This window comes from Nyctibius grandis, chromosome 13 (assembly GCF_013368605.1).
Source record: "Nyctibius grandis isolate bNycGra1 chromosome 13, bNycGra1.pri, whole genome shotgun sequence".
Classification (NCBI taxonomy): domain Eukaryota; kingdom Metazoa; phylum Chordata; class Aves; order Nyctibiiformes; family Nyctibiidae; genus Nyctibius; species Nyctibius grandis.
Genome location: NC_090670.1, coordinates 1,662,749 through 1,733,420, shown reverse-complemented (window position 1 = coordinate 1,733,420; position 70,672 = coordinate 1,662,749). Strand labels below are relative to the sequence as shown.

The 70,672-nt window shown below is 46.2% G+C and overlaps 2 protein-coding genes across 4 annotated transcripts; one reads left to right on the top strand and one right to left on the bottom strand.

The window, feature by feature from the left end:
* The first annotated feature begins 15,802 nt into the window (after positions 1-15,802).
* On the top strand, positions 15,803-26,596 carry CHMP1B (charged multivesicular body protein 1B). Of its 3 annotated transcripts, none has more exons than XM_068411969.1 (9): positions 15,803-15,903; positions 18,500-18,597; positions 19,347-19,493; positions 20,149-20,217; positions 20,589-20,696; positions 20,982-21,025; positions 21,872-21,944; positions 22,962-23,025; positions 26,286-26,596. In XM_068411969.1, the coding sequence occupies exons 1-8, from the start codon at positions 15,888-15,890 to the stop codon at positions 23,004-23,006; spliced, it is 600 nt and encodes a 199-aa protein (XP_068268070.1). In that variant the 5' UTR covers positions 15,803-15,887; the 3' UTR covers positions 23,007-23,025; positions 26,286-26,596. The 3 variants fall into 3 exon arrangements, with proteins under 3 accessions (XP_068268070.1, XP_068268069.1, XP_068268068.1); XM_068411968.1 differs by having other exon boundaries at positions 25,161-26,596; XM_068411967.1 differs by having other exon boundaries at positions 22,962-26,596.
* A 21,630-nt stretch (positions 26,597-48,226) lies between these two features.
* On the bottom strand, positions 48,227-53,205 carry TBX22 (T-box transcription factor 22). Its single transcript, XM_068412081.1, has 8 exons — positions 53,070-53,205; positions 52,824-52,953; positions 52,479-52,580; positions 52,027-52,201; positions 51,658-51,822; positions 51,464-51,528; positions 51,297-51,382; positions 48,227-48,837 (listed from the first exon to the last, which is right to left on the bottom strand). Exons 1-8 carry the CDS (start codon positions 53,203-53,205, stop codon positions 48,227-48,229), a joined length of 1,470 nt encoding a protein of 489 aa, XP_068268182.1.
* Positions 53,206-70,672: the final 17,467 nt, after the last annotated feature.

The window sequence follows — 70,672 nt, the reverse complement described above, 5'->3', positions numbered from 1 at the left end:
TTATATCTCTAGTTGTCAAAAGTATTTCTATTTAAATGAGTTGATATTATTATATCAGCTTATTTATTTTATTTATTGGTTTATTATTTATTATTATATTAGTTTATATTCCTAGTTGTCAAAATAGAAAAAGAAAAGGTGATGGGACTTCTGTAACTTGCAAACCCTCATAAACTCCAAACAAACACGAACCAGTTCTCAGCTACAACAACTGTATTTTCCAGTTGCCTGGTTCTGGGCCACCACAGCCCAGCCGGAGGCCAGTGGCCCTGGGCAAGCAGCACACTGCCGGAGAGACGAACAGGATGGGAGTGTGCCAGGCTGAAGCCCACAGCTCTGCCCAACCGTTGTATGTAGTTATTGAGTGATTAATTGGACAACTTAATTATTTAATGGTTCTACTGCACTTTGAAAACAGTGAGTTACTAAGTAAGAGCTCCATATCTTCCTTTTTTTCACTCTGCATCGCTAGGTAATTGCCAGCACCATGGCACGGCTGGGTAAGGGAATAGTGTTTAATATACAGAGAAAAGCCTGTGTTCGACGGCTGACAAACCTGATTTAGTGTCGGGCAGGGAGAGCTGGATTTTCTTGGAATTGTGCCTTTACCTCTTTGCGCATTTTCGGGGAGGCGGATGTAAATCTGTGCCATCGTGATGTCAGCAGGCTGCTGTGAATGGCCGCAGGCAGGCAGGCCAGGGACACGGGCACAGGGTTGGCAGCAATATATTTTTCAACAAGTCACAAAGTGGCAGGAGACTGAATGAAGGAGAAGGACGCCTGTACGATGACATCCTGGAGCCACTGAGGTCGCTGGGACTTTTTGTACTGAGTTCAGTAAAGCCGGGATTTCACCCAGAGCACTTTGTTTGTTTTGGAAATGAGGGTTTTCAAGGTAACCGCTGAGGCCAGGTGCTCCTCTGCTGATGTGAGGTACAAGAAATGCTCTCTCTAAAGCCTGGACTCTTGCTGCCTCCTCCTACTTTGGCCCTAATTCAAGAAAGCACTTAACATATACATAAATACATTTCTCGTCAGCAAAGCTTTTGAGCAAACACCTAGTTTAAAGATTCACTTATCTCTAATTCATCGGTTAAGGAGTGAGGTATTACTCAATAGGAGTAGAGAGGGATAATCTAGCTGTAAATCCTTATCGTTCATATCATTTATAACCAGAGCTTAGTCATCTTTTGACCAGTGACGCACAGCACTGATTTCTTGCTGAATAAAATTTTAGAAGCACAGCCAGTTTTTCCCAGAGGCTTGGAACTGTGCCCTTTATGGGGTTTTATGAATGCAAAGCTCAAGGTCCGTAGCATGCAGCGGATAACCTAATGCAAGGTCATGTTTTGCTAGAATAACAGCACCTAAATCCTCAACTGCAGCGACGGGGTCCAATTTCATGGGGATTTTGATGTGCAGAACAAGTTCAAACTGTGACAGCAATAAAGGCAGTTGCAAAATGCTGAAGATTACCAAGCTTGAAACCGTAAAGGTCAGATCCTGATCTACACTTCCCCAGTTCTCAGGTGTATTTAGATCTGAGATACCCTGCGCATTTAGCTCTCCGCTCTGCCGTTCAGCAGGGTGGAAGAAAATCATCTTTACCTTTGGAAAATTCCACCACAGGACTACGTTTTCCTTCCAAAACTCCAGAATTTCATGTCGTGAATGATGCATATTCTGTCTCAAAGGAAATCATCAGAGAAAAATAAAATCCCCATGGCCTTAATTTTAAGCGTACGTTTCTGAGACAACATGAGGGGGAAAGTGCACTTCCCTGCTGCCTTTTATGTGAAGAGACTTGTTAAGTTTATTTACTGCCTGAACCTAGAAGTGGAGAATGCTTTCATTCATCCAAAAAGTTCTCTCTGAAGACAAAATGCAATTCACTTCTTCTGCCATTGGTGCTTGGAATGAAAATTAATCAAAACCATGAGATTAGTCAGAATTAGCTCTTTTCCTGTACTGATGCTCAAGCTCTGGTCTGTATGAAATAATTTCTTGACCTTTGGCCAGACAGGAAAAAGTTAAAAAGCAAAAAAAAAGCTATAAAAATGACCACTAAAACATTTCCTCAGGAAATCTGTTTAAATGCTGATGTCATTTTCTACAGTAACTACTTCCATTTATAATAGCTCCTTCAACTGTGGGAAACTCAAAAGGCACTATCAGAATCCTACGGAGAGGAAGGTTTGCTGATGCGACAGACACGCTGTGAGAGACATTGAAGGGGTAACGCACGTGCCAGGTCCCACGTGAAAGGGACATGAAGAAGACCCTGCTCTGAGATGAACGAGCAATCTGAGGAGAGCGGTGTCTCCCCGCTCTGTAATTCGAGGTGGATCCTGGGACATTCAGCCAACTTTGCTCCAGCTGTCCGGCTTTGGAGAACCTCACGTAAGCATAGAATTTAAATGGAGATTTAATAGTCCAGGAGGTGAGAGGCTGCAGAAAATCAGCTTGGTATGATGACTGTATAAGGGAGTGAAAGAGAGGCTTCTAATTCAAGACCCAGAGTGGTGAATGTCAGTTTATTGGGAAGCCAAGGGAAACAGGAGGAGATTTGGCCTCATAAATCTGGTTATACTTCCAAAAATATACCGTAGGAACATCAGATGCTACTGGGAACACACAGAGTAGAGCTAAGTGCTCAGCAAAGCATGCTAACCTAATTTCATTATGACATGAAAGAAGAAAACCCTGACTCATATTTTATGAAAATTGTTATGGTGAATCAGCAAATTACTTCTCTTTATCTCCTCCAACGTCAGCACACTGAAGTCTGGAGCAACTTGAACTAATCTCAGGGCACTTGGAAATAGAATATATTCAGACCAGCTGAAGCTGGGCTAAATGGATACAAGCAGTTGTTCGTCACTGGCGCACAGCTGGGAAGCTCAGAAAAATGCTGTTTCCTGAGTGTCCTGTCAGAAGGAAAGACAAGCTGTGTGTGTGCCTTTCACCTCGGACTCCTTTATCAGATCCCAAATAAAAATGTGTACACTTAAGAAATGTGTGGCCACTATAATGAGATCTCCCTGTACACCAGATGCTGGTGTTTTTATCTACGTGCCCGCTCATACATATCCCTGTGGTGGTAGGGAACAAAATAAAACTGCACAGAAATGTATAACCTGATCTGGCTTGTTTAGCTGCTAATCCAATCTTCTTTCCTAGTAAAGCTCAAATAAATTGATTGTGTGCGTAGGGCCTTCTGGAGCACCTGAGGGATGAGAATGAAATCCTGCCTAAATACTGCAGACGAGCAGAGAAGCTACTGAAATGCCTTCCTGCATCAGTACTCAAACTACGTCATGAAATTTCTGCTGGTCACCCTCAGAGCCAGGTGATCTCCTGCTGTAGGGCTTTTCCAGCCACCCCAGAGCCCTGGAGAGGACCACATGAGGCACAGCAGCACTACGTCTGCAACCTGGACCGTGCACTTCAGCTACGGGCTGAAAGCAGGAAACGTCCCCGAATGCGGTCACACCTGGCTGCACACCTTGCTGTAGATGTCTTGCGTGCTCCACTCGTTTGTGCTGTTGTAACAGCATTAACTGGCTGTAAAATGACATTTGGCATTGGAACAGGCTGCCCAGGGAGGTGGTGGAGTCACCATCCCTAGAGGTGTTCAAAAAACGTCTAGATGTGGCGCTTCAGGACATGGTTTAGCGGGCATGGTGGCATTGGGTTGACAGTTGGACTTGACGATCTTTTAGGTCTTTTCCAACCCTAACAATTCTATGATTCTATGATTATTCACTGAAAGATTTCTTTTGCAAAACAAAGGTCCTTGGATGTCATACCATCTCAGCCTTTGTCTGTCCTCTGGCACAAAGATTAGGAGCAAGACTGAAGGTCCTGTACAAATGCCTCAAGGAGCATGACTTCTGAAGCACTGATGGTGACTTCATGGGATCTGTGGGCTCATGACTCTGGAGCCAAGCAGCCTCTTAAACTTTTCTTTCTCTGAGAGGGACAGAGGAGGAGAACAGGACAGGTGACAGGTATGCAGCTGGGCTGCACGCACTGACTTAGAGCTCAGCTGCCGCTGCGGCGCGTGACGCCAGCAGCGCGTGAGTCACCCGGGGGAGACAGCAACGACGTTAGCAGCTTCCACATTTACAAAGTGGAAGAAGCTTAGATCAGATTTCGTGGTGTTTTTAACAGAGAAATGGCTTAGCGAAGCAGCAAGGCTCTTCAGTGGTAGTCATGGGCTACAAAGAATTGTTCCATGGGCTTTGTATGAAAGAGCTATATTGGAGCTTGATATTATTATTTACTACGTTGTGCAATATTGTAGCAATCAAAGAGAATGACAAATACCTGACTGTTAAGCAATAATGCTTATTTCTAGTGGAAAAGGCCGATCATAATGCTGAAGCTATCATGCCATCTGTGAGGGATTTTAGGAGGTGCTGGCACAAGCCAGGTTGACCTGGGCTGGTTTTAACAAAGAGCATTGCTGTGACCAGTCAGAACCGTGATACCACCACGTGCCCCGAGCAGTTCCTGAGCAATACATTGTGTTCTGGTGGATGCAATGGGCGTATTTATCCATTTGTTCTTGTATTGCTTCCACCTCCGTGTTTTCAGAAACTCTTGTGAAAAAACAAACTCCTTTGGAGGAAAATTACTTTCAGCAAAGGAGCTGAAGGTAGATAATGTGAGCTGCATCGTGTGAAATACCTGTTTGACTTCTCAAAATAGCAGCTTTAGTAGCTCGGAGAGTCCAAACAACCTCCCAAAGCTCAACAGGCACAATTGTAACACAAGCTTTCTAATAATACAACAACATAAGCCTCGGGCCACTGAGAAATGGTGTGATAGTAGATTCTTAGTTACATTTGCTTGTTGAGAGCTTGCACTGGAGAGCACCTACCCTGCTAAATCCTGTTCTTGTATCTGCCTCGCCAGCCACAGCCAGGTAACATCTCTCTGCTCTTCACCAGAGGAGGGAAAGCAATGATCTATGGAACACATCTTTGACCTTTTGGTGCAGCTTTCCAGCTAGAAACCAGACGACCACCAGGAATTGCTTCGTAGAAAGCTTGGGGTATTGTTAAGGAATCACTTGAAATTAAGATTTTAAAAGCTGTTCTACAAAAACTAGTAGTAAACACCATCTGGTACATAACTTTATATATAAAAATAAATTTGTTTTTTATTACCACTAGGTATGGCTTTTTACCTTAGAGCAAGCAAACATAACAGTTGCTTAAGAGAGACCAAAGGAGTCCAACTAAATGGTGCTACGTTTATCGTAAATCTGCAAAATGAAGGCTTGGGATTTCTGGCTTAGGTATGGTTAGAAATCTCTGGGATGTTTTTGAAACCCTCCAGCATTTGATTATGAAAGAAGGAACCACTAATATCAACACCAGTTGTGCTGACATTGTCAAAGTACACTTTGTTTTTTTCATATAGGTATTTTGTTCCACAAGGGGGTTGAAAAGAGAAAGGCTGATGAAAGCAAGGATCAAAAGCTTATGTGAGCTGGACTGTGTTGGCTTGTTCTTTCCATTACCGTGACATCAAGGCTGCCTCAAGGATGAGAGAGGCCCGGAGCCCGGCTCCGATTAGAGGTCTCTCCCCATGGTTACAAACCAGATGTGTAACGGTGAAGTCTGGGAGAGTGCAAGACAAATAAACTACTAAAAGCATTGCATAGGATTATTTCTCAATAGTCACCCAAAATAAAATGCAAAAATATAAAGCAAGGACATAAAAATGTCTTTTTCTTTTGAAAAAATATGCCATTCCAGATAAAAGCTTTTGTGTCCTGCAGTCTCCATGAGCCTCTGGAGGTCTTTGTCTTCCTCCAAGGCAATGGTTGAATTTAAGCACAGCTACACAACCTGTTAAGCTGGTAGAGCCATTCCTGGGTATTGATTTATTATTGAAAGGAACATTCATTTTTTAAAAAGGAATAATTTTGTATTTTTTATTTCTATGCAGGTTCTTTTAACTGCCTATCTCTTCTAGTCTTTGTCCAGAAGAAAAATCCCTTCCCTGACACATTAACTGAGTTTAATTTTCTCTGTAAATCTGTCCCAGCCTTCTCATTTGTTCAGTGGTTGACAGAGGATTTTCAAAGTCTAAATATTAATCTATTTAAGGAAAGAAATGAAGCATTTTGGGGAAAAAAATAAACTTTCAGATCTTTTTCAGAACGAGCAGTCTATTTTCTTCAATCTGTTTTTGATTTGAGTGAAACCCCATGTCCTTATTTTAAACTATCGACATCCCATTACGGAACACAACCATTATAGCTCAGTAGGTGGTTGTGTTAGTCTTACTGGCAGAGATAAGCTGGAAATGAAGCTTATTCAGTAAATTCATGGTAAGAGAGCAGGGGCAAAATTAAAATACAAAAATCACCCCAGTGATGTAGGGTCCTTTGGCTTTCACTGTATCATTGACTTTCAAAAAGATCTAGCTTAGATTTACACCAGTTCTTCTGAAAACTACATGCTGCACGTAAGCACTGCTTATCTTACCACGTATGTGACCCATGAGCAAGCTCCTGTAGCTGGAACGAGCCGTGGAAATGAGAACAAGTTTTGCTGAATTTTCTGTGGAACAGAAACTCATTTTTGTCCACTTTCAGTGGCATCTTTTAAGTCAAACTATTACAGAAGTAGCTCTGTGAAAGAAGAACCAGTAACAAGGCTTCAGTACTGAATGATGTGACATCACATTTGGGGGTTGGAACTAGATGATCTTCAAGGTCCCTTCCAACCCAAACCATTCTGTGACTCTGTGACATTAACTCACCATCACTGCCAACCTCATTGTCTCCTGTTGTTGCCTTATACTAACAGTGATTGTATCGAATCATGGAAAAGCTTAATATGTGATATATGATCACACAGCATGTGGTGCAAAAAATTGCCTAGTTTAACAAGCCTTTTTACAGCCCGAGGTTCATGGCCCCCTGGAGTCAGAACATCTGTGTTTACCAACATATAGAAAGTGGGTAGACCTATATTTTGCCATCATCTCTCCAGACTGAACCAGGACTAATTGCACTTTGTCATTAACTCTTCGAACTTGCTGCAGTTGCCAACCACTTGCAATGGAAATCTGGTGTGTCACCAACGTTTTGGGCCACCAGGAATTCTCACTGTTTCAGAGTCCATCTGCTGTAATGAATATTGCTGCAAGTAGAAGAGCAGAGCAGACAGTGGGCAACGCGTGCACGTTCCCGTGCCAGTGTTCCTCCTTCAGAAAAGACGGAGGAGGCCAAGCTGCCTGGCTCACCCCAATGGCTAACATCATCCAGCCTTCAGTAGCCAACTGCCTTTGCTTCAGAGCTGTATAAATGCATTGGCTAGCGAATATCCCTCATTCCCTAATGTCTTTATCACTTTAATTTCTTTCTGCTATATGTAGACTTTAAATACAATGTGAGTCAAATCCATCTATTGCTTTTACTTGGCATCTGGTAACAAAATTGCATTTTAATTACAACAGTGTTCTCCACAGCATTACTTTTATTAAAGTTCTCAGTAGTGTTTGTATCACACCTAGATTCACTTCCTCTACCCCCTGAATTTCTTTTTAACATTTACTTTCTCCTGCGCGTCATGCGTGACTGACATCAGGAATGACTAAGGGTACAGATCAATTATTGTGATTAAAATTGATCCTCCCTGCCACGCACTCCTGGCGTCACAGTTCACCAACCAACGCACAGGAGCTCACTTGGCTTGGTCTCGCAACCGTTACACGTGGTGAGAATTCCATTGAGAAGAGCACAATTATTGCGATGTTGAAATTACAGTAGTTGATCATCAGGAGAATAAAAATCAAGCTGTGTTTATGCACTTTACACCTAGTGGTAAAGTCGTATTTGGTTTTGAAAGCATTTTAGAAATAAGCCATTTTAGAGCATGAGCCAATGTTTGGGGGGTTTATGCAGTGTGGGACATCAGGTATCACGAAAAGAAAATGTACCTTTGTTTCTTCTTACAAAACATGAAGAGTAACACGTATTTCTGTAGGCTTAGATGAAAGGCATCAAACATGCTAACTGTTTGCAACACTTTGCATTGATGAGCCCATCATAAACAACTAACCTGTGACAACTACTATATTGCATGTTAAAGCACATAGGAAAGGGAAAAAAAGAGACAGCAAAGGGGCACGATGAAGGAAGAATAAGAGCAAGGGAAAGATTGAGCTGAAACACCTCGGACAGAGAGGGAGAATTTTATGTAATGAATGTTTTAAACCTCATTGCCTCATTCCAGTCCTTAAAGCCATCACCACCTGTAAGTGTATGCATTAAAATGGCAAATCCATATAGCTCCATCGTGTCTGGAAATTGAATTCTGCTGTAGTACTCCAGCACTCTTACTTAATTCTGATTTTTTTTCTTATTTTCAGTTCGCTTCTAGCTCGTCCTCTTGTGCAGCTCAGTTTGTCAGTTTTATTTCTCCACAGTGCTAAGGGGGGAGCAACATATAATTCACAACTCAATAAAATTTGAGGGAAAATAAATGTTTGCTGTATCAAAGATGAGATGGAGATTGTGTAGGAGGGAAGGTGAGGGAAGGAAGCAGGAGGCAGACTTTAAACTGGAAGAGATCTGAGAGTAGGTAACTCAAGAGTACGAAATGGCTGAGGTTCTAAAATGGACATATCAAGAATTCAAATGCAAAAAGCAGGAGGAAAGCATTCAGGAGCAGTGGCTGTGCAGGGTGATTGCAGCCAAATGAGAAGCAAGCAGTCAATACTGGAAACATATGATTTGTTTGAAGTAAAGTAAACCAATTTGTTTAAAATTTTGCTGGCTGGATAAAGCCAACAACTGCATTTTCATGTTTCAAAAACACAGGATACAGCAAACTCCTCCTCATTTTAGAGAGGCAGAAGGTCTGTACCGATAATTCAGAGATTAGTCAACAGCTTTATTCATTGCAAAGAGCAGGTCATTCAAGTGCTGAAGAGCAGTGACTCAAATGTCAAAATTATCACTGTTCCTTTTTCCTAGGTGAGACAGGCTGGAGGGTCTTAGCACGGCTGGAGTTACCGTAAGCGATGTCTCATTCTGCCCCCAAAATACAGCTTCTGCCCAGCTGAGGAGCTGCTAAAATGGAGCTGAACTGGAAAAGCCCAGAGGCAGCAGAGCTGCGCAGCACAGGTAGTTTTGTTCTGGTATGTTTTATACAAGGCATTTATAGCGTGGTAAAACTCACCAAGAGAGGGCCGTTTCCCTTCCACACCTGCGCCAGCGTTACAGCTTTCCAGAGAGCAGCAGGGGGAAATCTCACAAGGAGGGCCCCTCGCTGCCTTCCACCTGCAGTGCTCGGGGTCTGGCCATCATCGTATTCCTGGCATCAGGGATGCTGCCAAGAGAAAGGGGATGGAAGAGAAGCTATGAGTCTTCTTGCAGCAGTCTGCAGGGCAATCTGGCTGTGCCAAGGGAATAAATTGAATCAAAGTGATAACACAACTAAAAGAGTTTGCATTCACTGGATCTTTCAAGGAAGACTGGGCATTTAAGACATACTTGCTTCTTCCCGTCCCCTCACAACCTTTTAATCTGGAGAAGCAGCACCACACTGCTATCCCTCTAAGACAAAGAGTTCTTACTGTCTTCTAAGAACTGGGCTTTTACTTGGATCTCCAATTAATTAAAAAAAAAAAAGAATACCTTGAATAGTTATGAAATCCAGAAGCAAATTCTCAACTCTGTAGCTTCTGTGCAAACACTCCAGCTACAATGGCAGCAATGGAATTACCCGACAGTAATTCCTGAATCACTCTTGACAGCAGTGCAAGGAGGAACAGAAGTTGCCCCGTTTTTGCTGAGGAATGTGTCCATCACAGTAGACTGAAACTGGATGGGGCTCCCTCTGCATGAGCCAGGGAGCAGGGGAGAGGAGGTGGCAGCTGCTAGCATGAACTGGGGAAGGAGTCTCCTTGTCTTCGTATGCAATGAAGAGCTGTGCTCCCCTCACATCAACCCCTGCTCTTGGACCTTCATGGTGCAGAACCAAAATGGTTCAAACTCTGCCTCTTCCATGGGCAACTGCCTGGAGGAACGTCCAGGTGGAACGGAGATCAGAATTACCCCACGCCCCTGCCAATGGCACCGGACCGTGTATCTGCAGATTCCCCCGAGCTGCAAGATCAGCATTTTAAGAAGTCTCAGCTGATATCATTTACCCTGCAAAATTTACTCCCTTCTCCATGAAATGGTAAATTTCAAGTGAAAGCCTGCAAAGAATATGCAATTTATACATTTTAATGTTCTTTCAGTACATTATTGTAATGAAAATGTCTACAAATATATAAAATACCTAAGTTTCATTGCAATCTTTACTAACATCTTGGTATGTCTCTACATCTGCACCCACAGCAGACAAGATATTTAACTCAGGTTGCTGAAGATAAGTGCTGGGTAATGTGTCTCTTCCAAATCTCTTTGTGTTTTTCTTAATAATTAAAAATTCAGTGATGTATGTCAGGAGAATACCCAATAAACTGTATTTCCCTACTAATGCTGCTTGTCTCTTAATCACTGCAACACTGATAGGATTTGATAATAAACAGGTCAATAATCCTTAAAATCTGCTCTGCAGTTTAATCTTCTTAAAAGCACCAGAAGCCTGTAGAGAATAAGCTACACCATCTGCAGATAAGCTCAAAACTAACAAACAGGTGGATGAAAAAGTGGCGACCACCCAAAGCGTTCATTTTTGCAGTTGAATGCTGTACTCCAGCATAGCTCTACCCAAACGACGTGGTGCTTGGGGTGAAATCCATCTCCCACTGAGCCAACAGAAATCCTAGTACTTCACGTATGGTGTACTGACGTGTAGCCGACCAAGTAATTGCAAAGCAATAAAATCTATTTTTCTCGTGACACAACCGCAACCCCAACGTTGCCATGGCAATGATTGAGCTTCATTGGCAATATGTCATTTACAATCTTCCTGCCATTGAAAGGGTTTTTTTCAAAAAAAAATGAATAGATTATAGTGTGAGTCAAAAACTCAATAGGCTACTTTCTGTAGACATTTACCATTTCAAAATTAGAAAGCAACAATTTGCAATTTTTCATAGGTGCTACACTTGGTTAAGCTCATTCTTCAAACCGTTCAACTGACCAGCCCTCTGACCTTCGTGTTGTTAAATTTCACTTGAACTAACACCCAGCTTTTAAAGAACATCTTCTCCATTGGTAGTGTCACGGTATTAACATGGTTTTCGATCTGTGAGGATTTCCTAGCTTGATTCTTTCTAAATTTCCTCTGGCTCTTTAACAGGGGAAGCTAGCAGTGAAGTCAGAGGCAAACAGATTGATTTCATGGGGGTGTCCACAAAGTCCTCTCCCTCCTGCCGTTGTTTTTCCTCCGAATGGCCTTGCAGGATGTTAGATGAAGGATATGAACTAGTGTCCAAGTATCTCTGCTGCTGTGAATGATGTAAGAGAAAAGGAAGGAAAGCAGTTGCCATGCACTGGTTTGTCACTGCTCAGCTTTGCAGGAGGTTTGTGCTCTTGAGAAAATGGGACAGACAGAGGAGCCCATTGCCAGGAGGATATTTCTTCGGCAGTCAAGAGGGATTTAAGATGGAATTTGGCTCTGTTAGCTTGTGTCCTCAGCAGCACTGAAGAAGTTGTAGCCTAGCTGGCTCCCTCCTGTGTCAGCTGTGTGAATCTGATTTATACTTTGTCAGGTTTGATTGAGATAAAACACTATATGCTCCTATTTCTGAGCAGTTCTTGCTGCTTTGTTCTCTGACATTGTTGTGGATAATTAGGTCAGGTTTACTTCTCTTTGACATCACTGAAATGAATCATTTTTTTCAAAGTAGATGATCACTCTAATAGTTCCTATCTGATGTTGCTGCCACCTCCAAATCATGCCCTAATTAATGAGTTCCAGTAATACTATAGAAAAAATTGTGGGTATTCAATGATCTAGTGTCTGTTTCTGACCCTGGAAAACCTTATTCATTTAAGTAACTATTACTCATGAGAATTAATGCGTGAGCTTCGAGGAGGCTGATTTCAGCAGGACTGTTCATGCAGGAGCAGTCTGCTCACAGTTCTCTGCTAAATACATTAAATTCTGCTACACCTCTCCACAGATTTGGTTTTAAAACCACAGATAATAATACTTGCTTCTGCGAACTAGTGATATTGAGAATTATCTACCAACACGGATCAGATCCAGCAAGTCATATACCATAATTGTGTCTTTTCCCATCTCCTGAAAAGGTCCTTTACACAGACCTCTCCCGTTAAAAACACAGCGCAGTGCAGCTGCTGGTCACCATGTGTCTGTCACGGGGAGGTATTTCAAAGCTTTTACACTCAGGATTCAGCAATCTTTCTCATTATGAATTCAGACTCCGGAGACACAAGCTAGAATAATCACTGTTTCTAGCTTTGCTCAGAAGTGTCTTCTGCCACACTTATCACAGTTCATTTGCTATAAGTACTTCTACATTATTACTGTATCTCCAAGCTATTCATATATGAATTTTGCACCGTGGGGGTAAATGAGGAACCTCTCGGTTCAGATACATCACTTCACTGGCAGGGGTTTGCCTGAGATGCTTCAGCAGAACACAACGTGAAAAATGCTGCAAGGGAGCTGCCCTTCCTAGTGCTGCTGTGCCCGTGACCAGCCCACGGGGCCAGCGCTCCTACGCTCCCACCCAGCAGCTCCCACCTCCACGTATGAAGAGAGGGCAGGGAAGTCCTCTGGCCTCCTTGACCCAATCTCAAACTTCATGTTCTGGCCCAAATTCCAGGAATTAAAGGGTTTCATTTATAAATGGTTTTATATGGTGTCTTCAGAAGCAACAAAATGAAGTGATTTATTCCTGCTGTCTTCCAATAAAAAGCAACATCTAAATAACGCTCACAGGCATATCTAAGAAATCCTATTCACTAAATCAAGAATTTAAAAGGCATAAAGATCGATCCTAATAAATAAGTACAGACTTGAATTATCATAAAGCAGGATTAAATTTCCTGTTCCATTACTTTTTTTGAACACCCTATTTATGAAGAATACAGGTACTCGTGTTTAGGACTGAGAGAGAAGTTCATTCTCATGAAGAAAAAAATGTGGTTTCATGTTTGAAAGCTTAGCTAGCTATGAAGTAATAAATCAGCATTTTTTCCAAAGAATTCTGGTATCTGAAGAGAGCCTCCTCTGACAGAAGTAGTGAAGATCAACCTTCTTAGCGTTGTCCAATTTGCACTGCTTCTAACAGCTTCCAATTACCAGCCCTAATACATTAAAAGACTACACTCAGTTTGGAAGAAACACCAGCATCTTAATACCTATTTGTGTAACAAACAGATGACTTGGCATTAACAAGGACTGTTTGTACACTATGAAGAGTTTTATACATTCCATTTGAAAAATGCTGTCACTTCTTTATTCTGACAGCTAATGGCACTCAAAGTGAATCAGTCAATAAACCAGCAAGAATGTTCTTTGGGTTTTAGCAGGATTAATCTAGTTAGGTTAGCTAGAAAGATCTGTCAAAGAAAAAAAAACCCTAGTCTGACAGTTAATTTCATCTAAATTATACGATGAATGAAACCTAAAATCCTCCATGGAAGACCAAGTCTCGAAGAGAAAAATATCTTGTCCTGAGTCTAACTGCAAGCTGTGCTCCTCTAAAATACGGTGCAGTTAAATCTGAGAACCCTTGTTACATTTACTGTGCAGCAAGCAAAGTCTGACCATGAAAAAGTTAGGGTTTGAACTTCGGGAGCAGAACATATTCGGCGTGAATAGCAATACTTGTAGCTTTTCGATTGAGTAGCTGTCAGTTTTGAATTAACAGTCAAGGGTTATCAGAATTAAGCTTATGACACTTCGCAGATGGGGGATGTCAAGACCGTATCCCTTTCAATCACCAGAGAGCTGATTTTTTTCCCATTTGCCACTGCCAGATGAGATGAGGGTCAAACAGTCGTGATGGCAACTGTGCTTCTGGGCATGGTACCGAGAGGATTATTAACTACCCCAGTGCTCTCCTGAGACAATGACAGACATGGAGATTTACCTTATGGTTAGATGAAAGTTAATAAATGATTGACTCAGGAGGTCCTTCAGTATCAGGAAAGATTAGAGCCCAACCCCTCAGTTGCTGTAAATGGCTGACGTGCAGTTTGGAACGCCAGCAGGTGAGATTCTCGCCCCGTTTATCTAAAGAAATAAAAGGCAATGAAAAAAAAATTACACTTTAAAACATATAACCTGTATTTTGTATCTAACTAGGATGTATAACTTTTTATTAAAAGTATTCATTTTACTTCAGCCTGTTAAAAATAGTTATTTAATTAAAAGCTGGAGGCAATCAGAAATACATGCTCTTAAAGTGATTTGAAGGGTGAAAAAAAGCCCTTCAGCTAACGAAAGGCTTGTGACCTTTATTTTTGGAAGTTCTGTTGCTATAATTATGTTCCATCTCACAGTAAATTCAAAGGCAGAAGATCCTATTTTTCCACTCTTTTCTGGGTGTTGGACAGTTTATTAGATATGATGAATGCTGCTGTCATTCTTTCTTTTTGGAGAGGTGGGGTGCATCAAGCTGTTGTTAACATATAGTGCAATAAATGCGAGTCCTCCTTAGTTCTTTCAAAATTATTGGTTCAGACTCTCGATCTTTTAATAATTAGACAGCACAGCACTTACTTACTTTAACAACTTCTCTCTGAAAGATACACCACTAGGAAAAATCCTGCATCTCAAGAGTTCAGAGTGACTCAGCAAGGTGACCCAAGACAAGAATTTAACTTGCTGGAGGAACTACCACGTATTAAAGCAGACTGTCACCAGCGTAAAAAATGCCATCTCCAGCAATCCAACAGTGAACACAACTCACGCTTGGTCTTTGTGTTCCAAGTGACCCGAAGAGAAATGTTGCACGCTTAGTGGAGTATCTTCTACTCAGGCATACAGTAATATGGGCAATAAACTGCAGAAATTTGGAACCTTTTGATAAATATGATAAAAATACAGTTTGGTATCAAATGCTTGTACTAAAGGCTCTATATAGGTCATCCTTGGTGCTCTGAAGAAAATTAAGGTCTCTGTTCTTCAGCATTTTTTCCTTAATGACTGTTAATGTCTTACTGTGAGGTGCAATAACTCCCTTAAATTCCTATAGTCGCTCTAGATACACATTAAGTAGCCTTCAAATATTACAACACAAAATTTATTGTTCTTAGTGTCATCATAAATGGATGGATAAGAGTTAAAACAGCTGCTGAAGGAAATAATTCCTGTCTGCTCTCGCGTCCAGGTTGTGGGTGCACGGCAGCCAAAGCAAAGCCCTTAAACCACCGTCCTGCTGCTTTCCCACCCGTTATCTTCCAACCCTCCTGCAGTCGTGATTTGCGTTTGTGTTTTTCACGGCAGCGCAGCCGCCTCCCCGCCGCTCCGGCTCCGGGCACTGCCGCCCTGCTGCTCGGAGAGGCCTTCCCTTCCACCGCGCCCCTCAGGCGGCCGAGCCCGGGCCCCCGCGTCCACCGAGCGGCCTGGCCCCGGTGCCGGTGCTAGCGGTGGCGACTGGGGAGCCGGCAGGCGGCTGCGGGATGGCGAGGACCGAGGGACCGGCCGAGGGGCCTACGGCTGCCGAGGCGCCCTGAGGGGAGAAAAGCGCGCCCGCGCACCGGCGCGCTCCCGCCCCCGCCCCGTGACCGGCAGCGCCGCGCGCATGCGCGCCCCCGCCCCGGCGCGGCTGCGCGTAACCGGGCGGGGCAGCCGGTAGCCGGAAGCCGGAGCCGCGACAGCGCTAAGAGAGGGGACGGGCGCCGGCCGCGGCCCCTCCGCCCCGCTCCGCTCCCTCCCCTTCCCCTCCGCCGGGCCGGCCGCAGCGCCGCGGAGCCGCCCGCCGCCATGGCCAACATGGAGAGTATCCACGGGGCGCGGGGTCGTGGGGCGGCGCCGTGGGCGGGGGGCGGCGCCGAGCCCTCTCGGTCGTCGGTACCGCGGCCGGTCCATGTTGGCGCACCGGGGCTGGCGGCGCGGAGGCGGCGGCGCTTCCTTAGGGAGGCCCGGCGGCTGTCGGCCCTCACGGGGTGGAGGCCGCGGCCTGGGCTGGGCTGGGGGCGAGGCCTTGGCGCAGGGCCTGATGCGGGCCGGGCCGAGCTGAGCTGAGAACCGGCGCTTGTGGGGCCGGTGCCTGCTCGGGGGCGGCGTGCGAGGCCTCTGCGCCCGGGGAGGAGCCCCCGAGACGCGATGGGGTGCGGTGGGAAGGAGGAAGTGAGTCCCTTGGTCAGTGGGGGAGCGGGGCGGCCTCGCGGGGGCTGGGGGCCTCGCTTCGGAGGGCCTTTTCCAGGAGGAGGAGGGTTTGTGTGACCCTGACAGGAGCTGTGCGGTCCAGGTGCGGGGCTTGCCCTCCCTGCGTGGATGGAGAAGGGAATGGGAAGTTCAGTTTTGATTTCCCAGGCAGGACCAGCTCCCCTTAGATGGGGGCGAGGAGGGGGCCGGTGGTGGCACCCCTCCGAGGGCTGCGGCCCAGGCCCTGGGGCAGACGATGGGCTTTGCGGTGTAGAGTAGTGCAGGTTGTGCACCGGGGACACCTGACCGTGCATCCAGCGCCGTGTGTAAGCTGGAACGATGTCAGCAAGGCGAACTCACCAGTTGTCCCCCCAAACAGCGACCGCTGGCAGCTGAACAAACCCGGCTGCGTTGCCTGGTGTCAAAAAGAAGTTACACAGGGGGAACACCCTTATGAGCAGCTTTAAACTTTCCGGCTTTATAAAACAATCTTAAGGCGCAGGGACAAAAGAAGCCTTAATGATTACAGGGGTGTCGGTGTGGTTGGAGTGTTCTGGGCATTGCTGGTTGTTGTGGTAGGGACTGACGGGAGCGCTGGGGCAGGTGACCGTGAGTCACGGTCAGTGGTGGAAGTTCTGTTTCACTTGGGTTGTGGCACATGGAGTAAGGTACTTAAAGGGAGGAGCGAGTGTGTGCTCGTCATGGGGTGGCAGATCTGTGGAGGTGGCAGGGTGAGCTATTTTAATGTCAAAGGTAAATGCCCCAAGTGAGTAACTGAGGAAGTTATTTCAAAATAAACTGCTTTGAAATGCTGTTTCGGTGCAGTCGGTGTAAATGGGTGATGTCATGTTCTGCCTGCTTGTTGGTCTCTGACCTCAAGTATACTTGAATGAACAACCTCAAGTTATTTTCCTTGTTTGCTAAATCAAGTGGCTCATTGCAATACCCACATTGCTGCTGAAAGGGATGGTGGCTTAGGTTTTAAAGCAAAGAAATATAAATACAAGCAGCAATTTTAGTGTTACTGGTAGCTGCCTTAATAGATATCCTAGGTGTTACCTTTTGTAGGCTGCTTGTGATGTTTATAGGATAGGATAACAAATACATCAACAGACTTACTAATGTCTTCAGGTTGCTGTCAGAGCTCTAAGATGCATGGCTGGACTTTAAAGGAAAAAAAAAAAAACAGTTCTGGAATAATTTATATACTTGAAATGTTAAAGAAAGTACCTCATAATGTTTAGCTTTACGTGCTTCTACGTAACTCTTAAGCATCTTGGTACTTGCTGCATCTTCCTCTTGAGATATCAAAATATGGCATGAAAGAAGCCTATAAAGCTTTGTTGTTTGAGAAAGACTGATACTATTTGGAAGCTTTCATTAACGGTATTTTAAAAGTATGGGGTTTTAATTGTTATTTTTACAGTACATTGTTCTCTGTCAGGAACAGTTTAATGCAGTCATTCTAAGTCACTGTGAACGCTTGTTCTACTGTCGTCTTAGAGCTTTCAGCTTAAGCAGGACTTGAACTTTTTAAGAAGACAAGTTTCTCTTGCTGACTTAAATATTTTTTCCCCAAAAGTCAGCTGACAGAGCTGTCGGGAACCCCAGAATCACTCACATGACCTGGAGGTGGGAGGCTGCTCTGTAAAGGAGCTGTGGGAGAGATTTAAACCCGAGATCACGCCGTGGCTTGGAAGGGCAGCCCTGTCCCTGCTTTGTACCTGGCCATGGTCAGCCAAGCTGGTTTGCTGTTACACTGTGCACTTGGCTGTTGTTCCTCAGTGGCTTTTTTTTTTTGATGCAGAGGTTCCAGGTGGGTGGGTAAGCTGCATTTCCATTCCACTGAGGTCAAGGACTCTGGGTGTGTGAGTGAAAGTGTCTGTCGGAGCGAGGCTTTCAGTTCCTCTTGGGGGATGTTTGCTTTGTTGGATTTATCAGTCTGAAGTAGGTTTGATGTTAAATGGAGCCAGTTTGGAGTCTGAACTTACTTTTTTATGGCCCTACGTTTTAGAACCCAGATGGTAAGTGGCAGCATAATTGTAAAGCAGCTTGGTAGGTCTCCTTGTGTGAATTTCAAGGGCTGACTTAAATAACATTTTCCAAGTTTTAACATCACTAGTGGGCAAACACAGTGTATGCTGCGTTTGGTAGCACTTCGAACAGGAGAGCAAAATACTCTGATGAAAGGACTGGTCCTGTTCTCCAACCCTTAACTTGTGCTGCAGAACACCTGTTTAATTTGAAGTTTGCTGCAAAGGAACTCAACAGGAACTCAAAAAAATGCGACAAAGAAGAAAAGGCTGAGAAAGCTAAAATTAAGAAGGTAAGCAGTGAGCCTGAAACAAGCTCTTTAGATCTGCTGTTTATATATTATAGCAGGAAAGTATCTGGTGTTTTTACCATTTTCCTGGTGTAATATTTCCTGGCTAATAATACTATAATAGATGCTTGTGATTTAAAATATATGACTATAAATCTTCCCAAACTTATTAATAAATGTGAGGATATGTTCTTGAGGATATGTTCTATGCCTCTTGCACAGCTTGTGGCATTTGCATCCTGAGAAGATTGTCTTGTGTATATTTTGTTAGAGACTGTCGTTCTCAAAGTTAAAAATATTTAATGTGTATCATCTTGTGTTAAAAGGGCTTATGAAGAGGAACTTCAAAGTAGTTTTTGAGCCCTTGAAGTAGTAAAGAGAGAGACTAAATTTATTTGACTGTATTTTTACCCGTGAGATAAAACCGTACCAACTGTATCTGTGTTTGGGTCTTGATACTGAAAATGTTTTTAGGAATGAGAAGATTCTGTTTCTGTAGCTCTGTAAAACCTCCTACTTGAAGTGCATGCTAGTCACCTTCCTTGGAAAGAAGTTAGGGGTTCACATCTTGAAAAAGTTTGAGAACTATTGGGGGAGGAGGGAGGGGTTTATTTTCTCTTTTAATAGAAAAGATACTGTGATGAATTGATGCTTATTTCAAAAAGGAAATAGGCTTTTCAGAAATCACTTTACAAGAGCAGGGAAGGTTAAAATGCTTTTGTTTTTCTTTTCTTTTTTCCTTTTTTCAACAGGCAATTCAGAAGGGTAACATGGAAGTTGCACGAATACACGCGGAAAATGCAATCCGCCAGAAGAATCAAGCCATCAATTTCCTGCGCATGAGTGCCAGGGTCGATGCTGTAGCAGCAAGAGTTCAGACTGCGGTGACAATGGGCAAGGTAGGTCTGTTCTCACAAATCCGCTGCGAGGACGAGACCTCTGGGCTTCTTAGAAGTGATTTTAATTCTGTCTGTAGTGAGCTGAGAAGTTTCAGTTTTGGTTTCAGGTGTAGCCAGTAGTAAATCGGGTACTGGAACCCCCTGGCAGCAGCTCTTTACTATGGTTTGTAGCTTGTAACTTCTGTTAGCTGTTATTACTCGTGCTCCTAAGCACACAGTGTGTTTTACTGGTTACACTTAAGATTAATTTGCAAAGATAGTGCTCCCCTTCCAAATATATAAATCATGATGTACGACTTGAGATTCCAGAAATCTTTTTTAGCTCAGGTAATTTTTTTAAGGTACACTACTGTACTGCTCTTCAGCCAGAAAGTTTATTCTACCATGTGATCTGTATGCCAAATATATCCCTTAACATTTGACAGGTCTGGAGAAGTTAATGCAATATACACCTCAGTTTTTTGTAAATTTCAAGTGGTTGAGTTAATTTATAGAATTTGAAATGGTAGGAGCCATAAAAAGTGGCAGTCGAGATGGCTATAATGTGTTCCCTACTATTTGATACTGTAGAAATTCTGTGGATAGAGATAAGAGAGCTTGGTAAGAAACTGCTTATTTTTCTTTCTTTGTAATAATTTCCTTTACCTCATTTCAGGTAACGAAGTCAATGGCAGGGGTAGTTAAGTCTATGGATGCCACGCTGAAGAGCATGAACTTGGAAAAGGTGAATACACTTCCTTTTCTTGGAGGTGCACGTGAAAAGCAGAAAGGCCAAGGGACACAAGTTTTTAAAAAGGGAAATTCCAATCAAGAGAAAATGTTTTGCAGTGAGGGTGGTAGATCCTGGAACAGGTTGCCTGGTGTGGTTGTGAATTCCTCAGAGATGGAGATGCTCAGAACTTGACTGGACAGGACCCTGACCAACCTGCTTCAACTGCAGTGTTAGATGAACTTCAGAGTTGACGCTGGGAGGGGGACAACCTTCTGATCTCCAGAAGCTGCTTGCCCTTGTAGTGTGATGCTGTTCTTGCCAGTTGAGGTGTATTTCTCTTCTGTTATCTGCGGGTCATTGATTTGTTTCACATTTTTTTATAGATATCTGCACTAATGGATAAATTTGAGCATCAGTTTGAAACACTAGATGTTCAGACACAACAGATGGAAGACACAATGAGCAACACTACTACGCTAACAACGCCACAAGTAAGAATAGTAAATTGTTTTAAAAAAGGTGATGTTAAATTACATTAAATTTAGAAGCATTGTTTCAGAAGCTAGGGTTCAGTGAATGGGATTTTAACAGGCTGAGCATCTCTACCCATTATTTTTGGGCTCATACGGGGCCCTCTAGTGGGTAAGCACAAAAATGTTCTGTAAAAGGTCTTTATGTCAGTTTTGTTAAAATAATTTCTGTTCTCTCAAGATTTAACATAAGAGCTTGTCATAAACTACAATATGCAGCAATCAATTTTGTTTTCTTCACCCTAGAACCAGGTGGATATGCTTCTACAGGAAATGGCAGATGAAGCAGGGTAGGTAAAATTTTGAGTGACTATTTCTTGAATAAATCTTGGTTGCAACAGCCCTTCCTGGTTAACTGCAAGGTCAGATACCTGTGTGTTATATGTGTCTGTCTCTTGGGAGCAGAGAGGAATCACTACTTTTCCTTTCACCTCTGGGCATCTTTCTCGTAATAGTTTAGTTGCCAGGATTTCATTCTGTTTTCACTCAAAGCTCCTATGAATGCCAGGATGCAGGGGTGGTTGTGCAAAAGCCTAAAATCATGTAACTTGTCATGTCAGGGGAGCGTTTTGTTCCTGGGTTGGCTTTAGCTTTAGCAATCCTTGCCATGTTTCTCCACGCTTTTCCTCTTTTTTTTTCCCATCTTACCACATTAAAGCTTCCTGTAGTTCTGCTGTCACAAGCTGGACATTGCAAAACAGGTCATCATGGCACAGTTAAGCCTTTGGGGGTATGCTGAAATATTTAATGGAATATTACTTGCCTTCTCGGTGACGCATAAGTTGGAAGTGTCACTCTGTTGGCTTGAGGATAAATACTTTTGACAAATCTTTTAGGAAAACACTTTCTTTATGAGTGAACTTCGTCATTCGTATGTATGCCATGTCTGATACATCTCTGTTAAACAGAAATCTTGCTCAGTCCTGATTAAGCGGAATTTATTTAGCTATTTCTAGTTATAATATATGACTTCTTGGTCATGAGTCAAATTTACTGATGGAGTTGTCTAATTAGCTGGAGTACAGTGTTCATGGGGTGCTGATGGCCTCAGTATTGCTCTGCTTGTCACTTATTGTGCTTCTTCCTTCAGCCACATATGCCTGACTTGTTTTTTTTGTTTTGTTTTCTCCTATTAGTCTTGATCTGAACATGGAGCTACCTCCAGGACAGACAGGTTCTGTTGGTACAAGCGTTGCCTCAGCAGAACAGGTAAATGTTAGGTTCAACTGAAATCAGTGTTTTCTAGAGAAATGTGGTATGAGAAGTAATGCTCCACTCCGTCAAAACAAGCCTGCTAAACTGTAATTAGATTTTAGCTGTCCAAAAGAAATGGCATGTAGTTGAAACAGTCATACAAGGAAAATAATTTTAACAATATGTTTGTCTGCTTAGTAAATCCAGAAAGTTAAGATGTTTCAGATGTATTTTTGCATAGTTATTTCATAGAGTTCCAAGCAGTTGTCTCTCCTGCCTACTCCAAATTTAATGAATCCAGCCATGGATGCCATAGCATACACGGGGCCTTTAGGTTTTTTTCCCTTTAATATGTGAAAGGTCTTACAGGACTAGTGCAAAGGATTGCACGTTTGCTCTAGATGGATAGCTTAGAATTTCTTGTGCATGGGCAGATCCTGATGTGAAGGTCGGGCAGATCTTTTGGGGAGTTGCTTTTCCCATTCTAGGGGAACATATTTGAGGGAATGAAAAGAGAACAGTTTATTTATGTCATCCTGTCTTTGTGGAGAAGGCTTTAGGGAGACTCATCTTAACAATGTTTGGGAAGCCCCAAGTATTCCACATTCTTTGAAAAGTTCAGTTTCACCTTGTACCAGGCTTTTGAAACAAACAGACCTACTGCTATCTCGCTGTAGCAGTTCAGTTGGACACCAGCCTTGGTCAGTCAAGGCTGCATCCAAATAAGGACATAGTTCTGTAAGAGCTGATTTGCTCTTGCAAGGATGATACATAAAAAAAACCAAACCTGTGTCTACTTGCTGTGTTCTGAAACTCCTCCCTTGGTATCCACTGCTGGAGATAAGATAGCTGGATGGACTTCTGGTCTGACCTGGTACAGCATTCTTGAGGTCTTAAGCAAATCTTGTTAAGACTTGTACATGAGATAATTTCATCTCATCTGGACGTGAGATTGCTTGACCGTTGCAGAACTTTGCAAAAATTAGTTTTCGTGTTACTGATAGCTGGTTTCTTTGTTTTGCAATTCTGCAGGATGAGCTGTCACAGAGACTGGCCCGCCTACGTGATCAAGTTTAAGTCAAAGCTGCAGTTCTTTGTACGTGCTTTCGAAACACCCTTTCTGTAACTAACCCTTCACTACACTAGCAAGGTGTATACAGTATGGCTTAGGTGTCTGAATAGTTGTAATATAGGGTACTTCACTCCTAGCTTGCTACTCTTTCTAAAATACATCAAGTAACCCAAGAATATCAGCTCTCTAATGTCCTTTTCTGTACATTTTGAAGTTGATATATTTTTTGCAAGCTTTTTCACAAAATCAAGTTGATATTCAAAGTCAGCTAGTGATGTTGGTGCATTCTAGCTAAAAGAAAAGCAGAGTGTCATTGATATATATTTTAAATTATGAAGTGATTTTTTTAAATTATGAGAACTGTTTATGGTTGGAGAACTGATGTATTCAGTTCAGATGATCGTTGTGGATAACTTTCTTACATAGCCAAACTCCTGGAGCACGCAAAGTTGGACAGCGTGGACTTCATGGAAAATATGCGTGTTAAATAAGTGGACTTAAGTCTGAGTTTTTTAGTCTTTTAAAGCTAGGGCAATTGTGCTGAAATTAGTGGTTTAGTTCAAAAATGAGTTACCAAAAGCTGTTTTCATATAATTGGGAACATGTACGGTGTCCTCACTTTAGTACAGGAGGAATAAAATGTATTTTTCAACTCTTTGTCAGTTCTGTTGAATGGTGCAGCTTGCTCGTTGTTTAATGTCACGTGCTGTAGCTTCTCCCTTTTACTTTCTTCTCAGTGTCCTGGGGTGCAGCCAGTTAACACCACTCACCTCTATTCTACCACCATAACATCTAGTTCCTGTTAGTAGGGAACTTGTGCTATCCATTTTTATAGATTGAAGTTGAGAAGCCTTATGTGGAGTAACTGAAGCCTGCTTTCCTCCATTCCTTACTCTGTCTTTGCTTTTAATCTAGTCACTTTTTTTATGTGTAAGGACAAGTCTTGTGACCACATTCCACACTTCAGTGTTCTTGCATACATGAATAATACAGAAGTGCTCTTCCTCAGTTCAGATCTTCACAGTCGTCCCTCATGAGCCAGGGTCCCAACCCTGTCTTCTCTAACCAGGGCCCTCCCTTAGAGCAGTTTTTCCTCCTCTGCCCCTTGCAGCAGGTGAGAAGTGGATGAGTAGAACAGGGCAGCTCAGTCAAAGGGGCAGGCTGGAGATGTGTACATCAGTTACGTTGGATTAAGAGCAGCTGCTTTATTTTGTAAGGTGTAATATTGCTCTCTGCAGATAAAATAAGATGATTTATAATACTGCAGTCATGGAGAGCCTAGTTTGTTTTAGGGATCCTTTATACTTCTGCACAGTAAGAGAATCTACTGGCTGCTTTCAGTAGCTTCAAACTCTTGCTGCAGTTGTGAAGTGAAGAAATGGTTGTAGAAATTTGTAGCTGAGTCTACTTGTGATGTGTTGTGATAAGCAGTGGTGTTAAAATTCTCTTTGTGACTTTTTGGGCTTGTTTTTTTATTTTATCTTTGTAGGGTGAGGGAAGGTGTGAAACACTAGAATTAGTTCTTAATTCACTTTTGTTCAGGATCACATGGGTTTTCCAGTGTTGGGGAAATATTTAAGAAAAAAATTACTTTTTTTTAGTCAAGCAGGATTTTTTCAGTGAAAACATGCAAAAATGGTGAAATGTTTCAGAGCAGTTTCAAACTATATTTTGAATGTTTAACAGGATGTTACATACTGAAGTATTCAAGGCTACTGTAAAAACAAGATATGGAAAATAAGATAGACAAAACAACCTAAAATGTTCTGGAAGCGTGTCTCTCTCACTGGCAGCCTGAACAAACGATTCATTTAAAATGTGGTCTTTTCACTTGTTTACATTTATTTCGATGCAGCTTTCTTTTAAACATCTTGAGTGTTCCTCTGTTAAATAGGAGAAACTGGAAGGTGTTTAAAAACCATGTATTTGCATCTGTAGTCTTGGTGCAATCCTCTCAAATTATTAACAAAACATCTTAGGAAAGGGACTATACACTACTTTTTTTTCCTTAGCTCCTTCTGAACATTATAACAAAACCATAATGGTAAATCTATGCAACCAGGTTACCCACAACTGGGGTGACTGCTTGTGTGTGTGCCTTTGCCGTGCTGAACTTACTTCATTTTTTTGATGTTCAATTACTTCATATCTCCCGGTAGGATTGGAAGGTTACTGTTATGTGATAAATCCACATCTGAGTTCACTGCGGTTGGGTGTTGATGAAGCTGTGCCATGAACGACAGAAGTTTTCAGTGGTTGATACCAGACAACTTCAGCTAGCGTGTCTGGCGTGCTTTAGCGTTGAAGGTGCTGCTTTGACACTGTTCCTGGCCATTCTTAAACTGATCTCATTCTGAGATCCCGTGTGTCTGATTTTCTGAGTGTGTTGCCTTGCCGTGAGCCTTGGCCTTTTGGAGGAATTTAAAAATAGAGGGGGATGAGGCTGATTAGATTGCTGCAAGGTAAAGGTTAAATAAGCTTCGTTATCTTACTGGCTATGCACAGCCTGTTTCATAGCTTTGGTCTTTCATAGCTTGCTAACTCCACTACCAGAATAGTTTTCAGTATCATTTTTTTAAAGGGATTAGCAAGTAAACCTAAAGGTTTGATTGACATAATTACCTCTGCGGGACTATGAGGCAAAGATGCAGGCAGGTTTAGCTGAGCTGGGGAAAAATACCTGTTTGAAACAATGGGGTTTATTTTTTTTTTTTCCCCTGCTGGCTTCACTCTGAGAATTGCTGCGTGTTTCAACGGGGCCAGCATTTCGTGCTGGCTGCTTCTGTGTATAGATCTCCTGCCCTCTCCTGGGGAAAAGGGTTTAATTTCTGTTTAGAAGTACTTGTGTGTGAGAGCTGGCATTCAGAAAGTTTTACCAGTTACATTTTTCATGTATATATTTTTCTCAAGTGTTTTGGAAATGCTTAAAACTGAAAGTTACTCTTAGAGCAATATTTGGGTTTTGCATCCTTCCTCCATTCAGGCTCTCCTCAAAACATTTCCTCCTCTGAACAGCTCTGGCTCCTCACTCCTACATTGCTGGTGTTTCTTGGGAGTTGGCTGTCTGTGTTTGTAGAAGTTCATTTCATGTTAAATAAATTGTATGTGCTTTTCTGTCAGCTTATTACCAGATAATATTTCAATATTTATGCTTATGAGCAGACACATCTAAAGTGAAACATTGCTTGAAATGTTGCAAGATGGTTTTGCTCGACATTTTTTCCCTTGGTTACTAAAACTGCTAGTGTATGGTGGCGTTAGTCTTCATTCATTTGAATTCCCAGGCTGAAAGCCATGAAGAGCTTCAGATGAAAGGAGGGGGAAGGAAAGGAAGAACAAGAACTTTGACATTCGTGATTTCAATGAGATAAAATGATCAAGTTGCCTTTGTGGAGATCTTCAGAGCCAAAAGATAGCGATATGTTGTTAAATATAATCAGCAACTGTGTACAGAAATAAAGTCTGAAGCTAGTGAAGTGTATAGAGAAGAGAATAATTTTTGTAGCTCTGGAAGAGTTCATTTTGAAAACTGCTTTGCTTGTATGGGACAAGTTGTCAATGTAACTGCAAGTGGTAAATAAAATTGTACAGACAATTTCTTTCAGATGTGTTCCTAGGTTGTGTGGCTGTTTGCTGGCGGGGCTCAGTACATGGGTACACACGCAGAGGTCATCATGTCCTCATATTTTCCCGTGAGAAGATAATCAGAAAATTAAATCTTTATGGAGAAGGTTTTCTGTCCTTGCCGTATATAACGAGGGGTCATGTGGAAAACTGGCAGGAGATGGGGTGGGTTTGAGTTTGTCCCAGAGCTAAAACCCTCCGTTTTTATTTTCCCCTTCCATTGTCGTTGGGAACCAGCAGAGGGAGCCTCGAGCTTTGTTTTTCCGTAGGTCCTACATAAATTATTGGGATTTTTGAATCCTTAAAACAAAGAGGACTTTAACAGAGTCCTCACGAGCTGGTGTAAGGAACTGGCTCTCCTGTGGAACCTTTGTTTCTGGGCGGTATCACACCTCGGTAGGACGTGCCTGTGTCGGCTTTGGTCCTTGCCTAAAATCTGCTCTGTTGGCACGAAATACAACCTGGAAACAAGTTGCACAAGGCTGTCAGCTAAATTGTGTCAACATCTGACCATCTTTGCTAAATGCACTTCCAAATGTTTCTTTACTGTGTTTAGGCATTAATTTGGGACTTGGAGTTCTACTATAAGGAGCGTGACAGGGAATAACTGTGCTTAAAACTTGTAAATTGTTTAATTTTTGGTTAAGCCCTCTTGCTTTTCTTTAGCTGCTGTGGTGTTCTTTTTTTGTCCTGTGATAATTCTATTCTATACAGAAGGAAACAACACACCGCGTGCTGATGGAAAACGTATTTTAATAGAAAATTTCATTTTCTGGTTTGAACTACCGACACCATACTGCTCAGTGCTCCCTTTTTTGGTCAATATTTTTTCAATGAAATCCCAAGAAGGGTCAGTGGCCTTACTTGTATCGGAAGCAGCTCTCTTCATCACCCTTCAAAGAAAGGCAAAGACCGACGCGAACAATCTGTAACCAATTTCAAGTGCCAATTGAGCCTTTTTAACTTGGGAGACGATGCCGTAAGCGAGTCTTACAGGCTTTCGCTTGACCTTTACCACTCTTTATTAAGAAAGTCGTGCTGAATCAGCTGTGATACACAGTTCCAGAGAGAAAATCAATGGGCCGTAGGATGCCAGATCTTTCCAGTTCTTTAGAAAGCTTCCCAATGTCTTCCAATGGTGCTTGTGAAATCACAAGAGTGATTTCAGAGGATAAAAGTACTTCAGTATCACATTTTTCTAATCTAAAAGAAAGATGTTGAGGTGTTGGAGCGAGTCCAGAGGAGGGTGACCAAGCTGGTGAAGGGTCTGGAGGGTCTGACCTACGAGGAACAGCTGAGGGAGCTGGGGATGTTCAGCCTGGAGAAGAGGAGGCTCAGAGGTGACGTTAGTGCAGTCTACAACTACCTGAAGGGAGGTTGTAGCGCAGTGGGAGTCGGCCTCTTCTCCCAGGCAACCAGCGATAGGACAAGAGGACACAGCCTCAAGCTGCGCCAGGGGAGGGTCAGGTTGGACATCAGGAAGCATTTCTTCTCAGCAAGGGTCATTAGCCATTGGAAGGGGCTGCCCAGGGAGGTGGTGGAGTCACCATCTCTGGAGGGGTTTAAGAAAAGCCTGGCCATGGCACTTAGTGCCCTGGTCTAGTTGCCATGGTGGTGTCAGGGCAACGGTTGGACTTGATGATCCCAGAGGGCTCTTCCAACCTCATTGATTGATTGGTTCTGTAAAAGATGGTTTACTGTTGCGATGACCTGTGCGTGTTGCTTGGGATTATTCTAAACTTTTAAACTCTGAGTGAAACAACCTTTTTGCAAAAGTCTAAAGCAATGAATGTTACGTACCAACAAATACGTGTATCTGCCAAGATAATCATCAGCTTAATTTAATTTCCCTACTATCTGATTCATGATTCTTTATTACAATCAATTTTTGTCAAAACGAACTGTCAGGGACAGTAAAAACATTTCAAAACTTCATTTAAAAACACTCTCTCTATATATATTTTTTTAGCTCTTTCTTTTTTCAAAGATTAATTTAACGTAATCCTGGAGTCTCTATATGAGATATTTCACTTTGTTCTCATCACAGTCAGGACTTTGTTTCTTGTCTCTTCCTGCAAGATGGGTTAATGTTGGAACCATTAAGCTCTATTTCTGTTGCTGGTGTTTTTCAGTTCCAGGTACTAGTATGAAGACCCAACATTTGCCTTGAAATCCGTAGGAGAAGCAGGCAGTCCCGTTCAGCGTGTTGTAAATTAGTTCCAGTCTCCAAGAGGCTGCTGTAACTAATGGATATGACCTGGAAGTGGATAAAGTCCATAACAGTAAGATCAACTTTTCCTCTAGTAATTTGACAAATAGAACTTTTTTTTCAAATCCCATGTAGGCTACATACCCCATTTGTTCTTTTGTGGTGGGCAGCGTTTCCGCATTGAAGTGATAATGATTTTCCAGATTTCTGCTGATTTGTGTAGCAGGTGCCTTAATTTATTAATGCCAGAAGAAGGGAGAGATTCAACAGCAACAGCAAAAAAAGGATTCCTGGCAGCAGCCGTATATCAAAGTCGTTGCTTATCCAGTTACGTTGCTGTAAGGATTTGACCACAGCTTTAAAACGTGATATCTCTGTACAAAATGTGCACTTCTAACCACCTCTTCTGCCGAGATAATTCCATTTGTAAAGACAGCAGAAGCAGCAATGTATATTAGTGGTAATTGTAACATTGAACAATGGCATTGCTTTTCATCCAAATATTTAAAAAATGCACTGTATGGTGAAGATTAATACTTGCCAAACCCCGGGTTCTCTTGGGTATAGCATGTTTAAAGCAGCAAATATAGAATATTCTGGGTTCCCTTTCCAATCTAATGCTTTTGTTGAAGTTTTACAACTTCAGTTAGCCTGCTGTAGAGTATTAAATAGACCAGGTATTCCCGAGCTCTTCGTGAAGGTTTATGGTGATGTTTGGGAACACTATTTACCAAACCACACGAGTATTCCTCCCCCTGCTAATAAAATCCATGCAGGAAGACTGGTGGTTTGTGGAGTTGCTGGATCTCATTTATTTTCTACAACCCCATGGACATCAGAAAATCTCGGTGTTTGTGTGGGGTTCGACCCTTGCAGAGTAAGGGATGAAATGGGACCTGTGCAATGGAAGCTGTTAGAAACTCTGCAGCAGTGCCTGATTAATTTTATAAGAATAATTTTAGGCAGTCACTGTAAGTAAATACATGCCAGTTTCTGTACGGGCAGTGATTTGGGGAGTTCCTTTGTGCACCTCTGCTCCCAACCCCTTCCAAGCCTGCATCCCACCCGTCCTCTCGCATCCCAGCGACCGACAAGTCTGTCAGGCTCTGAAATAGTCTCACTGTGAATATAAACCCACCAGCAGTGAGTCAAGAGAGCCCAGGCTCCTATTTATTTGTGCCCTAGTGGGACGTGAACCTTGGTCTTCAAGGGTGAAAGGTTGAGGGATGTGTGTCTTGTTTACCTGTGCCTTTCAGATGATGTTTTCCTTTAATCTATTAAGCAGACACACCATTTTGTCCCATGACATGCAATGGGATCACTAACGATGCGGTTAATTACTACCAAACCACCTATGAGTGAGCAAAGCCAGCAGCCAAGAGGAGTCCAAACCCAGCTTGTCGGGCAGGAGGAATCCAGCCAGCTTCTCCACCTCCAGCCTTTAATAGAAACGTCTTTCCCCAATGTCTGCCTGATTTATACACCGCTTCGGTGATGGGATAAAGTCATCCTGGATGGCTTTCAGATGAACTTTGATGGATGAGGGGAAACTAGGTATTTACAGTAGGAACGAGGAGATCCCAAGCTATCAATGGGTTTGAAAATCCAGATTTGATTCTTGTGGAAGTTATTAAAAACAACCCCAAACCCTATAGATGCACGGAGTTCATTCAACCGTTGTAGCCACTGCTGCCTTTCAACACTGTTGAGGCTTTTCTCTTTGCTGAAGCTATTACACTCAGACATTTGCATGTCATTGCATACTGAATAAGGCATTTGGACCTAATTTTTGGCACTGCTGCCAAACTGGTGTATACATTAATCAGCCAAGGTATGTGGCTCGGTCACATGCTACGCCAGGGCTGCTTCACAGACACAGTAGGATGGAGAAGATACAGCAACACAGCTGCTAAACATATTTACCAGCGAATAGTTAGTCACACTTGTGGAGTTTTAATTGAATTACCTTTGACAGTGAACAGCAAACCTGGTGGGTGATCTCCTAAATTTAACTGATGAATGGGCTCCCTAAAATCAATTAGCGTCTAGGGCTGCGAGCATGAACGCATCCTGTTGCTCTGCGGGGACCGGAGCGGGCTCAGAATGACAGCAGCAAATGTGAGACAAAGTGAAAGCATGCATCTCCTGCCGCCGCTGACCCCTGCTACCCACATGAAAGAAAAACAGGAGTCTAACAGGAGCTGAAAGAATCTGACAGTAAATCATTTAAGCTCTGTTTTGCACAACTGATATCGGATGCTTCTAAACTGCTTGATTAATGCTGGGCAGTACATTAAAAGCAAGACACAGCGGAGCAAGGAGACTACTGCCAAGCACGAGCTCTGCGTCGATGCGCCAAGCTGCAAGAAATACCGTTTGCTTTATTATTTTTTGGTGTTCAAGGCAGCAGGCAGCTAAGAGGAATGAGCTATCTTCTTTTGCTGCGGCGACAGGGTCCTGTCTGTGGCCACAGAGAAGCCCTCAGTCTTTTGGATGGTTGTTTGTTATCTGAATAACCAACCGATGGCCAAATGCAGGCTGGAGGTTCCTCTGACCTTTGCCTCGTCGCAACCCGACTCCGCGCACCGTTCAGCTAGAGCATGTAATGAGGTACAGATGCCACAGATAGGATAATTAAACACACACAAGTATTCGAGGGACTTTCGGGTTGTGACAAACTGATGGAGGCAGAAAACTCTTGCTTGGGGCTGCTCTCTTTGGGTTTGGGTGGGAAGAGGGGAGGAAGAGGAGCAAACAGCGTGTGAGCCTTGCTTGCTTTCACCCTATTCTGCCAGACAAGCGCTTCCTGAGGAATAAGTCTGTGCAAAGGCTTGATTTATTTGGTTTGAATATTGAGTTAAGTGAAGCCTCAGTTTGGCCTGTACCACATGTGAATTTGATTTTTTTTTTTATTGCTGAAATGAAAAGAAAGTGTGAGTTCAAGAACGCCCACACTGAAACGTGTCCAACAGCCCTTGCAGGTACTGCCGTGGGAGGCTGCGGCTCAGGACCTTGTTTTCTCTGGGGGATTCCTCCCCTGTATCCACCTTTCCAGGCTGGTGCCCTGGGGACCACCCTAGGGGATGGTCTGAAGTCCATGTAGGGCACAGCGGGGCTTTTCTTTCCCGGCCTTCATAAGAGGAGAGCATGGAGAGCATTTTTTTATTGTTAAGCAAAATGGTATTCAATAGTACTTTGTAAGGAAAAATTCTCAGGAGCTCTGTGGTGAGCACGGCTCTCATGCACAGCAGGTAGTACCGGCAGAGGTGACTCCATGCTCAGCTGGTGCTGTGTCCTCAGCCAAATCTTCACCTCCTCACCCCACACTTCCCATGGGATCTGGGAGCCTCTCTAGCATTGTTAGCCTTTTGCATAAAGTCAGCCCTCAAGGTAGACATCACCTTGGAGCATCGACACGTTGCTCTGGGAAAGGACAAAGCCAACAGGTTTCACCTGAGGGATCGTGGCTGTGCCAGCAGGAGGATGCAGTTCTGGCTGAAGGTCTTCTTGGGCAGTCCCAGGTCTGCGTGTCAGGAATACACCTCACCCAAGACTGCAATTCCCAGCAGCCTCAGCCTGGTCTTCATGCAGGTTGGATTGAAGCCAGCTGGAGGGCTCCCAGCAGCTCCCAGCAGGCAAAAACTCATCTAAACCCCCGGAGCTGTGCAGTGAGAAGGTGCCACTGTGAATGAACATGGGCATGGCCACCACGCTGACCTCGTACAGAGAAATAATTCCCAGCAGAGGTGCTGGGGTGGGAAGCGATCTATCCTCACCTTGCATGGAGGCTCCTAATCTCATGGGAGATGGACTGCAGTACCCCACAGCAATGGGTGCCTTCTGAGTCTCCACAGCTGAGCTGAAGATCTCCTGCGAGACTTGGCACATCTTCCATCTGGCTGTAGTGCTGTGAGAAGAGCGTGGTGTTCAGGCCAGACCTGGCAAACCCCGAGCCAGGGAGATGAGAGGAGAGGGGCGAGCACCATCGCGCTGCTCAGGTGCAAGTCCTGGAGAAAGGCCCGGCTGACTCCAAGTGTTCTGTTCCTGCTTTGCAATGCAAATGCAACATTTTTTTCCTGTAAAACGCCCAAAAAAAGAGGGTGAGATCCAACATGCGGTGACACTCTGTCTGAAGTTCTATATAAATTATGTTGTGCGTAACACAAACATATTTGTTAATTTAATTAATTTATAAATGAGTGGCTACTGCCTCTGCACAACTGCCCAGAAGCTCCTGAGCTGTGTCTGCAGCCCTTTCTCTTCTCCCCTTCTCTTCTCTTCTCCCCTTCTCTTCTCTTCTCCCCTTCTCTTCTCTTCTCCCCTTCTCTTCTCTTCTCCCCTTCTCTTCTCTTCTCCCCTTCTCTTCTCTTCTCTTCTCTTCTCTTCTCTTCTCTTCTCTTCTCTTCTCTTCTCTTCTCTTCTCTTCTCTTCTCTTCTCTTCTCTTCTCTTCTCTTCTCTTCTCCCCTTCTCTTCTCCCTTTCTCTTCTCCCTTTCTCTTCTCCCTTTCTCTTCTCCCTTTCTCTTCTCCCTTTCTCTTCTCCCTTTCTCTTCTCCCTTTCTCTTCTCTTCTCTTCTCTTCTCTTCTCTTCTCTTCTCCCCTTCTCTTCTCCCCTTCTCTTCTCCCCTTCTCTTCTCCCCTTCTCTTCTCCCCTTCTCTTCTCCTCTTCTCTTCTCCTCTTCTCTTCTCTTCTCCCTTTCTCTTCTCCCTTTCTCTTCTCCCTTTCTCTTCTCCCTTTCTCTTCTCCCTTTCTCTTCTCCCTTTCTCTTCTCCCTTTCTCTTCTCCCTTTCTCTTCTCTCCTCTTCTCTTCTCTTCTCTTCTCTTCTCTTCTCTTCTCTCCTCTCCTCTTCTCTTCTCTTCCTCCCTCGGCTCCCACCCAGCCCCAGGCACCGCTGTGCTGACAGCCGTGCTGCCGAACTCAACATCAAACACACCATTCTGTGGCCCATCCAAGCGTTTGGCTTCAAGACAAATACATTTGGCTCCACAACACCCGCCTCAATCCCCTCAATGAGATTTCATGCATTTTCAAGTGGTATCCGTCCTGCTTTGGGAAACAAAAAGCAAGGAAAAGACAACAGCTAAAAACCTTCCCAGTGCACAAAGTGAGAAATGTGGCTTTAATTTAGACGACTAATCGCTTCCAGCTGAACCAGCCATTAAAAACAGTTGAAGAATTACAATGTAAATAGATTAATGCAGACAAAGCAACATGTGCGCTGTTCCATGTCTTCTTGTTACCTACAAAATACTTGGGCAGTGACACACTGTTAGTCTAAGCCACTTGTTAGGTTCTGTGCTAATCAGCTAAAATTAAATAAACATGACTGATAAAAATGACTGTTGTGCTTGAAAATTGATGCACCAACAGAATTTACTCCAGGAGATAATTACAGATGATTAAGTAACAAAGAAATAATTCCTACAGCAAAGGGGGAAAGCCCACGGTGCAGGGAAGGGGCACTTTGTGTGCCGTCCCTTTGCCTTGGAGGGACGAGCCGAAGCTGCAGGAAGGGCAGAAACCTTGAAGGAGCCACTTTACCGTGGGAGTCTGCAGTGAGAGACTAAAAAAGGGCTGGAAAATCCATATTTTACTGTTGCAAGAGCACATACCTGGATTGTACCTCCAGCATCTCCCTCTTCCCACCCAAGGGATCAATCTCTTCGTTCAGGTTTGTCCTTTTAAATGCAAAGCATTGCACAGAAGTGCTCACAGGTGAGCCACGTAAGTGATAAATGTGATGTTTCTAACTAACAATGTTAATTTAAATAATAAAGCCAATTTCCTTTGTCATCAGAATGAGAGCAGATTAAGACCCGCCTTCTAAAATGGAAAATATTCTTCAGGTAATCTTTTTTAAATGTTCATTCTTAAACCAATTTATTATTAGAATGATAATACTGACTGGAAGCCTAAGAAAGGGAATATTTTCTAAACTAAATAAATGTGGGGGTTTTATTTGCATTTTTTTTCTTCTCCACAGGGCCCGTTGGTAGGAGCTTCGTGGTAGCAGAGACGTCCAAAGGGCTGTCAGGCTGAGAGGCATAAATAAATGAAGGGTGTCGTTTGCAAAGCATAGGGTGTTAATGATGAGAAGGAAAAGGCCCTCCTTAGTCACAAGTGAATTTTATCATCCCCTATAAGATGTCCTGCTGTGGCTCTGGCCGCTGGGAACAGCCTGGAGATCTTCCCAAAAGCTTTGCTCCAACAGAGGACCCACAACCCCACTTAGCTGGAGGGTTACACACGCCAACACCTGCTGTCCCAGGAGCCTCCTGTGTGTGCAGGGAAGATAAAACCACCGCCTGGTATCAGTTCTGCTGGTGTATTTTAACAATGCTGGCTGCGACAGAAGCCCCAGAGATGTCACCAGGAGCTGCGGGCACAGCCCGTTGAGGGAACCGAATCCCTTATAGGTGATGGGAGACCTTAACGGGCCACACGTTGCACGTGTTGGTGTTTGCAGGGCTTGTAAACCTGAAAGCACGTTTGACAGCGGGTCCTGCTGTCCCGAGTGCAGCAGACATGGGGTAAGTCATTTATCACATTTCACTCTGATAAATGGAATATTTTGTCGCAAGGAGCCATGTTATTAAGCTGACTCCTCTGCAGATCTCAACACAGGCACTTCAACAGAACTTTTGTGCATATTTTCTTTAGCACGCTCATATCCTTTAGTATCTCACCAGAACACATGTTCCAGTTGAGATTAGCCCCTATGAAATGAAAATCGCTTGGGGTGCGGAGAGGGAAGTGGAATATTATTCTTCATCCTGAATTGAAATATTAGAAGCTGACTTCTGAATTATACTCCGGGGTTACCGAGCTATAATTGAGATTGAAATTGGCCCGCTATTTTTGGTACGGCCTGGAAAGCTCTGAGCCTTATTCCCATTTGTGCCGGTGGAAATCCCCACCCATCATCTCAAATTCTGCTCTGCCCGCACCTTCGGGGTGAAGGAGCCTCCCCGGCCCCTTCCTCCCCGAAATAATGAGAAACGACAGCGAGTCAAAATCGCAGCTGGCTGCTGCTCCTCACCGAGGAGGCGAGAGGCGGGTGGGAAGGGGCTTCTCCCCCCAAAGCTGATTGACAGGCAGGGTCAGGGTGGGGGGAAGCGTTTGCTGGACGCTGTCAGATCACAGGGAGCTGCTGACAGCTCACGCCGCAGTTCGCTTCCGTCCCTCGCCGGCGAGATTTATGCTGCGATTCGGAGGGTGCTAATTAAACTCTGCTTTGCTTAGAGCAGCCTGGAAAAAAAGAAACCAGCCCCAAAGGACAATGCGCTCCTTTAAATCTAATTTTCTGTTCTGCAGGTGCTGTCTAGAGGTGGCTGGGTTTCTCCAAAGGAACGATTAGCGATGCTTCGTAACGCTTCGAAATATGAAAGTGAAGCTGATGTGAGTTTGCATTCCTCCAGCCAGCGCCGTAGAGCAGTGAACACAGAATCACACAGAATCAACCAGGTTGGAAGAGCCCTCTGGGATCATCGAGTCCAACCATTGCCCTGACACCACCATGGCAACTAGACCATGGCACTAAGTGCCATGTCCAGTCTTTTCCTAAACACCTCCAGAGATGGTGACTCCACCACCTCCCTGGGCAGCCCCTTCCAATGTCTAATAACCCTTTCTGAAAAGAAATTCTTCCTAATGTCCAACCTGAACCTCCCTGAAACAGCGTTTCTCAGCAGATGATGAGCAATCAGCTCGGAGATTTGCTGTTTGCCCAGGACACGTCTGGTGCAGGATGGGTCTCCTGCAGCTCCTGGGCTGGCTGCGGCAGAGCCGTGCTACGAGGAGCTCTTGGGTTCTCGTCCAAGTGTGATTTAGAGAGGGCCAAAAGGACACGGATGCTGTGCACGGCCTCCCAGCTCTTCCAGAGCAGCAGAAATCCCCCAGGAATTCACTCCATGGGTGTGTTACACACAGTATGGGGCCCATCTGCTGTGGTGGAAGGGACAGAAGAGCTGCCCAAACCAGATTAATCAGTGGATTAGTGGGAGCTGCTGTCTTTGGGACTGTCCTGCCGTCAGCAGCAAGAATCAAACAAGAAGTTAGTATTAAATGAATAACTCAGAGCAGTCAAACTTTTTTAATCTTCTACTGATTTGGTGCATTAAAAGCTGAAATAGTATGATGTGTCGTGAGATGGCAACTTTACGTATGATAGTAACCACCGCTGGTTGTCGCTGTGTATTGAACATCATTGGGGCAGAGAAAACCATTGCATCCAGATCACTTCTGAGCTTAAAAATGGTTTGAGAAGGATTCTGCGGAGTGTTAAAGAAAATTGACAGAGTCCGGGTCTCTAGGTTTGCTGATTCTTTATTGAAGCAACTCAGAGCTGGAACCACCACCGCAGTGAATGGTGCCTGACTCAAATTCACTATCAGCTTATATAGAAACTAATAAGTAGTTACATCACAAATTTCTTCAGTTATAAATCCACTAACTATTTCAATTCCTCTTTCTTCCTTCGTTAAGAGTCCACAGAAGTCCATTGTCAGGAGTCCACAAAGGTCCATTCTTTTCTATTGGTCAACTGATCTTTATGTTCTGGTTCCACTCCAGCTCCAGTCGACACCCCATCCTTAATGTTCTTGCTGTGATCAGCGTCCCGTCTTGATCCGGGTTGACCAGAGTCTGGTTTCCACTGCCAGCATCTCCTAAGTATTAACCTAAAATAGCCAAAGTCTATTTAGAACTTTATTTCTATTAATGCTTATTTCTAAGTATCCCATATTTCTTTTAAGGTGAAGAAAAGGTTAACCATACATCCTTTTTACTAAAGGCATCAGAAAGTAATACTTCTAGGCCTACTCCTGCTTAGCTACACATTAAGCTATGATTGATGATTGGTTCAGTCATAGGTCAGGATTATACTATAATCCAATATTATGAGTTGGTGGCTGGTGGGGTGTGGATATTTTGTGCTATAGCATCTTTGCTTTAAATCTAGAACTATTACCACCACTGATGTAGTCACAGAATCACAGAATCACTCAGGTTGGAAGAGCCCTTTGGGATCATCGAGTCCAACCATTGCCCTGACACCACCATGGCAACTAGACCAGGGCACTAAGTGCCATGTCCAGGCTTTTCTTAAACCCCTCCAGAGATGGTGACTCCACCACCTCCCTGGGCAGCCCCTTCCAATGCCTAATGACCCTTGCTGAGAAGAAATGCTTCCTAATGTCCAACCTGAACCTCCCCGGCGAAGCTTGAGGCTGTGTCCTCTTGTCCTATTGCTGGTTGCCTGGGAGAAGAGGCCGACTCCCACTGCGCTACACCCTCCCTTCAGGTAGTTGTAGACTGCACTAAGGTCACCTCTGAGCCTCCTCTTCTCCAGGCTAAACACCCCCAGCTCCCTCAGCCGTTCCTCGTAGGTCAGACCCTCCAGATCCTTCCCCAGCTTGGTCGCCCTCCTCTGCACTCGCTCCAACACCTCAACATCACCGTGGCTGGCATATGCCCACGCTTGTAAGTGCGATGGGAAAAAAATCCTGGGAAGATGGGGAGGAAGCTGATGCTGCTTCTGCCTTCTGCTACAGTCCTTCAGCATCCAAATGGTTCAAAGCGAAGCCAAAAGGAGACAAAAAGGAAAAGAGGCGGCGTGGGATTTCCCGGAGGAGCTCCTTGGTTTGCACCGGGAGCAAAGAAAATACCAAGTGAGATTAAAAAAACAGAATGAATGGAAAAAAGAAAAATAAAAAAAAAAGGCAAATGGTTTGTGATAACCCAGATCTCATTGTTAAACGTTATCGGTGTCTACAGGTTACTGGAAAAACAAAGGGGCCAGATGGCAGCCCCTGGCCAGAGCAGGGCTGTTTGCTAAGGGCTGCGGGCAGCCCCGGCGCTGCCTGGGGGGAGCAAAATTCCTCCTTAAATCTCAATTCCAGACTCGGGAGCTCCCCACGAAGGTGCCCTGGCAGCACCATGGGTGCTCCTGGCCTCTGCATGGAGGGAGGAGGCGAGGAAGCTGCTCCGCTCCCCCTCGGCTTTCTCTGGTTTGTGCTTTTGGTGCTATTTTTCTGATTGTTTTTCTTAATACACTAAAATTGCTCCCGTGAGCGCTGGAAGCCGAAGGGAGGTAAGGTGTGAGCTGGCCCCGGCTGCCTTTGGCAGTCCTTGCTCTCACCGTGATGGCTGAGATTGATTCAACTATTATTTTTCTTGCAAAATGCCTTAAAATCCACAGTGGTGAAGCACATAAATCAGAGAAATATTCATCTGTGGGTTTCTGTGTCAGGAGGTAAAAACCCTCTATTAAGAATCAATGCTCTAAGCGAAAATCAATGAACTTTAACTTCAAGACTGTATTTCAAAACCAAAGAAAACTTCTGCTTATTTTAACTCTGAACAAAGCAATTTTATCTTTTATTCACTAGAACTGCGGATGATTCTCTCTCAACACCATCAGTGCAAACCAGGATCTCAATAATATATTATAATAATAATAATAATAAATAATAATAAATTGTTTCCACGGCTTTGGCGAAGAGGTGTGTGAGTCTGGTGGGATCGGGATGCTGGGAGGGAGGGAGGGAGGGAGGGAAAGGGGCACAGAGCTGGAAGCAAAAGCGCACTAAAATGATGGATAATAAATATTAATCAATTAATGAAATGGTTGATGGATTTGGTCATGTCAGTGAGGTTGAAGCGATGACACTATTGTGAGAAGCAAAGCGACAGGCAGAGCTGATCCGGTCCTAGAGATGCTGAATCATTTTTTCCATCATCTCAGAGCGTTCAGTGCGTCATGCGTGAGCCAAAATGCTACCAAAGACACTAAAGAGCTTTTTTCATAATAACTTTAAAGTATCAGAGCACAGGACCTGCTGAGATTTATCTCCAAGTGTCCCGTGAAGCCGAGGAATCCGCTGATATAAACATGTGAATCGCAACCGGCCACATGAAACAAAGCCCCGCTTTCCGCGGCACCTGGGGACGGCGAGATGGAAGTAATTCCTCTTTAATGAAGATATTGTTGTGTGTCGGAGGCTCTGGGCAGAGCAGTAACCTCGGCTGCCTGGGAAAGGAGGGGATTAAGTTACAGACAGGCTCCGCTGGAGGAGAAACCGAAGCAAACCCGCCGCTCGCGTTATCTGTTTAATGTGCTGCACGCCATTCGCGGCGTAAACATTTCCAGTTCGTTTTAATTTCATATCGTAGGAGAACAATAAAGACAGGAGGGTTATTGGTCACAGCTGCGTGAATGTGGCAAATGTAACTTGAAGAATTATTCTGTCAAAGAGACAGAGCCAGATATTTTTTCCCTTAGTCTTGCCAGCAGTTAAATAGGGGATTTTATTAAAAATATTCACGTAATTAAAATCTATAGTCTTGAAAGTCTTCGTAGAAACTGGAGTTAATCCAAACTAACACATTTACATGCAGATGTTGTCGGTTTGTAACAATGTGATGCTGCCTTCGGTTTATAAAGCAAAAAAAAAAAGAAGTTTTTTTAACTTAAGTCTTACATTTTAAAATCTAGGTAGCTTGGAAACGCGCAGTGATTGATACAGCTTCGAAGTCCAACCTCTCTAGGAAGCATTAAATTTGGTCATAGAAATTCATTAGTTATGATCTGGGCAACTGCTGTGTCCCGAGAGGGAGAAATGAGTTTTATTCAGCACATGTGTAGTTTTAACACCCAGTGCCCGGGTTTTCAGCCCTTGTCCGTCAGCGTGATGGATCGTCCCTTCCCTTCTCCCACTTCCCAATCCCCAGCCCTGGCTGGAACGGAGAATTTTCCCGAAGTGAAGGAAATACCCCTGGCAAAAAGCAGACCCAACAGCCCCTCAGAGCCGTTTCTTTTTTCTTCTTCTTTTTTTTTCTTCTTTTTCTCAAAGCTTTGTCCAGTAATAAACAACTGTTTCAATCTGCTGCGCTGATCAAAAGAAATGTTTTAATCAGTCCCAGGCAAAATATCATGCTATTATGTTATCACTGGAGCAAATCATCAAAAATACAAAACAAAAATATCGGTTTAATACGCTCCAGATCAGGAATGTCTTGAAGAAACTCGCCTTCCTCACAGGTGTGTCCTATTTTAAGAAAAAAAAAAAAAAAAGAAGAATTAAAGCGCGGGGGCTGGCGCTGGGCCGAGCGTGGCCGTCAGGGCAGAAACGCCGAGATCAAAACTGACCAAGCCCAATTGCTGCAAATAAACCCCTCAAAACGCTTTCCGTGACCCCAGGGATGTTTTGATTAATTTTTTTTTAACTGACAAATTATCTGACAATCACTCCTCTGTGTTTTCACCTGTTGCGAAGCAAATCCACGGGGAGAGCTGCGGGGACACCGACCCGGTCCCCGCCACGGCTCTGCCTGGTGACGGATGCTCCTCAAGGAGCCCCAGAAGCTTCCAAATTCTGGAGACAGTTTTCCCACCGGAACACGGTGCAGGGTCGGGATTGGACGCGGGGTGGTGGGAGCCTTCACGCCAGCCTGACACGTGATCGCTTGCAGAGGTACCCGCCACCTCCTCTGAAAAATTTCTGCTTGAGCGGAGCTGGATCTCATTTCCATCCTCTGCTCTGTTCTGTGTCCAGGAGACCTACCCAGTGAAATTCCTCCTTTTTATGGCCCATGGCTCCAGCTGCACGAATGATGCTCAAAAACAATTTAAAAATAAGTGATCTTGCGGTCATTTGGGAAGCTCAAGTCTGGAGCAGGGTGCTGGGGCCATCTCACCAGCCAGCCCTGGCAACCACGCTCCTTGGGTCAGCAGTTAATAGGATGCGTTCTTGGATGGACCTTTCACACATGTTGGATTGAGGAAATCCTGACTCTCTGTAGGGTCTTCAAAGTGGTGAGAGGAGCTGGTCAAATGGGAGAGGTCCGCACTGGCACGCACAGCTCTCAAATGCCACCCAAACCCATTTGACCAAAAACCATCTCAGGAAGTGGGGACATCGGCTTGGGAAGGAGGAACAGCAACAGGGATGAAGCACCCGGACCTGGCCAGAGCCAGATGAGCTCTTCCCTGTCCTCTCCTTGACATCCCTTACCTCAAGAGCTTCTCATCTGCAACATCAAACATGGCACGTGTCAGCACTTCCAAAGCACCAAGGCTTTGGAAATGTTGGGTTTTGTTTCAGTTGGAAATTAAGTCTGAGGCTTCATTTTACTTTGATTTGCTTTAATCTTGAAAATCTCCAGAGTTATATTTCTTCTACCAGTCTAAATTCTTAAATTCTGGTAGTATTGAGAAGCGAAGCAAAGGGGGCTGATGTTATCCCTTAGAATAGCCCAGATAGAGACATTATCCTGCTTTTATGAAAGCCAAAGGCCAAATTTATATTTATTTGAGCTGCAGTAGAATCTGGCTTATATCCTGGACATTACACCATATTGTTTCAATCTATATTTTTATTAGCAATATTGATAACGTTAGAAGAAATATGATACAGGAAATAGCTTATCAACTTCGATTAATTTTACAGTAAGACTTTTAATGAAGATAAAAGAAGAATTCGGCAAAGGGCTGAAGCTAAAAGTGTTGTTGGTAAATGGAGACAAGTAGTACATGCACGTCCTGAGTGGGGCAGCTCTGTAGTCACCGTGGGTTTTACTCCATGGAAGAAAAATAGTTGGTAATCAATTTTTTTTTTAAGACCATTAATTCTCCACTTTAAGTTTGTTAACACTGTCATACATAATGATTCGCTGCAAGACTGTAGAAATGAAGATATTTGTGTAAACCTGAATTAAATCTGTTTGCTGTGCACAGCCAGCGTTGCCTGTAGCTGTCACTCCTGCTTTTAAAGCCCTGGGCAAATATTCATCGGGAAAGCCATGAAATGCTGTCATTGCAGGGAGAAAACCCCCTAATTCCAGCCCATAAATCCCAAGTCCTGCGAGAGGATGGGATCTTACTTGGCTCCCTTGAAGGCGCCTTTGAGACGGGGAGGTTTTGCCTTCGAGCGGCCCCGCAGCTTTGGGCGCGCGGGAGCTGCCAGCCTTCCCTCCTTGCATCCTCCATCCGATATTAATTCTTAGTTTTAACACTCTATTACTGTATTATGAACAGTTTAGCACTTGAAATGTTGCTCCATATCTGGATTTATGCTCTTTTTAATTTTAAGTTCACAATGGCAGTTGGCGTGGAGGGCATCACGGTGCCAATTGAGGATAAACCAGTCCTCCTGGATCGCTCCATTTTGTCCTGGAAGACGCTCAGGAAACACAATCCCACCCACAAAATTTACCAAACTGCCTGAAACATGCAGGGTTTTTCCTGCGGAGCACGGAGTGTCCCATCAAAACCAGAATCTCCAAGGCATTTGAAGCGACGTATGATGGAAGATGATGGTTAAAACCAGCGAGTGCTTGGGGTGAGGTGGGCACAGCCGGTGTCACGGTCCTGCCCACGGCGATGCCGACTGGTGTTTAATATCATGTATTTGAAACCTCCCTGGTGAGTGAAACAGCAACGAACATCTCCCAAACCTGAATTAAAAGGGTATTTCTGCTGGTTCAGGCTGCAGGTCCATGGTGAAGAGATGCAGCAGCTCGCTCCGAGGGACCGGCAGCCAGAGCAGAAGGCAGCATCCATCCCCGGAGCATCATCTGAGTAACAGCAAGAGTAACTCTAAGTAACCATGCAAGTCCATTACTCTTTTCTTGCTTTTGGAGCCGAGGCCCCAGTTTATTTGCAGGCCTGACTGGAAGCAGATGGACCTGTCAGGGCTCGCTCGCGCAGGTGAGCCGGACGGGGCGGACGAGCTGCTAAGTGCTCCCAGCTGCTGGGCAGGGCCCGGAGGAAATTGTTGGGGCTGGGACTCAGCTCAGAGATGAGATTTGGAGCCAGCGCCAAGAAGGAAAAAGTGAATTTCTCCAAAAAGCTGTTCCCCCAAAGCCTGAAAGTGCAAGGCTTTTAAAATAAAATATCTGAAAACCTCTTCAGTGCATCTAACATCCCTCCAGATTTCAGAGAGCTAAAGCCAGCCTGAGTCCTTGCCCTCATCTCTGCTTTTGTTCGGGATCTGCCTCCTTAGACAGCGAACATTACTTTTCCTGGGGGTTCCCCCTTATCCTCTCCAGAAGGGTCTTGAATTTTACTTGCTGGTTTGTGTAGTTTGATTTATAAGCTCAAGGGGTCCTTCACAAAACCTGGACTACTTCTTGTGCTTAATTGCTGCAATAAACTTAAAACTTGGTGCTTTGGCTGAGCAATCTGGGAGGAAATTGTTTGATGTATGGAAATAGACGGTGGGTCCTTCTTGGGAATGTCACCGAAGGGACACAGAGGAGAAGTGGGTTTATAAATAACTATAAAATTCAGAAACTACACGAGCTCAGCGAGAGCAGAGCCCTATTAAGCATGAACAGCTTGCGGTGAGATACCCGACATCTGCAAAAGTCCTTGCAGGCAGCGTAATTCCCACCAGCCCGGGCTGACACCGGCTTTAACTCCCCGGGGGCTGGAGGCTGCGGTTTGCACCGACACAGCCGAGCACCGAGAGGGATGCCCAGAGCTTGCACCCTAAAACACAAATCAGCGGGGGAAAGAAAAGGTGATTACGTCTCAAGCTTTCATACAGATTGCAGGGAAGGTGTTGTTTTCTTTTCCTTTGCAAAATTACCTCATCAAAAATAACTCTTTCTGGTTTAAAAGCTGGTTTTTCCAGTGTTCCGTGGCTGCAGCATCACGGGAGCACAGAGGATGGGGCTGCTGCGGCGGGCGGGCGATGCCAGTGCCTCCAAGTGACACGGCCATAAAGAAAATCATGAAACACATTCAGCGTGTAAACGCCACGGGATGAGGTATCGCTTGTAGCTCCAGCCCTCGAGTGCTTGTAGCACAGCCCGGGAGGAGTCGGGGGACGCATCCCCCTGCACCCGGTACCCAAAACGCATCCGGGGGCCCGGTGATTTTAAAATTACACCTTCAGATGCTCGACCTCTTGTGCAGCTTCCCGAGCCGTGCTTTAAAAGAGTCGCTGCGTATTTTGTGTGTTCCAGGAGACAAACTAAGAACAACACGTAAATACTGCGGAGTCATCTGTTTCCAATAGCGTCTGTTTACGTATTAACGTGCAATACAAATTTGTAAACACGAGCGTTTGAAGGGTTCGTAGGAGCCGACACCGGCCTTTTCCCTTTCTGCAGCTTTATTGGAACAGCATGTCCCCCCCGGCCCCAGCCACACGTGTACAGCGTTTGAGTACTGGATGCTTTTCAAATGTTCTGGGTGCTTATTTGTTCTGGTCTATCTTGCTATCCAATCCTCGTTTGTTTTGCATAATTGTGATACAAATTATCATCTAATTACAGCCCAAACCTCAGAAGATCAAATGTAAACCAAGGCACTTCGATCAGGAAAAGCTCCAGCCGACGCTCCCGCTACGCGTTCGGCTCCTCCGATAGATGGATTAAATCTGGGTGAAACTGGAGACTAAACCGCGCTTTGATTAAAAACATTAGCGCTGGGTTTTTTGGCTCCTTGGTTTCTAAACGAGCCTCCCAGTGTCTGAGCACCGAGCCCACCCCGTGTCCCAGTGCCAGGTGCGGACGCCGCACCAGTACAGCCGGTTTCATCTGCCGAGTGCTGGAAATGGGATCAGATATTCCCGAGTAACTTCAAACTCCTCTCAGGAAAGGTCAAATGACTGATAGCTAAGATCATTCAGCGGGTTTAATCTTTAAAAAAAAAAATTATTTTCTTCCTGTTCCCATTTAAAAATAGCACCATAATACTGGGTTTGTGTTTGTGTTCACCCATAAAGAACTGTGAGCTCTTGCAATTGTCACGGGTTCTCAAATAACATCAGTGGGAGGAAGTACAAAGCGGCGTGTAGTGTATCTACAGGCGTGTGGTTCCCCTTGGAATATCGACCCCCACCCCCAGTTTCACATTTAATAAATAAGGATCGATTATACTGACTTATTCAGTATAATTTTCTTTAAGAAAAGACTGGGCATGGCACTTAGTGCCCTGGTCTAGTTGCCATGGTGGTGTCAGGGCAATGGTTGGACTCAATGATCCCAGAGGGCTCTTCCAACCTCATTGATTCTGTGATTCTGTGATTCCTTCGAGCTCTGCCTCTCACCTCCCACCAGCAGCCGCTTTCAAAAACAGCGTGCAGGTTATTCACTATTTTGGGCACAGTTTTTCTCATCTAAGCAGCACCATCGATGTTATGGTGCGAACGATTCAGCTGAATTACCGTTGTGGGTATGGAAATACCCCCACGCTGGGACGGTCGGGGAGCCTCGGCCGGCTCTGAGGTGACAACGTGGGCACCAGGACAGAGACCTGTGACTGCCTGAAAATAGCAGTTCATAAAGAACCACCAACACCTTTTTTATTTGTTACAGTGATATTTGAAAGGATAAATCGGGAGATGAAGGCAAAGGGAATGGAAAGCAGGCTGAAAATATTCTAGTCATGATCAGTCACATTTTTAACTAGACAAACACTGATTTGTTGGATCACCAGCTCATGGCCAGCAGCTCTGGAATATCTTACGCAGTCGCAAATATTTGGAAAATTGGAAGTTACCCATCGCATCCACCCACGAATCCGTGACTGATGGGGAAGAGCCTTCCAGCTCCCCGAAAGCACAACCACACGCTTCCCTCCCACTCTCTCCTCAGTCGCTCAGCCCGCGGGGAGCTGAAGTGTGTCACAGAGCCCATCCCAGAGCTCGTCCGCGGGAACTCGACCACTACCGGTGGGGAGGGATGGCTTGGAAATAAGGACTCCTGAATGAAAAAAAAGGTTATCTTTTTTTTTAATAAAAATAGTGATATAAACTGCTAAGAAACAGCACGAGAAAGCAGGTTTGCTCATTTTTACAGTTGTACAAACCATTTAGCGAGGCAAGCCCAGCCCACCGCTTCATACTGGTATCACTGGGAGCTCTGCAAGCACTCAGAGCAGGTAAACTAGGGAAACCGACGTTGGTTGATTGTTAGCAAAGTCTCATGCAAGTAAAAGTGGGACTTTTTGTTATTTTAACAGCTTTTGATATTGTTTCTTCTATTCTTAATTTGTTCTCTGTTATGGATGAAAATAAATCCAGGGCCCTGATACCAGTTTTGATTCTCAAACCTGCACTTAATCCCTCTAGAGTGCTCTGTTGTGTTTGTAAATACAGGATTCCCTTATCTTAATCCCAAAAGGTGACCGAGTCCAGTCAAGCATTATTTTCAAATCTCTGTCATGTATCAAGTCACAAAATTGGGTTCAGGTAGGGACTGGGCATTGATCAAATAAAGGATAAAATCTGTGCCCCAATTTATTGCGAGTTATATTGTGCCCTTGGGAGCTAGAGATTATTTACAGGATTAAAAAGAATATCCACAGGTTATAATAAAACAAACAGAATTTTTGGAAGAGATTGAAAATCTCATGTTTTGGAGCCCATAGAGTTGTGATTCTCTGGAAAGGATCTGCATTCTCCAGCAGCATCCCTGCCCCTTCCCTCGGGCACAGGCTGGCGGATCCCAGGTGGATCTTCCATGGGGTTGAAAGCGCTGGGTCAGCGCAGTGTCCTGCAGGGCTCCCGGCGGTGCTCCTTCCCACACAGCTCTGAGATGTACCCCCTGTGTCCCCCAGCGTGGATTTGGCCGGCGTGGGGGAGATGTGTGACCCCCCATCCCCTGTTCCTCCCCACCACGCCGGCAGTGCTGGTGCCGCTCTGCACTACCACCTCCTGGAGCCCTCTGGCAGCAGGAGCACGGAGAGGAGGGCTCTTGGGGCACCTCTGCGCCAGGCTCCACTGTCTCATCCCCACAAGGTAGGAACACATCCATCTTTTATCCCATCTTTCTTTACCTCAGCAGCAGATACTTGAATTGACATCCCGACTCTGACAACCGAGTCAGCTGGGTCCTGGAGCAGCAAGGCACTTTCATGTCTTTAATTGGGACCCATTAAAGCCAAGGGAGCTTGAGAACATGCTCGAGCACTTGGGCAAATACAGCTCCTTTGCTGACACAAGGTCTCAGATAGTCTCTGAAATCAGTGGAAAAACTCCAGCGGGGTGAGCAGGATCTCACTAGGGCTTCGGGCTAACTAGAGGCAAGCTGGAGAGAGAGGTGCAGGAAAACATCCTTGTAGAAATGTCTACGTCTACGTTCCCACTTCAGAGTGCAAATATGAAAAAGGTGACTGTACAGTTTGCTCTTAACCTACAACCATGACATAAATATTACCAGAAGGTATAAGCTTGCTGTGGATCATCTCAGACCCTCCACGCTCCCAGATCCTCCACCCTCCCAACAACAAGACACGTTTGCCCACAAAGAGAATTAAATGCCTAGACATACCGCTCCGGTACCACGCAGTATTTCATAGTCAATAACTAGCAAGCCCTTGGGTATGAAGGAAGGAAAGGTTTGCTTTACATATCAATGCTTAGAAATATTATATAATTCCACTAAAGGCAATGGTTAATCGTCGGGTGCCAGTTAGAGTGATTACATCTGCCATCCCTCAAAGAAGCCGGAATGCTGTCACTCACTTTGAAATGGCTCGCTGCATTCATCAGTCTAGATGGCACGGAGAAGTTATAACCGTACAAGCCATATGGAGGATGTAAAGAACAATTAAGCGCTTCCCGAGCAATGGGACTCGATGGGAAAATGTTTCCAGATGCATGTAATCCATACAGCATTTGACTAGCAGAATTGGGTCCTTGTAGACACGGCCCGTTTAAGTCCTCAGCTTTAGCGTTTTTCAGGTTTGTGATGCCGAGGGAAGATAGTTTTGGCATATCCACCATGAAGTGGGGCACAAGCTGTGGGTTGGTGCCTCCCAGCTTTTCGTGGCTTGGAAAGATGAGAGACTGTTGTCTTAAGAAGCTTGTAGGGCAAATCTTGTAGTAGAGGGGCAGGTTGAGGTTGTGTAGGTAGGTCTCGGGGCATGACACGCCGATGTTGCTAGCTGACAAGTGGAACGTAGGAGGTGAGCACGATGGAGAAAGCAGGTGGTTGAGAGGAGAGGGCGTCCCACCGCTGGAGGTCACCGGCGAAGAACTGGAGCTCCCACCTGAAAATGAAACCAGAAATTGTCCAGGCTGGGCTAGCTGATGGTGGCAGCCAAGGAACCCTTGGAGGACCCCTGTTCCCGCTCCACACCTCCCTGCTGCTGGTGTCCAGCCAAGCACAAACCCGCTCCAAAAATCAGCTCCTGGAAAATGGGGAGATCTGTCCATAAATCATTTGTTGTTGTTAGTTGGCACTTGCCTAAGAACAACATTCGTGTGTATTGACCAGGACAACTGTGAAGTTCAGCTCCACACATACAGGTACCTGCAGGGTCTGTGCCTCACTACACGACTGATAACCTTCTGTTATACACACACTGCTGCTATTTCAGCTTCCCTATTTTTCGTGCAAATTACAGGCAGCTTTTTCCCCTTGTATACAAGAACAAAAAAATGTATTCAGCCTGATGGAGAATTTTTTTGTACCTTCCTGCTGACAGGAATCGACTAATTTTACTTGGCTTCCCAGGCAATTTGAAACATATACTTGAATCCTACAGGTGTCTCCAGAAACTTTAGCCGCACGTGCTATTATAACGTGCTCCTTTCTGAAACGAGTCAATGAACACTTTCATAATTTGGTAGAAAAGTGACACCAGCTCGCTTCCCGTGGGCGAGCACTGCTGAGGCCGCGGGTGTAGATCATCCCTGCTCAGCACCAGCTCACCGCTCAGCACCAGCTAACTACTCCTGAGCAACATCAAGAGCAATACCGAGGAGGCGGCGGCTGCTCTGGCGTGGGGCTGGTGCTCTGGAGCAGCCAGCCCTGGTGCTGAACAGATGCTGGTTTCATCTAACACCGTTTAAGAGCTCTGTGTCTCTGCTGCACTTTCATCACCACATTCTTCTAGAGGGTTTCCCCCCCCCGCCCCCGCGCCTTTATTTTCTTTGCTTTCCAAAGTTACTGGAAAAGGAAAGAAGGGAATGTGAATCCGTTTTTGCTCTGTATTTTTCTCTATTTACATTTAATTCCAATTAATATACCGTCTGGATGTGATCTGGTCAGACCTGACATGCAATCAGCAACATAGAATCAGTTGCTTAACCAAGCCGTGTCTGCTAGTATATCAGACCTTAAAAAAACACAAATATTTTGGACTTGGTGCAAATTAATTTTGCAAACTCCCAGCAAGCAGAGTATCTCACGGGCTGGGTAACCTGTTCGCAACAATCCGGGAATGTTTCACGGCCTGAACGTCTCAGCCCTGTTCCAGCACTGCCATCAGCAGGAGCAGACACAGGGCAGGGATCGCTCCTCACCTTTTCTTAAGAAATACAGTATTATTTTTACTAGTAGAAATGGAGATTTTGTTATATTTACATCAGTCCAGGAGACTAACCCTGAAGAAAAATACCAATTATATTAAGACTAGCAAAAAAAATCCCAGGAAGCTCTAATATTTTAGCATCTGTACAATAATCAAGGCAGTTGCTGTTCTCTCATTGCCCATCACAGCCCAGCCACCCACTCCTCTCCTCCGTACCGTATCACAGCCTGCAAAACACTTCAACCTTTTTTCTTAAAGTTTTTTCTAAATACAAAAATAAAATCTAGTTCTCTTTACAACCCCGTAAATGTCTTAATTTCTCCCGAGTCTGATTTTTTTATGTCTCTGCATGGATTTTTGCTGTGATTTTTGCAGTGTTTCACTGCAGAGGAGGGAATGATTTAGTGTGTCCCAATACAAATGTCTTTGAAGAGTTCCTAACATAAATGAGAGTTAAACTGGCGACTTTAAACCCAAACTGGAGCGCTCCAGCGTGCAAATGACCTGCTAGTTTTTTCCTTCGGCGCTATAAATACTCAGTTTTCAAATAATCCTTCCAAAAGGCGTTTTTCTGGGAAAGGGCTGTAAGAGACCGATGTGCGTTTGTCAGGCGCAGGGAGAGCGTTTTCCCTGAGAAACTTTTCCCTCTTCCCTGCGTTTCTGCGGAGTTCAGGGGTTGCGGGACCGCTACATCCCGCACAGCAGATGATAATTTCATGTTCTGTTGCGTTTGTTCGCGCAGAAGCAGCCGGCTGCAGGCGGCACCGGCGCTCCTTATTAGCGCGTTTTTAGCGAATATTCTCAAACGGGTTGGAAACAATTAGTGCAACAGGATCAAAGCCGGAACAACCCGACTCTAAATTAACCTTCTGCGTACTCAGATGTTTTTTTCCGCTCATCTAAATCGGATTTCTGCCGGGTGAAGGCACACCGCGCCGCTGCCCTTCTCCTCCCGGAGCGAGCGCTCTGCTCCTCACATCGATTTTAACGCGAGTTTTTGCGGAAAACTCGTGGAATTGGCTTCCCAAAACATTCCGTTGGCCGCCAGTTTGTTTTCTGGACCCGCCTGATTATCTTAATGGTTTAAGACCCCCCGACGCGCCCCCGCGGAGACCTCCGGGCGTGCGGCCGCGGCGGAGCCCCGAGGCCGCGGGGAGAGGCGGGGTAGGAAAAAGGCAGCAAAGGGGACTTACCCTGGCTGTCTGCGCCGAAAGCCTTGAAGTCGAGGGCGAGGGGGGGCCGCCACGGGTAGGTCTCCAGGAGCCCGTCCAGGACCCCCCTGCGGGGCGAGAGCGGGCTGAGCGCGGCGGCGGGGCCGGCGGGCGCGGGGGGCGGGCGGCGGGGCGGCCCCGGCCCTTACCTGTTCCTCCCGGGGTCCCGAAAACCTTTGGCGAAGGGATTCCTGTCGATCTTCAGCTTCGTGATCTGCGGGAGGTGGGAGTAAAAGGGGCCGTTGGGGCGCGGGGTGGGCCGGGACCGGCCAAGGCGGCCGTCGGGGCTCTCCATCCCCTCGGTACCGTCGCGGCTCTCCATCCCCTCCCAGCCCCCCGGTACCTGCTGGTTTTGGTAGGCCGTCACGGTGGTGAACTCGGTCTCCTGGAAGGAGAAGGTCTGCACCCCCTCGGCCGGCAGCGACTGGATCTGCGCTAGGTCGAAGCGAGAATCCTGGGCGATAACGTGGACGCGGGGCTTGTACTTGTGCATGGACTGCAGGATGATCTGTGGGGGGGGGAGAGGCGGGCTGAGCCCCCCCGAGAGGGACAAGGGCAGGGGGAAAACCCCAGGCAAGGCACGGTTGGGACCCGGCCCTCAGCCCCGCGGCAAGAGGGACCGGCCGCCGCGTTGTCCGCGCTGCCCCCCGGGGTGATGCTGAGCCCCCCGGGGTGATGCTCTGCCCCCCTGGCGGGGCTGCCCCACACCTACGTGCCCCTTGTCGTCCATCTCGTTGTTGGTGAGCTTCACCCGGTCGAAGCTGATGATTTGCCTCATCCAGGTCTCCCCCGAGCAGGGGGAGTCGGGGTGGATGTAGAGCCTCGGGGTGATGCAGGAGTGGTCCGTGTTCCCCGCCACCATCCACTGCGAGCTGTGATAGACGTACCTGACCCGGGCCGGGCCCCGGTCAGGCGGCGGAGAGCCCTTCCCCGGCCTGCCCGCCGCCCCCGCACACCTATAGACTCTATACGTGCGGGAGAGCCCGGCAGCCCCCCCTCCCCGTCCCCCCCGCACATCTGTGCAACCCCCGGTTCACATACGCGCACGAAACGCGGATGGGACGCGGGTTGCGAACACTCAGCGGGGCAAGAAGGATGTGCGGGGTGTGCGGGGGTGTGCGGGGTGTGCGGGGGTGGCTGCCCCGCCGGTCTCTCGCCCCGTACCTGTATCTTTTGGAGTCCACCGGCACGACGTCGATGGCGATGTAGTATTGCTGCAGCGGCTCCAGCCCCTTCACCTTCACCCTGACCGAGGGGAACATCCTCCTGCGGGCAGAGGGGAAGGTCCTGAGCAAGGGCTGCCGGTTAAACGGCGAAAAGGGGTTGAAAACACTAAAAGGGCATCGGAAGAAAAAAAAAATTCAAACTCAATAAAAATAGCGGAAAAAAAGTAAACGAAGAAGACCCCAATCAGGAAAAAAAAAGAAAAAAAGGAAAAAAGACAACGAAAATGAAAAGGAAAAAACAACCGAGGGGGCCGGGGGCAGCGGGGCCGGGGGCAGCCGGTACCTGCCGGCCTTGGTGATGATCATCTCGGTGCCGATCTCGTGGAACCTCCGCCAGAGCTCGGAGCCCTGCAGCTCCACCTGCGCCCCCGGCCCCGCCGCCCCGCGCTCGCCGCCGGCCTTGGGCCGCTTCTCTGCGGGGAAGAGAAACGGGAAGGGGCGGCTCGGGAGGCTGCCGGGGTCGGGGCGGGGGGTGGCCCTCGTCCCGCTGCCGCCCCGGGCCCGAGGGGTTCCCCTCGGGGCTACCGACCCTCCTCCGGGGCTCCGCGGCTCTGCCCGCAGCCGGCCCCGCTCTCCTCGTCGCGGCCATCCGGCACCTTCCTCTTGGCCGAGCGTCCCACCAGAGCTTCCACCGAGAAAGCGTGAGCCCGGGGGCTGAGCGCCATCCCCCCCCGCCGGGGGCCGGGGGTCCCCCCGGGCCGCAGCGGGGTTCAGGCGGGCGGCGGCGGCGGCTCCATCGCGGCCGGTACCCAGCGAGGCTCGCCCGGCCGCCGCCCGGCTCCCGTCGGGGGGCAGCGGCCGCGGCGAGATCCTCTCGCATCCAACTGAGTCAATAGACGGCTGCGGGCTCCGCTGTTTGTTTTGGAAACTGGTGGGAGCGTAAGAAACATTGAGTGACATTTCATAGGGTGGGGGGGGAGTGGGGAGAGGGAGGGGAGAGCGGGCGGTGGAGGGGAAGAGCGGGGGAAGAGGAGCCGGCCCCGTCTAGGATCAATAAAAGAGTTACTGTTCTCCATTAAATTGTAAAACTCAAAGAAATTTGACATAATTGCACACTAGGGGCCACTTTTCCAACAAAAGTGCAAATAATGTTTAACCAGAACCAGCACAAAAAGAAAAAAAAAAAAGAGAAAGGGGGGGAAAAATAAAAGAAAAAGGGAAAAAAAGGGGAATAAAGGGGAGGGAGAGCTGTGCCTGTGCTGGTCACCCGGTGAGCTCCAGGCCTGGGTAAGACTGGGCTTTGGCCAGTCTGAGCCACCCCGATGGGTCGGTCACACACGGCCCCTCTGGTGTCCCCAGCGTGACAGACCACGGTGTCACCCCGGCTGACAGGGATCACCCTGGGTGACAGGGATCACCCTGGCTGACAGGGATCCCAGCTTGTCCCTTGGTTTTGGTTTGTTTGTTGGTTGTTTTTTTTATTTTTTTTTTTAAAGGCAGCACACCCGCCCGCTCTGCCACCACCCCCGGGATGTTTCCACGGCTGTATTTCAAAGCGTGTCCCCGCAGCAGCAGCTGGGCTGAATTAGGGGCAGAAATCCCCCTTTTCCACTCAGGCGGTTCCTGGGAGCCCCAGCGCACCCCTCGCCCCGCTGCCTCTCCCTGCACCGGGGAGGTCAGATGGGACAGCTGATCCTCAATGGGAAAAAAATGTGGAAAGGGATAAAATTCACAGGCCAGCTGAGAAAGCAGGTTGGGGGTGCAGGAGGTGCCACAGGGCACTGCAGCTTCGGGGCGGGCAGGGGATGGGGTGCAGAGCTCCCTGTCCCGCTTCCAAGCGCTGCCACAGTCTCAGGGGGGCACCGGTTTATTCAAATGTTTCGCTGTTCAGGATTTCTTGCCGTATTTGTCAGGGTCTGCTTCCTGGTGCACACATTTCTTCCAAGCCTTGGGTTGGCAGCAGAGTGCAAACTGCGTTGTTTGTGTGGAGAAGACCAAAGCCAAACGCCAAACAGCTGCTCCCTGGCAGGACTCTTGACATACACGAGTTTTAGATGCCTCAAACTCATACCGTTGTCCTCAAATCCCCGTTCCAAGGATGCTCCTCACTCAGCTTGTGGTGAGCTTTGCACATTGATACTCTACATTTATCCACATTTATATCCATTTATGCTTTTTTTACAGACATTTATACACCAGACTCCTGGCATATCTCACTGGGACAAGAGTTTGCCTAAGGAAAAGGTCTTGGAGGCAGTGAGTGGGTGCAGACCCAAGTGCTGAGCACCGGAGCTTGACGTCCAGCCTGGGGTATCTGGTGGAGAGCTGCCCCCTTTTCTGGCTGCCGACTGCCTCCGTGTGCATGGTCCTGGTGCCAGGTCCAGCTCGGACCACCCTGCAGCCTGGCTTGGGCGCGGGACGTCAGCATCCCTGGCTGCAAACGGGGCCCCGAATGATCCCGCTGAGCTCCTGTCAACTCCTGGTGGAAATCTAACGACGTCTTTTATAGTGGCACTTGGGACAGAGGCACAGGAGCTGTAAAATAAGTAAATGGAAAATAAGGGAATGGATGTTGCTTGAATTTGCTTCCCCAGCTTTCGCAGAGCGGTGTGTACTGGGGTTACACAGGGGAGGAGGCAGCCCCGGCCCTGGCAGAGCGCTGGCATCTCCTACGTGGCCTTCAGAGAGGCTGGTGCTGATTAACTTTAGATTTCACTTTTACCGAGGGTAACGGTGCTTCTCCTCCTTCTCAAAGTGTCTCAAATCCAGAGACCAGCTACGGCGTATCGTACTCTGAGCTACCCGGTGGTTCTGTCCCCGAGTCGCTCCACCCTGGTGTCCCTCAGCAAAGCCCCGAACCCCGCTGAGGTGGTTTTCCTTCGTACAAGGCATGTCCAGCTGCACCCACCCGACACCTCCGTGGGATGGGTGCCAGACCCGCTTCGGGGGGCTCCTCTGGGACATGTCCCACGGCCATCCCCACCCATCGGGGAGAGAAACGGACAGAAACCAGCGCAGGGGAAGAGCCCTTGGGAGGTCATCCCGCTGCCCTCAGCCCAGGCAGGGTCAGCCCCACCTAGGCACATCTTTATTTCTCCTTACAAAGAGAAATGAACCAAATTTCATGAACATGTTCATAATTATAACAGCATAAGCTCATGATTTAAGAGCAAGGTGAACGGCGGGTCCTTCGCGGAGCCCGGCCGGGCCCGACGCTGCGCTCCCCGGCGCTGATAGAAGCCAGCTGAGGGCATGAAGTGTGAACCTTTATCTCTGCTGACATGACATATTATTAAAAAGTATTTCGAGTAATCTTTTATTTCCTTTGCATTGCAACACATCTCAAGAACTTGGCCGGGGATCAACCAACCCTTTTTTAATTTCCTACAACGAAAAATAAAACAAAAATAAAGCCCAATCGAGATGATATAATCAGGAACATTTTGAGGGTTTAGGTCAGATTAATAAGTCAAGGAAGGGTTTTCAGGGGACTTGGAGAGCTTTAGTCTGTCAAAGACTGACTCAGACCCTGCTTGGGCTTTGTAATCGTATTGTCTTTACCAAATTATGTGCTGGTGTGTCACGTATTACCGTCACCAGAAAGATCGAGCAAATAATCATTTGGCACAAAGTTCAGAATAACTAATTTAATTTTAAAGCAAGTGTTATACAATATGCCAGAAACGTTTGCTTAACTTGAAAATGATCTTTTAATACTGTCCATTAATCCCTTAAAGCACACAGGTAAGTTCCAGCCACAGGCTTTCCTGACCCCTTGAGGGCCAGACCTGAGGAGTTTCATTGTGTTCAAGCTTTTTTTTTGCCAAGATTTACTTTGCATTTACCAAAACAAAACAAAACCAAACCCTACAGCAAACCAAACCTGACTTGTGCCTTAGGAGTAATATTTTAATATCACCTGCGCTCAATTATACATCTAATACTCTTCTCTTTTATATCTCCACCTGATATGTCCTAAATTTATATAAAGTTGCAATTATAAATTTGGTGCTACAACACCAATGATTGTTCTCTGCTTCACGAATCATTAGCAAAAAAAGACTTTTTTTTTTTAGCATTTGTAAAAAAAATGGTTCCCAAACCTGCAGTTTCTAATCAGAAAGACGCAGCATTGCTGTAATAAAACAATTTCTAAATGCTCTGGTTAATACGGCGGCTGGATGTGACTGGATAACCCTTCCATGGGCTGAAATAACGTGGTTTGGATGCCAGGGGAACAGGAATTTGCAATATTCAACTTTAATTTTTGTAAATGTGACTACCACTTCATGCGAGTCATTAACTAATTGCTTATTAATGGAATAACAAATATTTCTTTTTCTAAAAACCAATATTTTAAACAGAAACTCCTGAAGACTGAGTAAATCTTGGCAGAAAACACCCGTAGTAGCTTATAACAGCGCTCAGGAGATTGTTTTCCCTTACGTTCTCAAACGCCCGGTCCCACAGCAAAGCTTTAATTTCATTCTCCACCTTATTTTCCACATAATGAACTTTGAAAAACCTCTGCTCTTACAGCCGAGGCCAGACCTGCAGTGTCCGAAGCAGGAGGTGATGGCACAGCTCAGCCCGTCCTTGCTCTCAGGAACATCCTGAATTAATTTCGTGGCAAAAATGACAGATCTGGGGAAGAAATGGCCGGATTATAGTGGTGGGCCACTGAAGTCACTTGGTTGGTTGACATCCTAAGGAGGTTCTTCGCCACCAAGTGCGCTGCATTAAAGATATATTAAAATAAATCTCTGTTGTGTTCTTTTATACATAAGGCCCACAAAAAGGCTGCACAGGGAATAGGATTAAACTTTAAGGAAATGATTCAGTGATGTAAAAACAATATATACGGCATTTGGGGAGAGTTAAATCAAATTAGGGGACTCGGATCACTTCATGATGAGAGAAGGGTTGGTGGTCCCACCACAGCCAGGGGAGGAAGGGGCAGTAACACCCAGTTGCTGGTGGGGTAAGGATGAGCCACTGTGTGCATCTCTGGTACAAAGATGTGACGTACCACCTCAAGGACTTTCCTCCAGCAGCTCTGGCTGCAGTTGTGTGCCCTGTTGAGAGCTTTCCCAGGACCACCAACATGTCTGGGATGGAATAACGGGGGCTTCTGTCAGATATCCACTGCAACCTTGATATATTTTCTGGAAAAGCGAGATTTCTTGGCTTTGGGCTGCTAGGAACATTTTTAGAGTCGCCTTTCCTAGCCAGGCTCCTGGCTTTTGGCTGGTGGTTGTGTGCGAGGCGTGAGAGCGAGGAGAAGCTGCTCCATCCCTTCTCCAGCCACCTCCACCTGAGAAGCCCCTGCCAGCCTGGCATCCCACCGAGCAGCTTTCCCACCACCTTTCCTTCATCATGTCTTCTCCAGAGCTGAGAAATAAGACCAAGACCTGGCCCCTTCCCCCTCTAAGTAAAGGGAAAAATTCCTGCTGTGTTGAACTTTTCTCATAATACTTAAAGAAAATACTTCAAGAATGTGTAATAATAGGGGATTTAGAGAGAGCAAAATTAACCACATGGACGGAGCAGAATACCTTTAGAATGCATCCCATCCAGCTTCACCGCAGGGAAGAGCTCCAGGGGAAGAGAGGGTGACCCCGCATGAGCCCCGTGAGCTGCGGGACCCCCTGTCCCCAGGGCCACCCCTGCTCTTCTCAGCGGTGGAGTATAGGCAGGGAAAAGCCAGAGTTCTTGGTTTAGCTGCCAGGGAAACCACACAGGAGAAGTGAAATTAAAAATAGTTATGGGGAAGCTGATATTGGGTTATTCTATATTCCCAGGCAGGAGAAAAGCCGCGCAGACCCAGGGTTGTGTTTCCTGCGCTCCCCCCTCGGCGCCGGGACCAGGCAGGGTCCGGTCATGGAGCATCTCGGGGTCTTGGGAACCCCAGCCGTGGCCTGACGAGCAGTGAGCCCTTTCACAGGCAACAATCTGAGGGCAAAACACCTTTTTAAAGAGGAAGGTGTTGCTATTTTTACAAAATACAGCCTATGTTCTGGTTTGCTTCACTTTAAATAGTAACGGGATGCCTGGAGACATCCCCTTGGTGCTGGTGCACAGGGGGAAGGTCCTTTGATGGCCTTGGTTACACCATCTGCTCTGAAGGCAAAAATGGGCCAAAATCTCCCGTGATTGCCAAGATGTGGGGCCAGGGAGGACGAGGGTCCACAGTACCAACACACGTCCCAAACAGGGTCGTTTGGGATGAATGAATGACTGGTCATGGCTGTTGTGGTCAATGCTGCACCCATGGGGGCCATGTCCACATGGCCTCGGGCTCACCCCATCAGGACACAATGCCCCGTGGCCGGCGATGGCTGCGGCGCTGGGCCAGGACGGGGACACCGGCGAGTCCCCAGGCCTCAGGTGGTGCCTTTCACAGTGTGGCCAGGAGCCTGCTCGGGAGAATGGCTTAGAAAATCAGGGACATTCAGATTTATTTATTGTTCATGCAGAAATTGCAGGTTGTTGGGGCTTGTTCTTCTGTCTCACCAAACCCTGGTGTCTGCAGCAAGCTTTGCTCCCTCCTTCACCGGGCTTGGAGAAGGTGGGTCCAAGCAAGACGGGGTGCTTTATCCCTGGTCCCACCAGCTCTGGTGCAGAGTGCTTTTCCAGCCGTTGGGTTTTGACTGATTTCTTTCCACCGCCGCCGTCTCTGCACCACCAGCACTTTGCTGGAGGAGTCAGCCCCTAGACGGGTCTGAGATTTTTCCCTCCCTGTCTGGAAAGATAAACGCAAACTCTGGCCTTAAACCGAGCCCACACCTGGGAGAGATCGACCGGCTGCGGAGGAGCTCAGCTTTGTTTTGCTATTCTATCCTCGGTTGTTGCGACTAATTATTGCCACAAATGTAAATACAGAGGGATGAGAATAAAAGCGTGGAAGGGCTGATGCGTTGAGGAAAAGGACAATAAATCACAAGGTTTGCAAGGAAGCTTTCACTCATCTTCAAGCACCATTTTTTTTTTGAGTTGTTAGCGTGCACTTGGGTTAAGGAAGCGACTTTTGAAATTAAACAGAAAAGATACAATCTTCATATTTCATAAGACCTGCCAATACAAATATCTGTCAGCAGATATGTAAAATAATAGCTTTAAAAACAAGGCAAAGCAGCACATGACATTTTCTAAGGAGGGTGATGTCACCCCCCAACCAAGCTATATATTCTTTGTATTTGAAATTAAAACCGCATGAACTCTCCATGCAAAGCTGGGTGAAACTCTGCTTTTTCAAGTATCCCCTTAGGGATGATGGATATTATTATCTGGTTTTAATTTTAAAGTAATAAATAAATGTGATTGACTTGCCACCCAACAGCACTGAGCTGTGTGAAGTAAATGCCATCTGTGCGTGTTAACGTACAGGTAGTCGCTATGTAAAGTCTGTCAAAGAAGTCTGGAGCAGAGGAAAATCAGCTTTAGCTGAACTGGTCAAGAAGCCTCAGCTTCACAAGGCATTTCATTGCCTTCTAATGCCAGATTGGATGAGGCTTTGAGCAACATGGTCTAGTGGAAGGTGTCCCTGCCCATAGCAGGGGGAGGCTGGAACTAGATGATCTTTAAGGTCCCTTCCAACCCAAACCATTCTGTGATTCTATGATTCAGCTCAGAGAAGAGGAAAATCTGTCTCCACAGTATTATCTCCCTTTCCAAAGTTTCCTTCTGGCTGCACTGGGTCACAGGCTGCGGACTGTAAATTACACAGCCCCAAATCACACCATCTTTTTCAATAAGGGAAGAAGAAAACCACGCAATGATTTAATACACGAAACAGTTCAGCCTATGGCTTTCTCTTGTTTGCAAATGTGGACAGTTCTGTTAAGATCCCAAAACCACTCCAAGACATCAAAATTAGCAAATAACCATCTGGCCTGGTGGCTCAGCACCTCCCGTGGCCATAAATTCAAATCCCCGCAACATTAGCAGGGGATTTGCTCTGAAAAACAAGCTCTGCCCTTGAGTAATGTAAAAACAAGGTGGGATGGGGAAGGCTCGTGGGGAGCCATGGCTCGAAGCAGAGCTGGCTCTGGCTGAGCATCCGATGGCTCGCAGCGGGAAACGGGGCTCTTGGCTTGCAAGGATCATCCTCTCTCCAGCTCTTCGAGCCCCATCCCATGGTTGGGCTCCCCGAGCCTTTCCCCGGGGTCTGCCACCCCCACCCAGCACCATCCCCACAGCGTTTCTCCACCAGCCTGCTCTGTCCCAGCTCCGAGACTCTGTGTCCACTCCCCCATTGGAAGGGGCTGCCCAGGGAGGTGGTGGAGTCACCATCTCTGGAGGGGTTTAAGAAAAGCCTGGCCATGGCACTTAGTGCCCTGGTCTAGTTGCCATGGTGGTGTCAGGGCAATGGTTGGACTCGATGAGCCCAGAGGGCTCTGCCAACCTGGTTGATTCTGTGATTCTGTGTGTGTTACCCTGTCCGGGCAGCTGCAGTTTGGAGGTAAGAGGAGCGAAAAATGTGTTATCCCCTGATTGCTGTAGTGCAGGAGATGATAGCCATGAGATGAGTGAGTCTGTACTCCACCGAATCGTAAGGAATAAATATTCAAAAGACAGCACTGGGATTTTTTTTCCCTGTAATTTATATCAACAACAAAAAGCAAAGAGGAGGATTAGTAAAAAATTCGTACAAAAATCTCTTGTCTCCGTGGCTGGCAAATACAGCTGAATGATAAAGAAGGGGGTAGGAGATGTGTGGCTCGGTCTCTGGGCTCGGCTGCGGGGCCGCGGGGTTTGTTGCCTGTTCTGGGGAAGGCGGCTGCTCTCACAAACCAGCCTCCAAACTTCTGCCCGTTATCGTATGTGCGAACTAACCCGAGTCTGAAAACGCTCTCCGTTTGTTTACTTCCACAAAAATCAGGAACACATTGGGAATAATTTGCAAGACAGAAAGAAAAGCCTTAATTTATCAAGAGCTGCATTCAACAAATAATATTAAATATCTTCTGCTACCTGGGATGTCACAGGCGCCGGAGCCGCCACCGCTGCAGGGAGCTCTCGGGTGGTTTCTCAGCCATAAAGTTACATAAAGTTTTAAGTTTAAAGGAAGAAAGTTAAATTAAAGACCTGTAACACACTCTGGCTTAGCCTCTGTGCCTACAATTGCATCTCAGACTGCTGTAATCAAGTGTGGTGGAAGGAAAATGATATTTTTTACTTTCAGCAGCTTGTTTCCCTTCTCTTGCATCTCGGCTTTTCCTCTGCGCCCGTCGGCCAGGTCCTCCTCCCCTCCTGCTGCGGGTTTAAAAGCAAGGAGGGGACAGTATTATTGTTATTTATTATTAAAGGCAAAAGAAACTGGCAAAAAAAAATCGAGGGACATGTATAATGACTGCAATCTTTTCAATTAAGATTTTTACGTGTATTAATATTTAAATTAAAATAAGTGGAATTGAATTAAGTCTGCCTCATGTTAGCAGAACAGTTCCATCTACAGCTTATGGAAACAGACTACAAAATACACCTAGTGATAGTCCCAATATTCATCCTTTGTTCGATTATTTGCCTTCGCTTTGTTCAGTTCTGGTTGCAGTTTGTGCAGCCCTTGCACCTGTAGATGTGTCCAGCTCCGGAAAGATGCGGACGGCAAAGCCAATTACCAGTGTCAGTGATTATCTCCCATTAAGGGAGGGGTTTCCCTTAGGTCTGTAAGGTAAAGTCATGGTTTCCACCATCCAACCATCCCCTGTCCCCTCTCGAATCTTTCTGCAAATAATTCAGAGAAAAGATTAAAACCAGCGACTCGTACAAAATAACCTCGCTGCTGGGAAAGAAAAAGCCTTTTCGCTCCCATCTCGAGTTAGCAAATAGTTTTTCACAGGGCTGAGGGGTGGGGAGGAAGGTCGGTGTCGCTCAGCATCAGCCCTGACACCAGCTCCATCCTCCAGCTCGGGTTTGGAGGCAGCGACGGAACCTGATGCCTGACCCTGGTGGTGCCTGCCCGGGCTCTGGGGACAGATTTCACCTACCGAAATATTTTCTCTCTCTGAGTGTGGATTTGTGCATGGCCCAGCCCGAGCAGGGAGATTCAGGAAGGGTTTGATGGGGGCAATCAGGGATACTTAGACTTTACGGCGTGGGATACACACAGCGACTGGAGCATCTGCTGATTCCCACGTCTGCTTCTGAGGGCTGAGCGAGGGGGGTCGGCTGGCTTAGATTTAGGTAGCAAAAAGCATCAGAAAAAGACACGAATCCAAGGCTCATCATGCAATATTGTGCATTATATCATATTGTATTACAGGTAACACGTTTATAACAGCATTATAAACAGGCTCTGATGGCAATTTCTTCCCCTTTGACTCGTGCCAAGTGGAAATGTTCTCCCCTGACACCCAGGAGATCACTCCAGAAGCAAATCTAAATCCTCCCTCGTGTCCCGGTACCTTTGAAATCAGGGAGCTCTGGCACAGATTTCTGGGCAGGCAGGAGTTTGCATTACAGGAACAGAGGTATCAAAACCTGGCTCTTGTGCAGAGCACGAAGCACAAATGATCCAGCAGTGATTTGTTTCAGGATGAAATACTTCTTACCCTGCTTGAAAGAAGCCCTACAGCACCAGACCAGGAGGAGGAGAGCCTCTGCAATTAACCCCGGCCCTAAAAGCCCGCTGCGAACGAAGAAGTATTTTAAACTCCATTTAAATCTTTGTTTTTTTTAAAAAAAGGCCTATTGGTTTACGTTTATAATGTTGGTATCATCCAGTACTTTTAATCAAATTATAACTGTATCAGGCTGCTTAACAATGTTTCTTTTTAATTAGGTTGACTAGTCCCACATGCATTTTTTTTAAAAAATAAATTAAACAAACTTAATTAAATTACGTGGCGGGGGTTAGGTAAGACAGCAAAAAGCCCAGTAAGAATACAAGGGTTGATAAATTCTTTTGGATATACTCACGTTTTGCTCTTTTCCTAAACCCCGGAGCCTTCCAGCCAGGCTGAGGCAGGCGGCATCCCCTGCACGTTGCCGTGCGCCCGCGGTGGTCCGTGGCCCTCTCACTTCTACAAGGCATTTACTTTTATATGTTTTAAAATCCCACTTTCACAGAGGGTTTAAACAGCTCAGAAGCTCCTCAGAAAGCCGAGCATCCCTGAATTCCCATTAATTTCCCCGTGCTGCAGAGGCACGGGCAGTGCATCAGGGACCTGCCTGCCTTGGGGACCCTCTTGCTGGCCCAGCCGCCGCGGTGGGAGCTCCCGGGGGTCCCTGGGGCATCACCCCTCGTCCCAGCCCAGCCCAGTGAGGGAGAGCTGGGGGATTTCCAGTGCCTGCCCTGGGAGCCAGCATCCCTCCCCGCGGGGTTTCGGTTTTGTTTGGTTGCAGAAACCCCACCCAAATCAGGGGGTTTGTGGTGGTGTTCGCTTCGCAGAAGCTCCTTATTTTCAGGGAAAGCAAAGGCGCTTGTGCTCTGGAGCAGCTCCCAAGAAAAAGGCAATTTTTACTGAGAAAATGAAGGCAAAGGAAGTGGAAGGGGGGTGGGCAGCGGATTGCATGTGCAGACCTGGAGGGATTTCTGCTTTTCTCGGCTTCTCCGAGCGCACGCCCCGCAGCGATGCTCCGTGAGCTGGGACGGGCTCTCAGAAGGGCATCCCGTCGCTCGCATCTTTGTGGTGCAGATAGCACAAAAATATCCAGAGCGTCTACCTTTAAAAGATAAAAAGGTTGCTGCGGTGACGGCAGCGGGGACTTATTGCAGCGGGGAAAACCACGTGCTGGCACAGCACCTTTCCAAGGAAGCGCGAGATACGGCCGATAGCATCAGGCTGAATTTGCACCCTGGTCACGGTAAGATTACCGGGGGTTTTTGTGGGGGTTAAAATTGACTAATCTCATCGAGGGAGAGCCAAGCAGCAAATCCCCCTGTCTCCAGCCCTGTGGGAAGGCAGCAATGGGAGCAGACAACGGGGCTGTGCGCGGCCCCTGAGAAGCCTCACGGAGCTGTGGGGTCCCGGTCATCCCTGAGATGGATTTGCCACCCCCCGTAGGGAGACAGCCAGCCGTCACCGTGCGCGGCCAGCAGCCTTTCGGTCCTCTCCGTAATTCCCCCGACTCCGAGGGCTCTGCATCTGGGGCTGCAAGGATGAAGTCAGCCCCGGAGCTGCTACGGGCTGGAAGTGATTTCACCGAGCTGCAATGCACATGGATTAATTCCAGTACTGTAAAGTCAACATGGTCGAACACTGGCTACATCACAGTCTTCATTACCGTGGTCTGGATCGGGTTTTGATGAAGTAATTTCCCTTGGGTTTAGCACTTAGAAAACATATAGGGCGTCCTTCTTGGATTCGCCTGGAGAGCGGTGCCCCCCCTCCATCCACCCCAAATTGGCCTTTATCAGTTGCACATGGACCCCTGCGATCCAGCGGGGTTTCAAACGAGGCCCATATGGTCCGTGGCACACGATGCCCAGTCAGACCCATGAAATGAGACGCAGTTTTGGGTGCATACGATGGATGTTATTAACAACAAATGATATAACACTCCGAGGCCGTGTCTTCAAACGCAAGGGGACGTGGGATGAGTGCGGATTAGCAATCCCTCCATCCTCCGTCACCAAACCGGCTCCTGGAGAGCTCAGCGTTAGGTTTTTGGACACCAGGAAGCCAACGCTCGTCATCCTGCTCAGTTTAGAGTTTCTGAGACTTGAAGAGAGCCCTTCATGCAGAGGAGATGTTTACTTTGTCATTTTTTTCTTAGCTATAAACTGTAATTGAATACTTGTCATGTGCAATTTGCTTCCTTGGGAAGTAGTTCTGCAAATGTGACCGAGTTTTGCCTGTGCACCGGGCTCTGCTCCCAGCGGTGGCATCGCCGAGAGACCCTCCTGCATGGTGAAAAGCAGCTCTGCCTCCTCCATTTGACACCAGGACTGGGGTGAAAGATGCTTTTAAGGGCTAATAATGGGGTGCCCCAATCCAATATTAACTCCTTCACTTCCAAAGCCCTCTTCCTATCACAGTGTGATGTTGAAGGCCAGCACCCAGGTCCTGGTTTCCTGGAAGAGGGAAGAAAACATTTGTGGGCAGGTGAAATTAAGGCTGCACTTGATAGTTTTAAACCAGAAAAGAGGACTTCAGTTGCAGAAAGTGAGCAACAGGCGAGTGAGTTTTTTGTTGCATCTCACAACGTCACCTCTTTTTAACTCACATTTAACTTGGTGGTTAAATGGAACCCACCCCTCCACCACGCTCACCCTGCAGCTTTAGCGTTTAGCCCATAAGGTTTTCTGAAGACACTTTACAGCGCTATAAATATCTATAATGAGCTGGCAATAATTAACAAAACAGTGGAAACGCAGAAAAGTGCTAAAATGCTGATGTAGAGCTCTGTGCCCATGTCACAGGCAATCACCTCTCTGTGGGCAGCTGCTCAGGGGGAAGCTGTGGATTGGGGTATCTTAGCTCAGGGGCTTGGGGATGCCAACACCGAGGTTTGGGGGTGCTGGCACCAGGGTTTAGGGATCCTGACACCAGGGTTTAGGGATTCTAACACCGGGATTTTGGGGTGCTGGCACAAGGCTGTCGGGTGGTGCCAGTCAAGGTTTTACCACCAGTCAAGGTTCTACCACACATCCCGTAAACCATCCCAGCCGAGATCCGAGTCTCCTGTGTGCCATCTTGAGGCAAGACCGAGCTTTCCTCCAGCCTCCAAACCCTGCGAGAAGACAATTTCCCTGCAGCCCCGCACAAGTTTTGCTGGATTTTCCCCAGTCCCTTGTGATGCTCGTTGCTGGTGAAGTCTGACCCGAGCGCTCCCCAGGCACCCGGGCAGGGGATGGAGAGACAGAGCAGTGGGTGTCAATATAAAATACTCTGGTTTGCTGTTTTGTGCTGAACACTATTTTCCAGTGGATCCCGGAGACGGCACGTGCAGCCCAAGAGGGTTATTTATAGGATCAGAAAAAAAGCTTTCTTTCTCCCTGTTTTCTTTTGCGGGTGCTCTCTAGAGTGATAATGTGGAATTTCCTCTGAAACTCGAGCGGGGCGAAGGAAATTAATTTTCTCTCTTTTTTTTCCCCTATAGAAATTATTTCATATGCCTTAATAAGTACACCTGAGAGTTTTAAATTTAAACAAAACAATCCTCAGCAGCACCGTTGCCATCGCTGGCACGGGGACAGGACGTCACTCCGCCGAGGACGGGCAGCAGGGACAGACCTCGGGCTTCCTAACTGAAAAGTTTTACTGGTAACTACAGAAAATTAATTAATGTTCCTGAAGCATTAAGGTGAAATGTTTAATTTGAAGAGCTGGTGATGACCTAGGCTTATTTAACTCCGGTTATTATTTAATTCACATTTTATAAAATAATCAATAATAGGATACCTCTCAAATAATGTATTTTAAACCGTTTCTCCCCCTCCTCCTCCCTCATTCCCTCAATCAAAATTCAGTGACCTGTTTGTGTTTGAATTGCCCGCTCTTTTTTTTTTAAAACATCAGCAGCTTTTGTTGGTTTTTATGTCAACCTGCAATACTTGGATAAAATGAGCTGTTCATCAAATTCCATTAATAATAAATGCTTGGGGCATCAAGTGATGAAAATGGTTACCATTATTTCCCAGATTATTCCTAAAAATGCACTCATGTTATAGGAGATTTTTGACCAATTCTTCTCTTTTTAATTAAAATTATTCCTCTTTTCTCCATTCCCCCACCTGTGTTTTTTTGTCTTTTTCTTCCTGATTCTGCGTTTGCCAGTGTAAATTAGAATTAACTCCATTAGATTTCATCACTCAAACAAAAATTACCACGAAAACACCACAGGACCAGCCTGGACTTTCTCTGCCTTTCCCTCTAAAGCTGTATTGATTATTGCAACAGGCAGAAGGACGTGAAGCCACATTTTGGGTTATATTTGTCCCAAATCAGCCACCTACCCTGATATCACATTTTGAGGCTCTGTCAAAGGTGGCCACTGACCCACAAACCCCATCACTTGCTCCTTGATTTTTTAATTTAATGCATTTATTTTTTTTTTATTTTCCTTACGCTGCAGCCAATTCTCCCCCTGCCCCGGGCAGTCTTGCTTCACCCACTGCAAAAACACTCCAAACCCAATTGGAACGGAGCAGAGAAAGGCAATACGAGGCACACGGGTTTGTAAATGTATCGTTTCCTTTTTTTGTTGTTTTCTTTTTTGCTCCAGCTCCCCGCGCCGAGGGGCAGGGCTGCAGTGGAGGGCAGGAGATGGGGATCTACCTCTGCCCCCCCCGAAGCACTCAACCACAGCTAAACTGACAAAATACACTATTTCCCCGTGCTGTCAAAATCCATCGTCTCCCTTTTTTGTGCCTTTTTTTCTAAAGCTGCTTCTTGTTTCATAAAACGGCCATTCCCAAAGAAATTTAAATAATTTACCTTTTCTCCTATATTTAAAAAAATATTAAACTAATAGAAAATGTTGCGATTTAGCAAATCTCTGAAACGAACCAGTCTGATTTGGAGTATTTTTTTCTATTATTTATTTATTAGGCACTCAACACCCCCGGGCACCCCATGAGCCGCTCATCCCCGCGCCGGCTGGGGATGCTGCCCCCGTAACCCCGTGCTCTGCCAGCACCCCCCTGGGGTTCACGCTGCAGGAAAAAAAAAATCCCAACGGGATTATTGCAAGGTTTGCTCTAGGTTTTCATCATCAGCTCTTCAAAACTTCAAGTTCTTGGAGCTGCGGGGAAGGAGCGGTCGGGGCACAGGCAGCTTTAACAGCTTAAGGACATAGAAATTGTCAGGATGTGCACGACGTGGAGCCCGCTAAGTTGCCTTGGCTTTGTGCCCCGCTAAAAAGGTTTTTCCTTTCACGGCCTTTCACAATACCACAATTTTTTCCCTACTGAACCGAGCCCTGGAAGGAGTAACTTTAGACAGAGCGAAATTTTCCAATCCTGGAGCCCTTTGCCTGCCCTTTAACAGCTTCCCTGTTGTTTTTTCCCTACGATGAAATATTTTCAAACTGATGACAATAGAACACCCACTTCTGCCGGGATCTGAAAAATAATGTTTCTCAAAGTGAAGCAGACCCTGGTATTCGAGTTATGGACCCAAAACCCACCGGGCTTCCTCCCCGCTCCAATAAATGGTGATAAAAACCCGTCTGCTGGGAGAGCAAGGACCACGGCGGGCTCTGCTGATAGAAACAGTATCAGGTTTTCACTAATTTCTGGGCAGAAACAATTGTTTTGAATATTTGGTATGTGAACGATTTTATTCTTTGCCGATATGTGTTTTTGGCAACAGGAAAAGAGGAAACCAGCTTGGAAAATATTAACGAAATGCAAACCAAGATCGTAAAGTATTTCAGTCTGGAGAGCTTTTGATTTTCCAATCCGCGAACGCGGCAGAAGCAGAATTAATTAAAGGCAATTTAATTTAAGAGACTTCTCATGGAGGGAGGAGATCTGGCGTGTTCATGGTGCTGCAGCAAGCGGTGAAGACGACCCAAGCCCAGCACCTGCGGAGGCCGTTGCTGGCAGAGCTGGAGCGATGCAGATGTGCCCTGGCATACACCACACTCCCTTCAGCTGCAGGCACGAAAGATGGGCCCATTGTGTCATGTTCTTCCCTAATTATTAGGGAATTTGAGGCAAGTTTTTAATTGTGCTGGTAGATATTTTGGAAAGGTTTGGGGTTGGGGCTGAGTCTTGCTCAGCCAGGTTGGGAATTTATGCTATGTAGGGTCACTGTACCAGCCCACGGGAGCATCCAGGAAACACTCTGGTGACAAATGGGGATAGAATATGAAAAAATATGAAAAAAATATATAAAAACCATATTAAAAATATTTAAAAATATATATATAAAACAATAAAAAGGACAGGACAGAGAAATAAAGTGAGTTTGTGGGTTTGTTCCATTGACAAGCACTGGTGAGGCTTCACGGCACAAACCATGGGGCTGGACGCGTGCTGCCCAGCAAATGACCAGCCCGGAAGGTTGTTCCTCGTGTGCCTCCTCTCTTCCTGGCTTCTCTGATGACTGAGGGTCATGTTGGTCTTGGCCGTCCCCACCTCCCCGTGTGAACCCTGGCCAGGGCTGCATGGGTGATTTACTGCTCATCCCGCACCCTGGGGAACCCTCCCGGGACCCAAACACCCCTAAATCAGGATTTTTTCCCTATTCTCTTAAAAATTCTTCTGTCTGTAACAACTCCCAAGATGGAACATCTCTCTTGTATTTATTCCTACTAAGAGTCCTTGCAGCGACTCTCTTCCCCCCTCGGCACACAACCCGGCGAGCACTTACAGCCCGCTTCGCATCCTGAGAACTCACCAACAAATTGCTTCCACACTACACCCCAACTTCAAAAATCGTGCAGTACAAGGGTTAACCAACTTAAACGTTTAAAGAGTCATGAAATGGACTGTTTCCGCTTTCCATCTGGCTTTTATCAATTTTAAGTCGGTTTCAGAAGTACTGCTACACAATCAAAACACACAATCTCCCTAGTCAGATAATTCAATTTTATAAATGAATTACTTATGTGCCTATAAGTAAATACATTCCTAGGCAGGGAGATATTGACTGCTGTCAATGAAATAATGAAGGCCAGGGGAAGCGGCTGGGGCTGCAGCACTGGCCCCTCGGAGACGTCCTTCTGGGGTGCAGCAGGACCAGTGGAGCCCCCGGTGCGGTGGGGGACGTGGGTGGAAAGGAGGGGCTGCCCAGTGGGATGGGACAGCTTGAGCCCATAGCGTGGACCATAAGCAACGTCATGGACATGGAGGGGGGTGGACTTGACTATGTGATTTGCGGTGTCTGGGGGGAAATATGTTGAAAGAGATAGTTGAAAGGGAGACACAGATCTCCTGCAGAAGGGGTGTAGAAGGTCCCAGCCCTCCCATGCAGACATGTCCCCTTCACCCATGCTGTTTCAGCCCCACCTTGTTCAACGGCGTGCTAAAGGAGGGTGAAAAACTGCACTTAGATGTGTCAAACCCAATGTGAGAAGACCTGATGCTGCAGGAAATTGCTTTTCAGCTATTGCATTTTGGTGCGTGGGGTCTTCACCTAATGTGGACCTTGTCCAAGTGCAGACATGAACACAAACATGCATCTATGCACCCCAGTTTGGTGGAGATCCAGCCTGCTGGCACTCTGGATATCTCTCAGCAAAGTGTTACGCAAAGAAAAATACAGACTTATGGCATCAAGTTCATCCTGGGGCAAGGAA

What these genes read in the sequence shown, in the direction of transcription:
- CHMP1B (XM_068411969.1), top strand. An exon ending in GAAATGGCAGATGAAGCAGG is followed by an intron (nt 21,026 to 21,871) that starts GTAGGTAAAATT and finishes TTCTCCTATTAG; the next exon opens with TCTTGATCTGAACATGGAGC. An exon ending in GCGTTGCCTCAGCAGAACAG is followed by an intron (nt 21,945 to 22,961) that starts GTAAATGTTAGG and finishes GCAATTCTGCAG; the next exon opens with GATGAGCTGTCACAGAGACT.
- TBX22 (XM_068412081.1), bottom strand. Translation starts at nt 53,205, where the DNA reads ATGGCGCTCAGCCCCCGGGCTCACGCTTTCTCGGTGGAAGCTCTGGTG. An exon ending in AGATGGACGACAAGGGGCAC is followed by an intron (nt 51,823 to 52,026) that starts GTAGGTGTGGGG and finishes CCCCCCCCACAG; the next exon opens with ATCATCCTGCAGTCCATGCA. An exon ending in CGGCCTACCAAAACCAGCAG is followed by an intron (nt 51,529 to 51,657) that starts GTACCGGGGGGC and finishes CACCTCCCGCAG; the next exon opens with ATCACGAAGCTGAAGATCGA.